Source organism: Ahaetulla prasina, chromosome 2, assembly GCF_028640845.1.
Source record: "Ahaetulla prasina isolate Xishuangbanna chromosome 2, ASM2864084v1, whole genome shotgun sequence".
Classification (NCBI taxonomy): Eukaryota; Metazoa; Chordata; class Lepidosauria; order Squamata; family Colubridae; genus Ahaetulla; species Ahaetulla prasina.
Window position 1 is genome coordinate 122,377,642 of NC_080540.1, and position 72,089 is coordinate 122,449,730.

The following is a 72,089-nucleotide window of genomic DNA, read 5'->3' on the forward strand; positions in this document are numbered from 1 at the left end:
GGTGCATCTGGACTCCTTCCCAGAATCCAAAGCATCCCGCTCCATGGGATAACTGCTCTGAGTTAAGACATGAGTCAAACTTCCCTGCTGTGCTTCACATTCAGGAATTTCCTCTGGAAGCACCAAGACTAAATGTGGAGGCGTCTGATTTATGCAGTCACTGAGGCTTTCCAATGACCTACACTCTGCAGGCATTTGGGGAGAAGGAACACTGCCCAAGAGGAGGAAAGAGGATGAAGGGCTGGAGCTGAGCTGTCAGTTCCTGGCTTGGAGCTGAGGATCTCAGAACCACTCGGTCACATAGGCTTTGCCAAGCTCGAGGAACACCCTTGCCTTCCTGTAACAGTAGTCTCTCCTGCCCCTGCCCCTGCCCCCACCTTGGCCCGCCTTTATATCTCCACCCTGTCCCAAAGTAGCCATTTATAGCCACAGGTTCTATTGCCTTTCTTGCTCTTTGTCTTTTCCTCCACCCAGAACAAAGGAAGGAACAAATGTCCGGAGCTCATGGCAATAACAACAAGGAAAAACTGATTCACTTCCAGGAATGTTGAAAGTCAAAGGAGCATTTGGCTGCGCTTCAGTTTCATGACACTCTGCATCTCACAATACGAGCAATGGATGGGCGGTTTATTCACAGCATGCGGATGCCTCATTTCTCATGAAATGATTTTTATCTTGGAATTAATTGGCTCCCTTTGACTAAATGAATACCTGCCATGAGACCCTCTAAATCGTCTCACTGTAAATCCATGCAGCTGCAGCTCTGCTAAACTACATGTTTATCTGGTAGAAGATACCTGCCAAAGGCTGAAATCTGGGAATTGATGCTACAGAAACATGAAGATGCTAGTCATACAGTGTGCTAGAGAATGTAGAGAATCATCTCTAAGAGGCTTAAAATTAAAGTGACAGGACAGATATCCCAGGACTTTTTCAGCTTCATAATATAGTGGACTCAGCTGTCTTGTTCATGTGGACATGATTACTGTGATTGAGTCTAGTGTGATATCCAAATCCATGTTGTGCATGGATTTAAAATTGAGATAATGTGATGCCTTCTTTTACAGGCACTTACCATGACTGCAGCTCCATGTGTCATCCAAACATAAATCAATACTTCCTCCTGGTCTCCATTTAGAGAGATGAGAGGCCTGAATAACCACAACATGGTGTATTTGAATGTCCCTATTTCTGCAGCTCCCAGTTTTCTTTTTCTAGTGCACAAGTGTGGAAGGCTAAAAGAAGATGGAGGACATTGGGGTGGCTGGTTTCCCAAGCTTGCTTTTTCTTCTGTCTTACCTGAGGAAATATTCTGTGGAACTTAGATGCTGTAGTGGTATGTGGGAGACATCTTGGGAGACTGAACTCAGAGATGCTGCCTAGGGAATGGTCAGATAAGAGACAGCATATTCTGTAGCTGGATAATCAGTGGGCAGAAGCCTCAGAAAAGATCCGTACTAATTTCTCAGGATAAAGGAGACGATGAGAGGATTATACTTCTAGAATTGGAGGATTCTGTTAATGTAGCCGTACAATAAAGTAGAATTAGTTCATCTGGTTGGGTTTCCTGACTGGTCTACCTGCTAAAAGTGACCACTGCTTTATGTGTCATTTTGGTTGCTTTTATTACTCAGCTATGAATTTTGATTACTCTGAAGCAACTTTTGGGCATTTCCAGTCCTGAACGAGGACCTGCCTGTTCTCCTTTCCCACGTTCTGACTCCTCCTTAAGGTTGATTTATCAGAACAAGAGAGAATGTAATGAATCAGAGGAGACAAAATAATAATAATAATAATAATAATAATAATAATAATAATAATAATAATAATAATAATAATAATAATAATAATAATAATAATAATAATAATTTAATTTTTATACCGCCCTTCTCCCGAAGGACTCAGGGCGGTGAACAGGCAGATAAAATAATACAATATATTACAATAAAAACACTATTTGAAAAACTTATTCAATATAGCCTAAATTTAAAATACAATACAAAATGTAAAATAAACCCCAATAAAATCCATGTTTAAAAACCCTATTTAAGCCAGTCCTGCTCGAAAGAATAGATATGTCTTCAGCTCGTGGCGAAAGGTCCGGAGGTCAGGAAGTTGTCGAAGTCCTGGGAGAAGCTCATTCCAGAGGGTAGGTGCCCCCACCGAGAAGGCTCTCCCCCTGGGGGTCGCCAGCCTACACTGTTTGGCTGACGGCACCCTGAGAAGACCCTCTCTATGGGAGCGTACCGGCCGGTGGGAGGCATGTGGTAACAGAAGGCGGTCCCGAAGATATCCCGGTCCTATGATAAACTAAAGATAAGTTTATACAGTATTTACAACAATTTGGGATCAATACTCTCTCAGTATGCTTTGGAGGCATACTGAAGTTGCCGATAGCTTATTATTTTTAATATTTTAGTATCTGAGGAGCCTTCTCTCCCCAATGAGAGACTAGCTATCCCACATGCTCCAATGGAATAGACCCACTATGGATCATGTCTACTAAGGAATTTCAGCAGGTGAGTTCAAGAAAAGGAACCTTTTATGTTGTGGCCCCATCCCAGTGGAATCCTCTACCACAGGAGGTGAGAATTGTTCCCACCTTTTTGCCCTTAAAACATATTAAAACATGGAAGGGTTCAGACTGGTTCTATAGAGTAATATTGGTGGGAGGCTCCGCGCTCTGACTCAAAACGTCATCAAAACTCTTCTGCGCATGCACAGAAGGCACGATGCGTGGGCATGATGCAAACTGGTAGTGAAGGTAAGTAGAACCCACCCCTGGTCTGGAGCCCTAAGGTGGCTGATTGGGTAAGAATACTTCCTCCCCATTCCATCCATCTTAGTTCTGGTTTTAGTATAGTTTTTGTAATCTTAATGTGTGCAGTTTTAAGGTTTTAATATTCTAACTATTTTTCTGCCTTTTTTACTGTAAGCTTCCCAGAGTCATCTTATAGGGGAAATATAACAATTTAAAAATAAATATTTAATATGCACTATGCCTAAGGAAACTACAAGTTCAACCATAACCCTATTAAGTCAGTTGAACTGAGAAAGACAGACTGGTTCCAAACTATCCAGTCAGTTTCTGTTTCTGAGAGTGGACTTATCCAATACTTAAACCCAATGGTGGGATTCAAATAATTTAACAACCGGTTCTCTGCCCTAATGACCAGGTGGGTAGGCGTGGCTCAGTGGTCATATGACTGTATGGTCGTGGCCAACTCAACATCACTTATGTTGATGGGCGCTTCGCCTTAGCTGTTACAATGTAATAAGGATTAACCAGAGAGGCAGTTTCTGTAAGCAGGGAAATAAAGATTAGGCAAGAAACAACACCAGAATGTTTCCTTCCTACCTTCCTTAGAGGATTAGTCCTGTAAAGTGGAAAAAAACAAAATAAGACTCTTCCAACAATCGGCTCTTCGAACTGCTTAGAAAGTTAACAACTGGTTCTCCCGAATAGGTGCAAACTGGCTGAATCCCACCACTGCCTAAACCCCTGTAACTGCTTTCAGCATGGTCTTCCTAAGGGGTGAAATTGACTTACTTTCCTTACTGGCTTGGAAGCCCCACCCCTGTGTGTGTGTCACATGCGCGCACAGACCTTCTGCATATGTGCAGAAGGTAAAAAACACATTACTTCCTGGTTAAAACCAGGAAGTAATGACACCTGAGCGGCGGGTGTTGCCAGTGGTTTGGCGATAGCTATTGGATCACCGAACCACCGGCCACAATCGCTATAGGATCACGAGATCCAGTCAAAACCAGGAGCCTTTCACCCCTGGTCTTCCTATATTCAAATGCTCATGCTCTCCCTCTCTCTTCCTCCCTCCCTCCCTCTCTCTTCTTCTCTGTCCTATATTGCTTTGAGAAACCCTTTTCCTGATATGAGCCATGGAATAGAGTTGGAATGCACCAGTGCTAGGGAGTATCAGATTTCCCAATTTTCAATTTCCAAACAGGGTTGCTCAAAAATTGTGACATACCTTGGAGGTTGTAAAGATATTCTGCTTACTTTAATATAATTTAGATGCACTTGGTAAGTAACTACACAGACATCATAAGTTTTTAACATTTCATTTGTTTCACCCCACAAGGATAATCTAATCTAACCCTCCTCAATGTGTGAGAAAACCAGTTAAAAATATGGACATTGTATATTTGTGGATGAAATAAGTAAATAAATAATAGCGGTAGCAGTATCACAATAGTAGTAGGTTCCTTGTTGTTGTTGTTGTTGTTAGTTGCGAAGTCGTGTCTGACCCATCGCGACCACATGGACAACATTCCTCCAGGCCTTCCTGTCCTCTACCATCCTCTGGAGTCCATTTAAACTCATGCCTACTGCTTCAGTGACTCCATCCAGCCACCTCATTCTCTGTCGTTCCGTTCTTCTTTTGCCCTCAATCTTTCCCAGCATTAGGCTCTTCTCCAGTGAGTCCTTCCTTCTCATTAGGTGGCCAAAGTATTTCAGTTTCATCTTCAGGATCTGGCCTTCTAAAGAGCAGTCAGGGTTGATCTCCTCTAGAACTGACTTGTTTGTTCGCCTTGCAGTCCAAGGGACTCGCAGGAGTCTTCTCCAGCACCAGAGTTCAAAGGCCTCAATTCTTTGGCGCTCAGCCTTTCTTATGGTCCAACCTTCACAGCCATACATTGCAACTGGGAAAACCATAGCTTTGACTATACGCACTTTTGTTGGCAGGGTGATGTCTCTGCTTTTTAGTACGCTGTCTAGATTTGCCATAGCTTTCCTCCCCAGGAGCAAGCATCTTTTAATTTCTTGGCTGCAGTCCCCATCTGCGGTAATCTTGGAGCCCAGGAAAATAAAATCTGTCACTACCTCCATTTCTTCCCCATCTATCTGCCAGGAATTGAAAGGGATGGATGCCATGATTTTAGTTTTCTTAGGTTCCTAGAAATTAATAAAGGAAGAACATCAGCAAGTTCATCTTTTTGGGATGAGATGCAGTTTGTCATGGAAATATGGGCAGAAAGTAAAGGTAAGCAGAGAGGGCAAATTCTTTATGTTGAATATAATTGCAGTGAGCTCTTCACATTGATGGTTGTTGACGAAGAACCTTAGATTACACTTAACAACCAGAGGCCTTGGAGATATTCTGTAGCCTCAGCTTTTGGGGTTTCTTGTCCTCCTCATTAATCCATGCCAACTACTTTTGACACTAATAAAATATTCTGCAGCACCACATACACTGTTCCTATGTAAGCAGTAATTCTGTCAAGAGGATGGCTTGATTTGCATACGCCAGATGCCAGAAGCCTTCAGGCCTTTTTCTGATGATGCCAAAACTGAAGAGTTGTTTGCTTTGACAGCTTGATTTAATTTCAGGGAAATCTTCCCCACAAATCTTTCTACTAGGGCAATTTGTATTCTCTCAGATTTCTTCCAAGCTGGCAGTATCATTTGCCAAACTGTATCCTGCAAAAGTACAGTATCAGATAGTATTGGGTAGTCTGAAAACCAGTTTGGTGAAGCAACTGAAGTGCTGGACTGGAAACTGAAGCCGAGAGGTTATGAGTTCTGATCCTCTCTTTTGCATGGTAGCCAGCTGGATGACTTGGGCTGGTCACAGGTTTATTGCTGTAGGTAAAATAGGAGGAGGGTCCATTTTCTTTTGATTGGGAGAGACCTAGAGTTTGTTATAAGATGGAAAGTTATATAAATGGACAGCTAACATCAAAAACATCATCAAAAAAGGACAACAAAGAATGTTCTTTCTGCACCAACTCAGTAAGCTCAAACTGCCCAAGGAGCTGCTGATTCAGTTCTACAGAGGAATTATTGAGTCTGTCATTTGCACCTCTATAACTATCTGGTTCGGTTCTGCAACTCAACAAGAAAGACACAGACTTCAGAGGATAATTAGAACTGCAGAAAAAATAATTGCTACCAACCTGCCTTCCATTGAGGACCTGTATACTGCACAAATCAAGAAGAGGGCCGTGAAAATATTTACAGATCCCTCACATCCAGGACATAAACTGTTTCAACTTCTACCCTCAAAACGACGCTATAGAGCACTGCACATCAGAACAACTAGACACAAGAACAGTTTTTTCCCGAAGGCCATCACTCTGCTAAACAAATAATTCCCTCAACACTGTCAAACTACTTACTAAATCTGTACTACTATTAAATTTCTCATCGTTCCCATCACCAATCTCTTTCCACTTATGACTATATGACTGTAACTTTGTTGCTGGCAATCCTTATGATTTATATTGATATATTGACCATCAATTGTGTTATAAAAGATGTACCTTGATGATCGTATCTTTTCTTTTATGCACACTGAGAGCATATGCACCAAGACAAATTCCTTGTGTGTCCAATCACACTTGGCCAATAAAAAAAATAATTCTATCAAAATGTTTTTAATTAATTAATTGTGCCCTATTTTGTGTAGTACAAAATAAAAGCAGGATATACTGGAAATCTACTCTAAATTAGGCAGTCTATTTTGGGAGTTCAGGCAAAGAATTGTAACAGAAATCTTAGTAAAAATGTGAAGTTAGGACACACTGTCTTTATTTTTGCTGAGAACAACATGTCTAGCCAAGATGCCCACTTTGATAACAGCAAGTCAAATCTAACAGCAACAAAATGTGTTCGTTGGAGTTTTGTACTATTCCTTAACTCCAGGATCAAACTTTACAGTAAACAGTCTTTTTAGTGAATGCATTTGAAAAGTATTATTATTATTATTTTATTATTATTATTTATTTGATTTTTATACCGCCCTTCTCCCGAAGGACTCAGGGCGGTGTACAGGCAAAATAAAACAAACAATACAAAGTACAATTTAAAATGCAATTTAAAAAACTTATTTAAATTAGCCTGGAAATTTAAAATTTACCATTTAAAAAACCCCATTTAAAATTGATAAAAATTTGACATTAAAATTCAATTCAAGCCAGCCCCGCGCGGATGAAAAGGTGTGTCTTCAGTTCGCGGCGGAAAGTCCGAAGGTCAGGTATTTGGCGTAAACCTGGGGGAAGCTCGTTCCAGAGTGTGGGAGCCCCCACAGAGAAGGCCCTTCCCCTGGGGGCCGCCAGCCGACATTGTTTGGCGGACGGCACCCTGAGAAGTCCCTCTCTGTGAGAGCGTACGGGTCGGTGGGATGCATGTGGTAACAGCAGGCGGTCCTGTAGGTACCCAGGCCCTAAACCATGGAGCGTTTTAAAGGTCGTAACCAACACCTTAAAGTGCACTCGAAAGGCCACAGGTAGCCAGTGCAGTCTGCGCAGGAGCGGTGTTACATGGGAGCCACAGAGCTCCTCTATCACCCGCAGCTGCATTCTGGACTAACTGAAGCCTCCGAGTGCACTTCAAGGGGAGCCCCATGTAGAGAGCATTACAATAATCCAAGCGAGAGGTAACGAGCGCATGAGTGACTGTGCACAAGGCATCCCGATCAAGGAAGGGGCGCAACTGCCGAACCAGGCGAACCTGGTGGAAGGCCCTCCTGGAGACGGCCGTCAAATGATCTTCAAACGACAGCCGATCATCCAGGAGGACACCTAAGTTGCGCACCTGTCCTTTGGGGCCAGTAACTCACCTCCAACAGCCAGCCGCGGCTGCAGCTGACTGAATCGGGATGCCGGCATCCACAGCCACTCCGTCTTGGAGGGATTAAGCTTGAGCCTGTTTCTCCCCATCCAGACCCGTACGGCTTCCAAACACCGGGACAGCACTTCAACAACTTCATTGGGGTGGCCCGGGGTGGAAAAGTACAGCTGGGTGTCATCAGCGTACTGTTGGTATCTCACCCCGAAGCCACTGATGATCTCACCCAACGGATTCATGTAGATGTTGAACAGCAGGGGTGAGAGAATCGACCCCTGCGGGACCCCACAAGTGAGGCGGTCGACCTCTGCCCCCCTGTCAACACCGTCTGCGACCGGTTGGAGAGATAGGAGGAGAACCACCAATACACGGTGCCTCCCACTCCCAATCCCCCCAACCAGTGCAGCAGGATACCATGGTCGATGGTATCAAAAGCCACTGAGAGGTCTAATAGGACCAGGGCAGAGGAATAACCCCTGTCCCTGGCCCGCCAGAGATCATCCACCAATGCGACCAAAGCTGTCTCCGTGCTGTATCCGGGTCGAAAGCCGGACTGGAACGGGTCTAGATAGACGGCTTCATCTAGGTATTGGGGTAGCTGTCGCGCCACAGCACTCTCTACAACCTTCACAACGAAGTGAAGGTTGGAGACTGGACGATAATTACCCAAAATAGCTGGGTCCAGGGAGGGCTTCTTGAGGAGGGGTCTCACCACCGCCTCTTTCAAGGCGGCAGGGAAAACCCCTTCCAACAGAGAAGCGTTGATAATCCTCTGGAGCCAGCCTCGTGTCACCTCCTGAGTGGCCAGTACCAGCCAGGAAGGACACGGGTCCAGTAAACATGTCGTGTCATGAAGCCTCCCCAACAACCTGTCCACGTCCTCAAACTCATCCCAAACCGGCTCAACAAGACGTGTCTCCTCTCCCTCGCTTGGATCATCCCAATTTTGGTCCAGACCGTCCCGGAGCTGAGCGAATGTCAGACTGAAAGCTGAAAGTACACAGCTTTCAGTCTGACTTTGGCCTTCAAATCCTTCACTGTCACTTCTTTTCTTAACCAGTTCAAGAAGTGACTCTAATATTAGCTAGAAAATATTCCTGGATATAGGCAGGTACCATTCTGATTGCAGATTACTTGGCCATAGCTTGCTAACCTGTCTAATCAACCTGATCATCAGGGGGTTATTTGCTCCTGTGATGCTTTTGGCTAGTTCTCCACTGACTGACTCCCTGCTTCTTTACTTTCCAAAAGTCCTTTTCCCTTCTAGGGGAATGTGATAGCTCAGTAGTAGTATATGTAATTTGTATGCAAAACGTCTTCAGGTTCAGGCATCTCCGGAACATAACCCTAGACAGGAATCATGGTCACCAGCCTCTTCCTTAGCTGCTCTTCGCCAAATCATCTAGTAAAGGTAAAGGTTCCCCTTGCACATATGTGCTAGTCGTTGCCGACTCTAGGGGGTGGTGCTCATCTCCGTTTCAAAGCCGAAGAGCCAGCGCTGTTTGAAGACGTCTCCGTGGTCATGTGGTTGGCATGACTCAACGCAAAGGCGCACGGAACACTGTTTACCTTCCCACCAAAGGTGATCCCTATTTTTTCTACTTGTATTTTTACGTGCTTTCAAAACTGCTAGGTTGGCAGAAGCTGGGACAAGTAACAGGAGCTCACCCCGTTACACAGCAGCACTAGGGATTCGAACCGCTGAGCTGCCGACCTTTCGATCGACAAGCTCAATGTCCTAGCCCCTGAGCCACCGCATCCCCTTGGTCAATCATCTAGTTAAATATAAATCTTGTGGTTTAAAGAATGCTTCAGTTAGATTGGTGGAAATCAGTTAATGAAAAAGAAGTAGGTGGTGTTTAACTCAGATTTCTCCCAAGCCTTGGGCTAGGATGAGGGTGGAGCCTCTTTGATTGGTTATTGTTTGCTTGGCTTTTTGAGTTTTGATTCCAGTTAGCTGTCTTATTTTGTTTTCCTTTAATTTTTATTCGTAAGCCAGCCAGAGTCGCTATGTAGTTGGAGGGCCTTGAAATTGAAACACTAAATAAAATAAATAAACTTTGCCTATTTTCTGCTTTTACCACAAATTCCAGTTTTATACCTCATTGCCCACAAGCAGTCCTGGGTACAATGCTGAAGACTTATTTTATGCCTCTTGTCAAGGGAAGTCCTGATTGCATTAGACAGGGTTCTAGTATATCCACTATAAGATATACTATATTTTTCTTGGCCTTTAATTATTTCTTGCCTCCACTTTTCATCTTTAGAAATCCACCAAGCTGTATGCTTATCTACGTAAGCCAAGCTTCATCCCACTCTTACCTATGCCGCTTACCCATTCTTAGTTTTTAATCTTTATAGTCCAACAAGCATTGAAGACAACCAAACTAGCAAAGCTGCAGGATGCAAATTTCCTGAAAGGAAATAGTAACTGGATTGCTGACATCATTGATGTCACAATACTAGCTCCAACAAGCAATCACAATGCCATGTTAGCTGTAGGAGAATACCGCATTGATTTACATCAGGGGAGCTTCCAGAAGCACGAGCATGGAACAACAGTTGGGTTACTATTCTGTCTGTTTCTCTTTAGATGACCGAACTGCTTATACTGCTTGGGAATCTTATATTCAATTAGAGAACTACAGTAACACAAAGAAGGAGGTGGCTTACCCATTGCAGTGCACCACCATCCAGGAAGAAGAAGAGGCTATTAATACTGGGTTACACATATACCATGAACTCAAATGACTGGACAGAAAATCCATCAAGGCCAGGATCAGAGGTGTGCAAAACCTTTCAAGTCTGAAATCTGGGAGGGGGCATGATCTGGAAATAGCTGTGGTCAGAATATGACAGTGGTCATGTCTCAAAACCAACTTCCCATGCATCTGTAGCTAAGTCTACTTGTCATTATGTCACATATAATATATCCATATATACTACAGGAGCCATGGTGAAGCAGTGGTTAGAATGTGTTATGGTAGGCTAACTCTGCCCACAGCCTGGAGTTCAATTCTGACTGGTTCAAGGTTGACTCAGTCTTCTATCCTTCCAAGACCAGTAAAATGAGGACCCAGATTGTTGGGGGCAAGAGGTTGACATTTGTAAACCTCTCAGAGAGTGCTGTAAAGCATTATGGAGCAGTATATAAATCTAAGTGATATTGCTATTGCTATTCTGGCTGTGCACCGCCCTGAGTCCTTCGGGAGAAGGGCGGTATACAAATTAAAATATTATTATTATTATTATTTATTATTATTATTATTACTGCCTTTAGCTGGCCAAAATGTTGATTGAGGAATAACCTTTGGGGCCTTACAGACCCAGAGATATAAAATTTTGGAAGCATGATATAGGTCGTCTTACAAAATTGCCTTCATGAATATGAACAATTTCAAAACATCTATTGAATAGAAGACCAGCTAGAATAGAATAGAATAGAATTTTTATTGGCCAAGTGTGATTGGACACACAAGGAATTTGTCTTGGTGCATATGCTCTAAGTGTACATAAAAGAAAAGATACATTCATCAAGGTACAACATTTACAACACAATTGATGGTCAATATATCAATATAAATCATAAGGATTGCCAGCAACAAAGTTACAGTCATACAGTCATAAGTGGAAAGAGATTGGTGATGGGAACGATGAGAAGATTAATAGTAGTGCAGATTTAGTAAATAGTTTGACAGTGTTGAGGGAATTATTTGTTTAGCAGAGTGATGGCCTTCGGGAAAAAACTGTTCTTGTGTCTAGTTGTTCTGTTGTGCAGTGCTCTATAGCATCGTTTTGAGGGTAGAAGTTGAAACAGTTTATGTCCTGGATGTGAGGGGTCTGCAAATATTTTCACGGCCCTCTTCTTGATTCATACAGTATACAGGTCCTCAATGGAAGGCATTGGTAGCAATTATTTTTTCTGCAGTTCTAATTATCCTCTGAAGTCTGTGTCTTTCTTGTTGGGTTGCAGAACCGAACCAGACAGTTATAGAGGTGCAAATGACAGACTCAATAATTCCTCTGTAGAACTGAATGATGAGGTTACTTTTTAAAATACCCCAACTCACTCACTCAGCCCAGCTCTCTTTGTCTTTTTCACTTCTATGTTGGCTGTACCCTCCAAGCATTTTTATTTTCAAAAAAATGTTGTGGACTCAGAACAATAATTGGGCTGAAAATTCTGCTCTGCCAGTTTCTCATTTTCAGAAGTGTTAACACTGTTGTAGCATTCAGCAGGAAAGTTTATCTGAAGATGACCCAGGGCAACCTTCTATATTGTGTTGCCCTCTAAAGGAGTTGGCTGGAAAATTATAGATCTCTATACAATTTATCTGGAAGAGACCAAACTGGCAAGGGCTGATTGAGGTCCAGTAATGTTTTGGAATTAAGTCTGGAAATACCTTGACAACTGAAATAGTCTTTAACAGTACTCCATAAAGAGCATGTTATAAAGTATTTGTGGTTTTTTTGTTATGGCTATTTACTCTCTTAGCAAATAATAGGATTCTGATCCAGGGATAATCAAGACTGAAGGTAGCCTGATGTTTATATTAGATGGCCATAAGATACCTCACTTTATAGCTCAGCTTCTCGTCCCCAGGGCAATGAAGAAAAAGACCCTTGTTCAGTTGGGTGGCCTGTAAACTCTGCATTGTGCAGCCTGAGCCCTAAGCAGCTGCTTTGAGCTCAGCTTCATCACAGCAGCTCTATGGCAACCCTGTTTACTGACAGGAACAAGCAACTCTTTCTCTAAAGTGCACACCTCAGTCCTTGCCTCTGAAGCAGAAAAGACAGGAAGACATACCTAGTGCTGGCTGTACATTAGTAAACCTGACTAATGGCTATTTTCTTAAAGGATATCCTGCAGCCTTCTCAGAAGGACACCTTCAATCTGCTGACACAGATGCAGTCGGATATGGATGTTCCCTTTAAGAGCACAATAAAAGGTAAGCCTGACTTCCGTATTTGATGGCAGGGCAGCTGGAGTGCAATTGAATTAACCCATATTCTGGGTTAGCCCAATCCACTGACTGAGCCGAAACTGAATAAAAGAGGTTGTGTTTCCACAATCAAGCATGTTATATGAAGGGGGTGAGCAGATCTTTAAATGAACTAGTGTAAGTATATTTGCCTTACACAGCCAATCTCTACCATTTAACCCTGCCCTTACATCTCAGAGGGGGCAACATTTATGGGAAAGTAGGCACTGCATCTCGACAGTGATTTTGGTGTTTTCTCCGTTACTTTCTCTCACACATGTACACACCTTGGAACTGTTTTCTTATGCTACGTGTTGAATTTGCATGAAGGTCAGCAGTGTATTCTTATGTGTACATATATATTTTAGTGGTTTAGGAAAACAAAATAAATTTGATTGGGGATGACAGTCCTCTCTAATGTATTTCATATTAAAATGTCAAAAAATAGCAGATGATTGAGGGCAGATGAGCAAAAGCATAATTTCAGCTTTAGAAATTGAAGAATGAATGGGCTGGGAGGGATGTCCTGGCTCTTATTTATTTATTTATTTATTATTTAAATTTATATACCGCCCTATCTCCCAAAGGACTCAGGGCGGTTCACAGGCATATAAAACATCGATACACAAAATTAAAATAATCTTTAAAAAACTTATTCCAATGCCCTATCATTAAAAATAGAAATATAAATATTAAAATCAATTTAAAACCCCTATAAAATTTAAAATCTAAGCCAGTCCTGCACAGATGAATAAATGTGTCTTGAGCTCGCGACGGAAGGTACGAAGGTCCGGAAGTTGACGGAGTCCTGGGGGGAGCTCGTTCCAGAGGCGGAGCCCCACAGAGAAGGCCCTTCCCCTGGGCGCCGCCAGACGACACTGCCTAGCTGACGGCACCCTGAGGAGTCCCTCCCTGTGAGAGCGCACGGGTCGGTGAGAGGTATCTGGTCGCAGTAGGCGGTCCCGTAGATAACCCGGCCCTATGCCATGGAGCGCTTTAAAGGTGGTCACCAAAACCTTGAAGCGCACCCGGAAGGCCACAGGTAGCCAGTGCAGCCTGCGCAGGATGGGTGTTATGCGGGAGCCACGAGGGGCTCCATCTATCACCCGCGCAGCCGCATTCTGGACTAACTGTAGCCTCCGGATGCCCTTCAAGGGGAGCCCCATGTAGAGAGCGTTGCAGTAATCCAGGCGAGACGTCACGAGGGCGTGAGTGACCCCCTAAACTTGAGAGCACCTTCCTGATCCTTAAAGTGGATTTGGATCTGACATTAAAAACAGTAAACGAGCTGAAATGGCTTGCCTTCAGAAGTTGTGGATGATCCATCGCTGGGTCTTTTGAGAAGAGACTGGACAGCTATTTGTCTGAAATGATATAGGTCCTATACAATTTCAAATGCTAGAGCAAGGGATTGGACTACAAGACCTCCAAAGTCCCTTCCAACTCTGGTGACATTCTATGTTCTAACATTTCGAATTTCTATTTAACTTCTCTTTTATTATAAAGGCATTATAAAAACACATTCCTCAGAATGCGTATGTGTATAACACACACTCATATTCTGCTTTCTCTGCCACAACATTACAAATCAAGCATTGACATAAATAGCATGAAGACAAATGGAAAATTACTGCAGTTGTGTCTGTAAAAAAAAAAACACTCCCAAAATTTGTGCATTCAAAAGTTCCTTTACACTTAGGCTGGAAGGTCATCTTGAATGCTAGGGTTGAGGATCCAGTATTGGAACCCATCATGGTAAATAAATGCTGTGGCCCTACTGCCTATCCCTGCTATACTAACTTCTATTTATTTCTCATCTTTTAATAGAACAAAACTTATTTTTGGATTGTTGACCTGTTTATCACTGTTGCATGTGGTATTATTGATAACACTTGGACAGTTATAGATCTCAAAATTGCCAGTTGTCAACCACCATCCTCAAGCATACAGTGTGATATGTATTTGATTTTGACCTGTGTTTGTCATATACTCTGAGGAATAAGATAGAACATATTACTAATTATGTAAACTGAGTTGATTGACAAAAAGCCTTTCAAAGCTGCCACCATTTTCAGTTTTCAGCTACTCAAAAGCAATCTGAAGCTGATGAACAAATCTTCTGATCTTGAAATGCCACGAATACCATTGCTGTGAGTGACATGAAGGTTTCTGTTGACAAGTTCTCAGGGGCTTTAAGCCTTTGAAATTCTGAGATGAACTGCAGCTGAGCTAGAAATAAATGGACTGATTTATAAATGTATAAATAAATTACTGAGAAAATGCCACAGGATCACATATGACTTGGGAGCAGTGGAAGGCCCCTATGTGGAAGTCTCACAATGAACTGGATAATACACATCAGAGTTCATTTACTTAAGCTGTATGGAGAAAATATTATTGAAAGATGATGAATAGGCATTGATTGATTGATTGATTGATTGATTGATTGATTGAAAGAGGAACATGGAAAGTTAATTCTCAGTAACAATCTAGAGCCATAAAACCCAGGAGATTAGTCTTTAGGAATTGGCAAAAGAGTTATCAAAAGAATATTTTGAATAAGAAGGGCCATTGGGCAATAGAATTTATCTGAATGAAATCCATGTTAATAGGCAAAGGAAAAAAATATGGAAAGCTAACTTTTGAAAAATCTCGAAAGCCAGGGAAAGCAAATCTGATTAGAAACACTAATTCTGAGTGGATTGTCTCAGGCCAAAGCCTTTCAAAAATCATTTCTGCTAGCTGGCATATAACAGGGATGTCTAGAGAAGAGGCTCCTTACTGTACTTTGTCTCTATCTTCCTTCTCAGCCTTAGGGGCCTGAAACATTACTTCCCTTGCCTGGCAAGGCTGTGAGGAATTAGAAAGAGTGGGGAAAAAATAACCTTTTAAAGGAGGTCAGGAATAGCTCCTGAGGAGGTGTTTTATCATGCAATGGTCCTGACTCATGCACAGGGGAATTTAGAAAAGGCAGAATGGATGCTTTTAAGTTGGTTACCATTCTTGGCATTCCCACTGATTCTTTAATGGTTTCCTTTCTCCAATTAAAACAAGATCTACTAAAGAGGAAAAGAGTTGTTTCAAGTAATGTATGTAGTTAATTCATTTTTAATTTTAGCAAAAACAAAGAAAAAGTCCCAAGAAAATACATTAAATATGACCCATTTTAAGTAAACCACCTCCAGAAAAAATATCATTTAAAAACCCACCAATTGCAATTACCCATAGAAATATTTAGAAGTCAATGGGAACAGGACTTTAGATATTTGGTTAAAAGGAGGTCCAGATAAGACTAGCTGCCTGTCTCCTGGGAGAAAATTCTGCAGCGTGGGGGTCACCTAACCTATGAGTGTATTTTAAGCTAAGATCTCAGGCATGATTTGTTAAACAGCTCATAGTTATTTGCTTTGCACGCAACACTAAGCCATAATGGGTTTGTGTATACCTCTTGCTAAGCCAGAAACGAAGCATAAAATGAACCAGATCCATGCAATGGAATGGACAGCACAGATACGTCAGCTTTGGCTTAGGAAAAGAAGATGATGTAGTATGTCAGGGACAGGGGATGTATCAGCTGCGTTGCCCTATGGCACGCTCTTACGAATGCACTTCTGTTTCTTCTGATAGATGGGTGCTTATACAAATTTGATGAATGAATGTCTGAGCCAAATCAGTATCCTGGCGATGTCAGCAGGGAAGTTGTAGCCCTCAGGGCACATACAGCTTTGTTTTGGAATGTGTGGAACTCTCTCCTATCATTATTATCAAAACCCAGGTGGTATCCTATTTTTTGGAGTATAAGACGCTCTGGAGTATTTTTTGGAGTATAAGACACCTACCTTTTTTGGTGAGGAAACAAGACAAAGAAGACAAGACAAAGAACAAGCCTCTGCCTCCCAGTAATGTTGCCTCATTGTAGCAAACAGCAAACAGCCTGCTTTACTTTCATTTTTGGCATAGCTTGATTAGCACAAGAAAAAAAAAATCTGCTCCTAGCAATTTACCTCCCTGCAGCAAGCAGAAGAGACCCACGCAGCAATAGGCAATGGCAATCCCTGCAGCCTGAAACAGCTGAGAGTCAGGAGATTGATCCAACTGACAATCAACTTGTGCTAATCAGGCTGTGCTGAAGCTGAAATGGGCTGTTTTTTTCTTGCTGCTTGCTGCAAGGAGGTAAATTGCTGGGAGGCAGAGGCCAAAGGGTGGGGGGCAGTGGGTGGGCAGGGCTACATTCAGTGTATAAAATGCACCCAAATTTTCACCCCCTTTTAGGGGGAGGGGGAAGGTGTGTCTTATACTCCAAAAAATACAGTATATTTTCCCACTATGTTGAGAGAAGAAACACAGAGTGAATTAAGTGTAAGACCTAAAATAGACTTAATAATTACAAGGAAAAGTCTGCCTGAAACAGAAAAAAAAAATTAGAAAATCCTAGATCTAACCATGTAACTTATCTTAGTTCAGAGTTGATATATGTAAAAAAAAAAGAGCAAGGTTTTGATCTTGCAAGATGGTTGCCATCCTGACTTTTTGGACCTCATGGGTATTGTTGTTACCCTGCCCAATAAGGCTACTTCTTTCCACGTAATGTGCAGCTCTTGACCAAGGAAAGCCTGCTGATATTACGTTTAAGACAACCATTGCTCTTGTACCCAACAGTTTTTTTTTAAATTTCCATATATTGGAATGAGCTAAGGTTTGTTTTAATAAAGATTTATTATAATTGATCATTGAAAGCAATCCTCCTCCTCTTCTCTATTCATAAGACAAAAACAGAATGTTTTTCTTTGTAAAAGCTAAAAACCAGAAGCAAGTCAGGCATGTGTTTTGAATACGGTTACTGGCAGTGTTTGCAGTCAAAGAACTTGGGACTTTTGGTTGCTAAAGGTTCTTGACAATGAGGCATTTTGTATGGTTTGGTCTTGAGATGGCAGGTATTCAGTTTCAGACCGAACAGGAGATAGAAATGGAGCCAGAAGTTTGATCCAATGTAAATTCCCTTTTATAGGAGGTGTTACTACATTGTTTTTGTTTTTGTGCCTTCAACTGAGCGTTGATTCCTGATGATGCCTGGAGAAGTCTCTGCAGTTTTTGTTAGCAAGATTTTTCAGAAGTGGTTTGCCACTGCCTTGCCAAGCTTCCTTGAGTTGAGAGAGACAGAGTCACCCAGCTGGCTCTGTGGCTAAAACAGGGCTAGATCTCATGGTCTCCTGGTTTCTAGCCTGGTACCTTAACCACTATGTCATACAGGCTCTCCATAGTCACCTGACTTGGCCATGCACGTGCAGTTCCCTTCTCAAAGGCTGTCAGACGTGCTCAGCAAAACAGGTATAATCAAACCTGGGTCACACAAGCCTTATAAGCATATAACCTATCCAAACATTTTTCATGGCCTCATGAAATGCCAGTGCCATGCATTTAAAAAGAAATACAACTTTTCTGTCCTCTGTGATACATTTTAATGGAAGTATTATGTTTTAAAAATTCCTTTCCACTGAACATTTTCAAGAATTACTCAGGATCCCGTGAGACATTCTTGCACTTGCTTAGGTAGAAGGGTGAGGGATATTTGTGAATGGCCTCTATTTCATTCTGCAACAATGCTTTCCAACACTTGGTATTTGTGCCACTAAGCCTTGGAAATTAAAATATTAAATTCAAAGGAACTCTAGCTGTACCAAAAGGACACCATTCGTAGACAGTATGTATAGGGCTAAGAAGCAGTGGTGGGTTCTAACCGGTGTTACCACTGGTTTGCTTTGTGCACACGTTTTGTGCGTGATCGGTGTGCAAGTGCTTGCTTCACTCACACACATGCCAATCTTGTGCTTCACGCAAGCACATTGAATTGTAGAACAGCTGAGGCATGGCAATCTGCTCTGCCACATCTTTCAGCTGGGCTTAAAACAAAGGAATAAAGATAGGTATAGCGCGGGGGTGGGTAGGAGGGCCCACCTGACAATTGGAGTGAACTGGTTCGCTCTCACATCAAATTTCCGCTACCGGCTCTCCCAAACCAGGAAGAACCAGTAGCAACCCACCACGGGTAAGAAGAGACCGTCCACTTCATTTCCAGCTTCTCTTTCTTCATCTATTAGTTCTAAGCTCAGTTTTTTCCTCCTCAACTAATCTCTGCATCCAAAGTAAGACAATTGTTTGGTCTTAGACTTGCACTTTTGCTTCTTATTCAATCATTCCGTTTCTATTACTATCCACTTTTGCATGACTCTGGAATCTGGATAGATTATAATAAACAATATAATCATTTAAAACAATAGTAAAAATGATTCTGCCAGTAGGAAAACAAAATCATTTGAACAGACAAAACTTTCTCAACATTAACATCCCAATAGGAACAGGCAGGTGGTTAAGACTCCCTTGAAGGATAAAAGTTCAGTGTCTTTCAAACTTCAGGGGTAGAGTTGTTCCAAAGGAAATGTAGGGTGACCATTTACTACAATGTTGTAGTTACTGTTGTTGTTGTTATACTCAGCTTCTAACTACTTGGGTGGGGATTCTTGCTTCCTCGTTTCCTACCAAAGTTCCTCTGAGGCTAATTCATAGCCACATCTTAGCCAAGATCCTAGCTGATGTCATTCTAGAATCCTACAGCTTATTTAAGATCAAGCCAGAAAGTCTTTATCTAGGTCAGGGATGTCAAATTCAAGGGCCGTGGGGTGCTTGGAAATAGTTTCCAATCTTCTTTCCAGCAGTTATAAATACAATTATAAATTTACTTCTTATTCTAATTTTACAGAATTACTTTATCCTTTCTTTAGTTTATCCTATCCATACATCCTGAATTTGGTGTGTGTTTTTTCTTCTGTTTTACACAATACGTCCATGAGGATTTTCAACAGATAAACATAGAAATGGTCGTTTCTCTGACCAAATAAGTCAATTTAGCCATCTCAGCAAGTTCAATCATTTTCCTCTACTATTCCTCCATTGTCTTAGTTTGGAATTGAACTAAGACTGAACCGTTCCCTCTTCGTGAGGGATATATTGCTACAGTTACCATCTACAAAAACAAAGTTCTATGATATACAGCTAGAGAGAAATTCCCTGAGGATGGGTTCCAGCATGAGTCTGAAAGCTCAGATGATTAAACCTCTGGTCCTAGTGACTGATCCAGATTGAATCCTGCAACATTATCCTGGGACAGGTATACTGGCCTTTATTCTTTAACTTTTTTCAAACTATTCATCCTTCAATCCCAAAAGAAAGACTCAATTGTAAATTAATCTTTAAAATCTTCTGAATCAGGATATGTATAGGAATCCAAAATATTCTAGCTTTTTTACATGTCCGTCATGCATGTCATTCTTATTCATTTTCCCACCCTAAATTTGAAGTGCCTTTATACATTCTGAACAATCTTCATCACCACATATTTTCCTGTTGTCTCATCTGTATATTGTATCAAAAATTGTAGCCCACTTTATTATAAATTCTTTCACTTGCTCTTATGTTTTCAATTATAATAAAAGGGTATACACTTTAACAATTACATGTTTATCATTTGTAAACAAATCTATTTCAAACTCAGTCTTACAGTGTTCAAAACCACAAATTCTTTTGTCTGTTTTCATTATAACTGTAATAAAAAAAAATTAGCACTATATCAGTGGTGAAATTCAATTTTTTTACTACCGGTTCTATGGGCGTGGCTTAGTGGGCATGGCTTGGTGGGCATAGCAGTGGAAGGATAGTGCAAAATCTCCATTCCCACCCCACTCCAGGGGAAGGATAGTGCAAAATCTCCATTCCCACCCCACTCTGGACCCAGCCAGAGGTATATTTGCTGGTTCTCCGAACTACTCAAAATTTCTGTTACCGGTTCCCCAGAACCTGCCAGAACCTGCTGGATTTCACCCCTGAGCTATATCCCTCTACTACCAGTTTTTCTCTCCCGATTTTATTTTGAATTCCCCTTGACAAATACTAGTATCTCACAATAGGTAGTTAGCATTTGTGTTTGTTGTCTATAAATGTTTCTTATGCTGAGAACTAAAAAGTGTTTTTGAATACAATCTACATTTGTATCTATTCTGTATTTTTAATATAGCATATCCAACATATAGATTTTTTAAATCCAGTTTAAATCTCAAGCCGTGTCCTTCTCATTCCAATAATCCTCTACTTTTCAGCAGCATCCATTCTTTTAAACAAGCAAACCAAACCAAACAGGAAGCTGAGATATATAATTTCAAATCTGGTTGACCTAATCCTCTTCTTTCCTTTGCATCTTATAACACCTTATATTTATCTCATGTTTTTCCCCTGCCATACAAATTTAGATTATATCCTTCTGCCACTGCTTAAATAGGGGTCTCCAACCTTGGCAACTTTAAGACTTGTGGACTTCAGCTCCCAGAGTTCCCAAAGCTGGCTGAGGAATTCTGGGAGTTGAAGTCCACAAGTCTTAAAGCTGCCAAGGTTGAAGACTCCTGGCTTAAATGGTTTATCAACTGTCAAAACAGATATTGTCTGAGACAAAATTCTAAGATCATTCTAAGCAAGGTATTCATTTTTATCTCGGAAATTCTCCATAGCAATAACAATTGTAGTTTTTATCATCTTTCAATGTCTATTTTAACTTCATTTTATGCCTTACCATGATTATTTTTAAATAACATAAACTAATGAAAAACAGGCCTCACTGACTTGCTTACTTGCAGAGAAGGGCTTTGACAATGTGAATTTATTTGGCTTTCTCTTTTTGTTAGGGGGTTTTCTTTTCTTTTTTTGTTTTTTGGAAGATACGAACTTTGGAGAGAATTTTATAAAATGGGTAAGGTCGATTTAACATTTCATAGAAAGTACAAATAATTGTTAATGAGATCTAACAAAACCCTCTGTTATGCAAAAAGAAGCAAGACAGGGCTGTCCACTGTCTCCTCTCTGGTTTATTTTGGTTTTTGAAATACCAAATAGAGTGTTAAAACAAGATGAGAAGATTGTAGGAGTAAAAATTAAAAAAGAAATTTCTAAATTAAGAGGTTTTGCAGATAACCTGGAGTTGATTTTGGAAGATCCTTTAAGGGAAATTGAAATTTTCCTTAAAGGAAATTGAAACATTCACAGGAAAATTAAAAGAATTTGAGGCAATGACAGGTTTTAAGATTAACAAAAAGAAGATGAAGGTGTTAATAAATAACATGAAAAAATGAAAAGCAGAAGATCAAACAGAATTGATGAATAAAATGCATTTTAAGATTGAGAAAGTAGTAAAATATCTGGGTGTCATTATGACAAATATGAATTTTGTTACAACATTTTCAAAATATCCAACACATTTCTAACACTGTTATTTAACAGTCTTTTAGGTTGAAAGCCACAATGAACTTCATGAATAAATTCTTGTAAAATGATTTTCAGTCAGTCAAGAAGAATCGTTGTAATCTTTATGGTAGTTTCTTTACCCAATCTTTGATAACCAAGATGATTGTCTCTCCATATTTAAGTGGGAGATGCTGGTTTTTAGTGTTTGTATCAATGCTAAATTTCAATTCAGTGCTCCAGATTTTAGCCTTCATATCTTAGCTGAACTGTGTAACCTCAAACCATCCCCCTTGCCCAGGGCACAAGGTGGCATCCTGCAATGGGAAAGACACTTAATATCTAATAGGAATGTGGCTGGGGAATGGCTACACATTGTGGGGCGGGGAGGGAACTATTACTACACTCTACTGGTGATGGCATGCACGTAAAACTATTTTTTAAACCAGGGTTTCATGCTCTTTCAGAATAATTCCATTTTAAAATCCATTTTATAATATAATAAACCCATTTTAAAAGTTGCCCACTGGGTAATGATTGGATATTAGGGTTTCTGTGGAAAACAAGAGTTTTCAAGTATTCTACATGAAATGCCCTCAGCTGGTAAGTGAGATAGTTATAACCAAGGCTGTAAGGATTTGCACTAAACTGATACTGAAAAAGAACTGCCCATCTAATGCTAACAGAATGATGAAGTTACATCATGAAAACCAAGTTTCCTTTGCTTGTTCCTGTCAGCTCTTAGACACTTTTCTTTTTAGCAATGACCTTGGCCTTCTCAGGGTCTGCTGCCAAGCAAAGCCATAACCCTGCTTAAAATTATCACAGTCAGGCTCCAGTGACGTCACCCTCCTGCTGGGTGCTCTAACAGAGCACTCCGTGTTAGAAGATTGTAAAAGTCAGTGAAACAGAAAATAAATCACTGTTCACTGAGCTTAGCATAATCTCTGGGTGAAAGAGGTTATCAGAATTGTGGAAGAGTGGCAGGTCTGACAGGGGGTTTGCTCTCAAGAGCGAATTTTCCTGGATTTATGACCCCACCGAATTCCACTCCTTCCAACTTCAGCACGCCCCTGTTTTTATCAGGGAAAAGGAGAGGAATGTCGCTTCTGCTCTAGAGGACTTATTAAATTGATTGATATTCCAAGCAGACGGGAATTTCACAAGCGTTCGAACTTTGATGCAGAATCAGCACGGCAAGTACCGACTCCCTTTTTGAAACTTGAAACCTTTCTTTGTCTTTGATTAATTGACTTTTAAAATGGCGTCTAAAAGTGAAAGTAAAAATTTTTTAGTACGATGAAGCAGCGTTACTTGTGGATTGTTACAAACGGAGTTTTTTTATACTGAAAGGAGGGAAGGAGAGTTATTAAGTTTGAATTCCTGATTCTTTTGAAGACAGAATGGCAGCTAAACCTTTAAAGCCTTCTGGAAGAAGGGATCTGAACCAAGTCTTGAGGAAATATTGAAAGAACAATTAAAACTTTCTGAAGATAGGCAAAAGAGATGATGGAGAATTTTAATGCAAAAATAAGAGAAGATATTCTTATGGCAGTTCAAGGACTGAGTAAAAATTGAAGGATTGGAAGTGGAAATGCAACAGATCTCTCAGTCAAATAAGCATTTAGAAGACAAATGAAAGGTGTTCAGAAAAAGTGGATCAAAATGAAGATCAGGTTGTGATATTACAATATAAACTTATGGAAGGAGCTCTTAGAATTCGTGGTATGCGAGAAGAGCGTGAGAAGACTTAAGAAAAATTATATCAGAAGCATTGGCTGAATTTATTGAAGTGGACCCCAAGAGGTAGCTTACCAAATTGATAAAATATATAGAGTTAATTCTTGGATTGCAAGACAGAGAAAGCTTCCTCGGGTCATTGTGGTTTATTTTGTGAAAAGGACTATGAGAAATCAAATTCTGCAAGTTTCATATCAGACAACTTTAAAAATTGGAGAACACGAGTTGAAGGTGTTGAAAGAGATTCCTTCAAAGATGTTAAGAGACAGGAAGGAATTTGCTTTTTACACAAGAACTTAAAAACATCAGATTCAATTCAGATGGGAGGTGCCAGTTGGACTGACACTATTCTATCAAGGAAGGAGACATAGAATTGACACTGTTTTAAAGGCAAAGGATTTTCTTTCTACAGTTTTGAAAGTCGAAATAGAAGTGATAGAAAACTTAAAGAGACCCAAGAAGGCGTGGTGACCCAAGAGCCTTTATTGCTGCCAGTATTAGAGGAACCACAAGAGCAAAGGGTGACAAGAGGAGCCCTTAAGCGTAAAGAAGAGCAACAGTCTCAAAGTAAAAGTCAGGATCCCATTATGGAAGCTGTGGGAGGAGCTAGACGGAAGATACCGGAGGAGGAGCTTCCGTTGTCTGCTTCAAAGCTTCAGGAGGCCAGTAATGGCAAATAGAATCTTGTCATGGAATGTTAATGGCTTGAATTCAGCTCAGAAAAGAAGGAAAATATTTCACTACTTGAAACAATTTAAAATGATGTGATTTGTTTGCAAGAGACACATATAAAATTATCAGACCAAAAATATTTAATTAATTCAAAATTGGGTAACCATTTTGTTGCATCAGCTTTGGAAAAGAAGCATGGAATTGTTGTATATATCAGGAAGGATATACCAGCTAAGCTAATTGAGGCAGATATTCAAGGAAGATTTATTGCTATTGAACTGGTGATAGATGCAAAAAAGACTTTGTTGATAGGTATTTATGCACCTAATCAGCAACAAGAAAAGTTTTACAAAATGTTACATGAGAGGTTGACCCTCTGGGATTATAGTTCGTTTATTTTATTAGGAGACTGGAATGGAGTAATTGATACAAGAAGGATAAGAGAACCTCCTCCAAGAAGATACCTATACATGCAAAATTACCAAAATCTTTTTTTGAAATGATGGAAGACTTTGAGTTTAGAGATATATGGAGGTTACGGAATCCAGATGAGAGAGATTTTACTTTTTTTTCTGATAGGCATCAATCTTTTTCACGCATTGATTTTATTTTAATTTCTAATGACTTGCTTTCTAGGGTGAAGAAAACGAAGATATTTCCGAGGTGTTTAACTGACCATAGCCCAGTATGGATGGAATTATTACAAGGGAAAAAAGGTGGTAGAACATGGAGGTTGAATGAAAATCTGTTTAGATATGAGGATAATGTAACTTATTGTAAGAAACAGTTAAAAGAATTTTTTGATTTTAATATGTACAAAGGGACACCTATAGGAACTGTGTGGGAAGCGAGCAAAGCGTTTATTAGAGGATATTGATTTATTTGGACAACAGGCAAAGGAATAATAAACAAAGGCAGCGAGATATTTGGAAGAAGAAATTCAAAGGAAGCAACAGTTATTAATTCAAAACCCACAAGATCATAAACTTAAAGAGGCTATAAAAATATTACAGAGTCAATTTAATATGTTAATGGCAGACCAGGTGGCAACGAATATACAATATGCTAAACATAATACCTTTTGTAATGCAAATAAACCTGGGAGATGGTTGGCATATAATTTAAGGAAGAAACAGAAAGCATGTGTCATACAAAAAATAGAATATAAAGGTAAAGAGATATACCAACAGGATAAAATTAAAAAGGCATTCTCAGAATTTTATACTGCACTATATGCAAAAGACAAAATATTGATAGGGACATTTATGATTATTTGAAAGATTATAAGGTGAATATTCTAACATTAGAACAGAGGAGGAGCTGAACCGCCGATAGCTACTGGAGAAATAGTGGAGGCAATTAAACAATTAAAATGGGAAAACCCTGGTACAGATGGTCTTACAGCAACTTATTATAAAAACACAGGATGAAATATTAGGCCCACTTAAAGAATTATTTAATCAGATACAATTAGGAGTGGAATACCCCGTCATGGAAAACATCTTTTATTTCACTGATACCAAAGAGGAGCAAGACTGCTCTAAACCTGGTAACTATAGGCCGATTTCACTTTTAAATAATGATTATAAGATTTTTGTAAAAATAATAGCAAATAGATTAATGTTAGTTTTACAACAAAGAATTCATACTGATCAATCTGGTTTTATAAAAGGGAGGCAGATGAGGAATAATGTTAGACAGATTATTAATATATTGGAATATTTGGAAAAGAAGAATACTTCAGCGGCACTTATTTTTTTGGATGCAGAGAAAGCCTTTGATCGATTGCATTGGGATTTTTTATTTAAATTAATAGAGAAAATGCAATTTGGAGACTGTTTTATTAGAATAATTAAAGCGATTTATGGAGAGCAAACAGCACAGATTATAGTAAATGGTAGTTTGACAGAAGTTATTAAGATTGCGAAAGGAACAAGACAGGGATGTCCCTTATCACCATTATTGTTTGTTTTGACTCTGGAACCATTATTAGATAAAATACGAGAATTAATGAAAATAGAGGAATTAAGATTAGACAATATGAGTACAAAGTTAGAGCTTTTGCAGATGATGTAGTGGTTACGTTAACGAATCCTATAAATTCAAGTAGATTTTTGTTGGAAGTAATTGATAAATATGGAAAGGTATCAGGATTTAAAATAAATCAGAATAAAACAAAAGTGATAATTAAAAATATGTCTATACAACAGAAACAAAAACTAGAGGAAATGACAGGATTTGAGGTAGTAAAAAGGTTAAATATTTAGGGTCTATATTAGCTCATCGAACAAGAAACTTTATAAGAATAATTATGACTTGCTATGGCAAAAAGTTCAGAATGATATGAGTGGCTGGAAGAAATTGCAGTTATCCCTATTGGGAAGGATTAAAATGAATGTGTTACCTAGATTTTTGTTTCTGTTCCAGATGATACCTATAATTAAAAAGGATAAAAATTTGGAAGATTGGCAGAGTGGGATTAATAAATTTATATGGCAGGGTAAAAAGGCGAGGTTAAAATGAAAATAATACAGGATTCACGGGAAAGAGGTGGTTTAAGAATGCCTAACTTTAAACTATATTATGAAGCAGTAACCCTTTCAGTAATAAGTGACTGGTTTAACTTAACAGAGGAAAGAATTTTGAATATACAAGGTTATGACTTGTTATATGGATGGCATGCGTACTTATTTTATGGAAAAAGTGGATAGGGCTTTTAAGAATCATGTGTTGAGAAGTGCTCTTTATGGTCTGGAATAAATATTCCTATAAATTAGATTACAAGATTCCTATATGGGCGAGCCCTAGACATGCAATAGAGAATATAAATATAGAACAGAAACAGGAAATGATTACATATAAAGAACTTTTGTATCCTGAAGGAGGTAGATTGCAATTAAAATCATTACAGGTATTAAATGAAGAAGGGAGGAATTATACTTGGTTTCAATATGGGCAAATAAGTGCTAGATGGAAAGAAGATCAAAAATTGGTATAATGCAAAGGAGGAAAATTTAATAAAGCAAATTAGAAATCAGACCCAGGAGCATATAAAGAGATTGTATAATGTGTTGCTTGAAATAGATTCGAAAAGGATTTGGTAAAGGATTGTATGATAAAATGGGCACAGAATATTCAGGAACCAATAATGTTGGAAACATGGGAGAAAATCTGGGTTAGAAATGTTAAGTTTACACAAGCACAGAATTTAAGGGAAAATTTTTATAAGATGTTTTATAGATGGCATTTAGATCCCAAAAAATTATCATGTATGTATCCTAATATCCAAGCGAAATGTTGGAGGTGTGATTGTGATGATGCTACATATTTTCATATTTGGTGGACTTGCAAGAAAATTAAGGTCTTTTGGATAAGAATTTGGTGGATTATTCAAAATGTACTGAAGAAGAAGATAAAGTTCCTGCCACAATTTTTCCTTTTGGGAATTATAATGGATTGTACAGGGATTGAGACTAAATTGATTTTGAACTTAATAACAGCAGCAAGACTGTTGATTGGACAATACTGGAAGAAGAAGAGATACCTACAATAGAAGAATGGATATTGAAAGTTATTAATTTGGCTGAGATGGCTAAAGTCTCAGCGCTTTTAAAAGACAATACGCAGGAAAGATATTTAATTGAATGGATAAAATGGATTGATTATCTACAAAACAGATATCAGATTAAGAAATATCAGATTGCCTTTGAATAATTAGAAAGTTATTTTATGTAATGGGAGGGGTTGGGAGACGAAAAGCTTTGGATGTGGTTATTTGGATTGGAAGGGAAAATTTTATTCTATGTTTGGTTTATGTATAACTTTACCTTGTGATTGACCCAGGAAGCCGAGGGGTGGGGGAGGGAGGGGGGTGTTTTGTTTTGTTTTTGGGAGGGAGGGGGAAAAAAGGGGAAAAATGTTTTTGTTTTTTTTTAAAACTCTTTCAATAAAAAAAAAAAAATTATCACAGTCAGGTTTATGCAAACATCATAAGGAAAATACAGTCATAATCAGCCTCTAGGCTTTGGGCTGTTTTTTTTTAATGGCTTTTATGAGGAATCAAATTCCTGTGGGTATGTGAGCATTATGGCATTTCTTCCATCTGCTTTCTCACAATCCACTTTTTAACTTGTCCTCTCTTGGGCCAGGGGAAGGGAATGTTTATGGCCAGAGGTCATATTTAAAATTAATTTAAAATCTGAGATGCATTGTGGGAATTAAACAAATCAGATAGGCTTATTTGTTTCTTAATATACATCAAAAAAGAATGTTAAAGCTATTATAAAGCTTTATTATAAAGCTTTATTATAAAGCTTTCATTGAGGATCTGTATACTGCACGAGCCAGAAAGAGAGTTGAGAAAATATCTACAGATCCTTCACATCCTGGATATAAACTGTTTCAAGTCCTCCTCTCAGGACACTTATAGGGTTGCATGCCAAAGCAACTAGACACAAAGATAGCTCCCCCCCCCAACACATGCCATCACTCTGCTAAACATCAGGGGTGGGTTGCTCCTGGTTCTGTCCAGTTCTTGAGAACCAATAGTAAAAATGGCAAGAGGCTCTGCCCACCCACCCTGATGTCATATTTGGTGATTTGCGCATGCGCAGAAGCTTCTGCGCATGTGTGTGCACATTCCCATTATGAACTGGTAGTAAAGGTAAGTAGAACCCACCCCTGCTAAACATCTAATTCTCACAGCACTGTCTTATGCATAAGGATATTTACCCATATAGTAGAGTTGTATTGCTATTATCCATCTTGTCTTTTATCTTTCTACAATTGTTATCCTATGATTTATCACTTTGTTGTTTGTATCGTATGATTTATGATTGATTTACGATTATGATTTATCACTTTGTTGTTCGTATGTACACAGAGAGCTTACGTTTGCATGTACACTATGTGTTTGTAGTTTGTATGTACTGAGAGCTTATGCACAGGAGACAAATTCTTTGTGTATCCAATCATACTTGGCCAATAAAGAATTATATCCTATAAGATTCACACTGCCATTTTCTTAGGCTTGCTGACTCGACCAATGAAAAGTAGCTTCACCAATCTTCAATGATAGTGGTCAAATGAGGCTCTGAGCATTCCCCTCAAAGAAAGGATTTGAGCTACTTGCATCTCTGGGCCACTGGTGGCCTCCCCTCCTTAGTGAATCACTGGTACTCCAAATGTGAGCTTACTGTTCTGACTTAAAAACCCTATTACAACATTACAACTTGATGTGTATTTTATCCTTTGTTATTTTCGAAAAGAGCACTGGAAATTACTATGCAGCCACCCTGTATGGTCCTTAACACTTTGGGCTTCTTCCTGACAGTGAACTGTTCTCAGGATCTGTATCTACCATATTCACAAAAGTCTTGAGGACAGGAAGGTCTACACATGGCCTCATAGTTGGGTGGGGCTCTTGTTTCACCAACAAGGTCTTTCTGGCTTTGCTTCAGTGTATTTTTTGGTAATACCTCTTTTGTTTCATTCTTTATCCATGACTCAACTTCTAACTCACATTTGTTAACTGCTGATGACTTCAGCCTTGACAGAGAGTGAAACCAATCAAGGGAACCAGCTTCATATTCCCAAAATGGACTTTGCCTTTTCCATTAGAATGTCACAGGTAGAAAAGCTGAAAGTCTTCAAATTTTTTCTGAACTCCAACTCCCAGCATCTCTCATTAGGAGCAATGCTTCCTGTAGTTATTGGGAGTTGTTCTTCACAAATGCTTGGAAGACACACTACATTCTGCATCTGGATTTAGAAGGAACAAGGCTTTGACTGACTGGACTTTTTACAAGGCAGAGCAAGTGGCGCCTTCAAAACTACAGAGTGGATTTCTGTGTCACCTAAAGCACAGTTCTTTCTCTTCCTTCCATTCCCACAGATGAAATCTGTATAGTCTGCTGCAGAGTAAAAGGTTCAAACTCCCTCTTAGTTCATTCTGGCAGCAGATGTGCACTTGGCCACCTAGGTAGTGGAGGTTAGAATAATACTACAATCCAGTTCTTGATCTCAGCAGCAGTGGGCTGCGGAAATATTGCCCTTATTTCAGGGAGAGTATGTGCTTCAAAGCCAGTTAAACCATTAGTTTGCATAAAGAGCGGTCTCCTTTTATGAACCTTGTTACCAGAGACTCCTTTGAGCTGGGCAGAATGGCTGCCACACTATTTGCTGGATCTCCAAGGAATCAATGGGAACTGAGCCACAGGAGATGAACAAGACATTCTGGGCAAAGCGGGATCTATCAAGTTGTATATTCTTAAAAGCTTGGCCCTGTGCCCCAAAATACATCACAAACAGATGTTTCTACAAGTACACTCTGATGGAGGAGTCCTGTAAGCCTGCTGCCAGCTCTGATGTCAGCTTCCTCCTCTCTCTGAAGATCTGATGTGTTTGGCAGTTTGCCGGCTGGGAAAGCAGCATAAATGAGCAACTCCCACTTCGTTAAAATTTGTCTTGTTATTCCAACCAAACATGAGAGCTGATAGGGCACAGTGAGGTGGCTTGGCAAAGCTCTTTAAAATGATCTGTGGCCTTGTACCTAAATAGGTGTAATCGCTGGCTTTGCTATCCTACTCTTCTTCTGTATGGCTTATGGTGCAGACCACAGAAGGCACCCTACTTATTTCTAGAAAAAGGTCTGGCAACAGAGCATGCCACAAGGTTGTTTTAAAATTCTTGACCATATTTGTGGGTCAAGTGGGCAATTTTTCATGGAATTTTTTTAAAAAAATCCAATAATTTCTCAAGTGCTCTCTCTCCCCCGCCCCCAGTGACAGTCATATCACTGTTTCAATTTTACTTTTTTAGTTCATTTATTTATTAATACTATAAGATACAAAAATACAAAAGAAAATAGTTGGAAAGATAGGGGAGGGAAAAGGGAAGGGAAAAGTGGGGGAAAGGAGAAAAAGAAAGAGAAAAGCAAAGAAAAAAAGAGATTGACTTTGAGACTCCCTTTGGTGCAGTAGAATAAAATAATAACAGCAAACCTCAATATTTTACTTTTACATAATAGTATAAATTAGCCATTTCTATAACACAAGCCTATCTCATGGGATTCCTTCAACAGTGATACTAGTGTAAAAATTAGGTTTTACATTAGTATCACTATTGAAAGAACCTCATGGGTCGATGAGGGTTACAGCAATGTTTGATGATCATTCTCCTCTTTCCTATTTGGGCAATTCTGGTTAGAGGTAGTGGAAAAGGAGACATCAAACCATTGGGGATTCCAGTACCCCAGAGCCTGACTCTCTGTAATTTGGATTAACATATGAATAAAGCCTTTGGAAAAAATTAATATATACATACCACCTAGTTACATATCTTTACCCTTGGTTGAATGGGAGATGAGGCAAAAGCCTGAACCCTCAAGGTTTCCAAGATGGAGAAGAGGGAATGCAGGCTCAGAGCTCAACTTAAGGTAGCTGGAGCAGATGCCTTGCCAACCAGCAGATATCAATAAGGTTCCAGTATGTTTTCCTCCTAAAAAAACAAACCCACCTAAAATTGGTTGATAGTCCTGGACTCATTTTTCTTGTAGGGTCCTGCACTGAGCTATCAAGTGGGCACAGGAGAAGTTTGAAGAGCATTAGTTTTAATAGGAACAATTAGAAAAAATGGGAATATCCTTGGAAATACCTCTCTGCTGAAAGCTGTTTTGTTCATACTTGCCAACCCTGAAGAAATTAAGCTGTGTTTAGGAACAAAAGTTCATGTCAGCAAATTCTGTTGGACGGTAGTCAGGCCAGAACAGGAAGTTTCAGTCGTGTTCTAAGTCAAGCTGGACTGCAGCCCGTGGCCAGTAGGAACTTCACACCAGCTCTGTTCAGTGTTTACAGCTACGGGGATAGGTTCATTCATTCAAAACAACATCTACTGCTTTCTTACTAAGACATGGGACTGTGATTACCAGCATCTCAAGTTGTTAGACCAGAGGTGTCAAACTCGATTTCATCAGGGTTGTGTTTGACCCCAGGGGTCCAGGGTCCAGAGTGGGCATGGCCAGCTTGACATCACTCGTGTTGGGGGCAGCTGTGGTAGTCCGAGCACTCTGCCAGAAAAAACGGGCTCCCAATCTCAGTTTTCAGCTGGGACGGCCTCCTGCAACCCTCTACCAGTGAAAATGGAAGCCCTCCCGAGCTCCATTTTCACTGGCAGAGGCACCACAGACCGGTCCTTCACTGTTTCCAGAGCAGCCCCATAGGTCAGATCTAAGCACCTCACGGGCCGGATCCAGCCCGCAGGCCTTGAGTTTGACACCCCTGTGCTAGACAAAGTGAAAGATGGGAAATATAAAGGCGAGCATATTTCTTGTAAGGAGTTGATTTTGGTTTAACAAATTTTTGATCCAATGGACAAGATCTATTTACATATACAGTACGTATATATGCAGAATGCCATCGCACACGAGCATAAAATTCCAATTTACTACTATATGCCTATACAATGCCATTTTGAATGTCAATTTAAGAATATGTAAAATCCTGGTTGTCATTTACTAAATGATAAAATTTAACAAACATCCCTTCTCTATTCATCGGTTAAATTAAGGTTTTACTTGTAATGTAGAATTTTGCCATGATTTAGGAATGGAGCCATAAGTTCTGTTTCTAAAACTCAGTTGACCTATAGGGATGATGGCCATGAATTAATCGGAAGACTTCTTTGGGCAGTAACCAAAGTCTGGTATTTGTTTTTCTGGGGATTGGAGAAATGTGCTGTTTATTCAAGGCCCTAACACTTGGGGAAGTGATTGTGTGGCAGGAATACAGAATCAGTTTAAGAATTTAATCTTTAGATAGAAACGCCACACAGAGAACTATATTATAGGCCTGCTACAGCAAAACTTACAAATCCTGTAAAAACAAACTCACATATTGAAACTACAATTTTAAAATGATCTTTTCCAGCATTTCCAGTAAATAGTATTTTCATAATCAAATAACCTGTGCTAAACTATGGCTTCCGAGTCTATGTAGGCAAATGTTATGAATACAAAATATTCTATGATTGTTGTTATTTACAGTCTAGCTGGTAGTTTTGAATGGATTTGGTACCTTTGACTATCGATTCTAAGATAGTTGAAGATACAGTACTGTTGTAATATATATGCTGCTCCAAGTAATATAACTTTTTGTAATTTATGGGTTGAAATTCGACAACTTTTTGTAATTGATGACTTGAGATTTCTTCTTCTTCTTCTTCTGCTCCTATCTCCTTTTCTTCCTCCTCTTACACCATCCTGCATGGCATTTCCTTTGAGATGCCTTGATTTTGGAGTCAGTAGGATCTAGTGATTGTTTCCATTATGAGAAAGGCCTAATTCTTATGATAAATGCATATGGTTAATAGCTGGCTTACAATTCCTTTTATTAAGTGGGCAAGGTGTAACAGAATGCTCGGATGACATCAACATCATTTTCCTGCTGACAGGAATTGTGGATTAAGTGTTTTCTGAGACATGATCTTTAGTATGCCAAGAGATGTTTTACTTCTTGTAAGAGTGCCAACTAATTGAGTCTAGTTGTGTTCTGATTATAGAAGGCACTGGAGTGTTCTCAAAGGAATTCATGTGCAGGTAGCACATTTCCCTAGAAAATATTTTTATAGGGTAGGCAACCTTTTTGAACTTACAAGGTATAATTCTTTCTTCAGAGTTAGGCCTTGAAGGCTCACAAAGTGATAATGTTACCAAAGAAGGCAGGATTGGCATTTTAATGACTTGAAGGAAGGGAAAATGTTTGCTTGTTTTTTTAAACTTAAACTTGATGTATTTTCTCATAACTCTTGGTATATTTTCACCTGAGTGCCAAAGCTTCATCCATTTCACATGGCAACTATCTATTGTTTTGAGAACCATCTTTTTTGTGATAATGATATCTTGGTATACCTTCTTTGAAATTGTTATCTTTTATATGCCACGTAGAAAATTTTCCAGGACAAATTTTTCTGCCTTTATGGCCTCCTTTGGGCAAATTTCATGTCCTGTATTTTTCACGGTGCAGCTGCATCAGGTCTGCCATTAATAGATACATCACAGAACAGAATAATAGGATTGCAGATGACCTTGGAGGTCTTCTGGTCCAACCTTGCTCAAGCAGGAAACTTTATACCATTCCATACAAATGATTATTCAATCTCTTCTTGCAAGCCTCTAGCAATGGACAACCCACAACTTCTGGAGGCAAGTCATTCCACTGATTAATTGTTCTCATTGTCAAGAAACTTCTTCGTTTTAGGTTGGATCTCTCCTTAATGATCTTCTACCCATTGCTTTTTGTCCTGCCCTCAGGTGCTTTGGAGAATAGGACAACCTCTTTTTCTCTGTGATAGCCCCTCAAGCTAATTGGAAGACTGCTATCATATCACTCTTAATCCTTCTCTTCATTAGCTTGGACATACTTAATTCCGTCAATCGTTCAGCATACGATCTGGTCTCCAGATCCTAATTTTTGTTCTGCTTCTCTGCAGTCTTTCTAGAGTCTCAACATCTTCTTTATCAAGGTGACCAGAATTAGATGCAGTATTCCAAGTGTAGTCTGACAGTACAAATTCTGTTTCTTCTGTGAGGGTTGAAAGCTATTCCTGAGTTCCAGAGGGGTAAAAACTCTTCTATGACTCTAGTTTCCAATAATCACACTATTGATAAGGCTTGCCCCTTCATTTGAGTCTCTTCTGGTGGCCAAATGTGCATTGTTTTCTGGGAAGAAAAATGTATTAGGAAAGCTCCTGTCAAACTCCATTGGTGTTTGCATGCATCAAACCTGATAAGAATTCAAGTAATTTTGCCCACAAAGAATCATGCTAGCTACTCACAATGAATCTCAGATGGTACCAAAGCATTTGCTGAGGCCACCAAGAGCTGTGTCATCATTTTGAATAACCCTGAAGAGTTTATTGGGTAATTCTCTGCAGATAGATGGATAGATGGATAGTTTCTCTTCCATGGCCTGATTGCCATGGCATAGTTTTTAATGTAATATCTATACAGCAATCAAATTAATCCACAGACCTGCATGACAATTATTTATTGTCCTCATACTTCACTGGCTGCAACTGTTCCATATACCATAGGCCATTATGTGCTTTTATGTGGGAAAGGGATATTTAAAACCTATCCTATACATTTATTTATTTATTTATTTATTTATTTATTTATTTATTTTATCAATACATATTAAATAATATATATAAGCATAAATTGAAAACATAAAATGTTCCCTAAAGGGAACATTAGAACAGGAACGGTAGGCACGCTGGTGCTCTTATGCACGCCCCTGCATACATGGCCAAAGAAATATTCTTATTCCATATATCGATGAGGGTTCTGGATCAGTTTCAAGAATATACATCCCCCACTCTCCTAGTATCCCATCGGATCCATTAATCTGATCTGGTCCCCATCTCTGTAGATGAGAATTTGTTGAACCTGCTCGACCTTTAAGAGATACTGTACCATTTCTTGGACATACCCAGGACAGACACCAAATGATGATATCACTTTCCTCATATGGTAGATAGATTCTAAAACAATCTAGTTGAAGTACACAGGAGGGAATTATGAGCCATGCTTTCCAAAGTAACCTCAGTATAATGTTGATGTAATCCCAGGATCATAACTGCATCTAAAATCACTTGCACCAGAAGAGAAGAGCAGTGTGGCTAATGCATCAACACAATCACCATTTTCTCTTGTGCTCCGAATGAGGCACGTACCTTTTAAAGTAATGAAGGCTTGGAAACAGCCATGGAAAGAAAGATAATATATTAATGGATTATAGCAACGCCATCCTCTAAGCACTAGATGCCTATCACTCTTGCATAGGATGCTCAACGTGGCTGCAGGTGAACTTATATATTCCAAATCACTGTCATTTACACCAGATCAGCCACTTGGTCAGTTATATACATATTGTCTGTTTATGGATACCAACCTGTCATTCAAAAGGTATATGATTGCTTATCTTGATTCTCCCAGATAATCATTTAATTGAAGAGAAAGGAATCACTGTAGTAATCCGACTGGTGCAGTAGTTTAGGTCCTGAACTAAAAACCAGGCAACTATGAATTATAGACCTCCCTTAGGCACAGTAGCCAACTGGGTGACTTTGGGTCACCTAGTCATTCTATTTGCTGGCCCAAGTTATTGTGCTCACAGGAAGATAGGAGGCAGGAACATTATATAGAGAAATTTTTGAGTCTGTCATCTGTACCTCTATAGCTGTCTGGTTTGGTTCTGCAACCCAACAAGACAGACACAGACTTCAAAGGATAATTAGAACTGCAGAAAAAACAATTGCTACCAACCTGCCTTCCATTGAGGACCTGTATACTGCAGGAGTCAAAAAGAGGGCTGTGAAAATATTTACAGATCCCTCACATCCTGGACATAAACTGTTTCAACTCCTACCCTCAAAACGACACTATAGAGCACTGCACACCAGAACAACTAGACACAAGAACAGTTTTTTCCCAAAGGCCATCACTCTGCTAAACAAATAATTCCCTCAACACTGTCAAACTAGTTATTAAGTCTGCATTACTATTAATCTTCTCATTGTTCCTATCACCCATCTCCTCCCACTTATGACTGTATGACTGTAACCTTGTTGCTGGTATCCTTAAGATTTGTATTGACTGTTTCCCTATGACTGTCATTAAGGGTTGTACCTTATGATTCTTGACGAATGTATCTTTTCTTTTATGTACACCAAGAGCGTATGCACCAAGACGAATTCCTTGTGTGTCTAATCATACTTGGCCAATAAAGAATTCTATTCTATTCTATTCTATTCTATTCTATTCTATTCTATTCTATTCTATTCTATTCTATTCTATTCTATTCTAGTGCCTTGAGTTGCACAAGATACAGGTAGCCCTTGACTTACAACTGTTCATTTAGTGAGTGTTCAGAATTATAAGGTCACTGAAAAAAGTGACTTCTGACCATTTTTGTTATGACCTTTGTAGCATCCCTGTGATCATGTGATCAAAATTCAGATGCTTGGTAACTGGGCTGACACTTGTGATCGCTACTGTGTCCCAAGGTCTTGTGATCAGCTTTTGCAACCTTTTGACAAGAAAAATCAATGGGGAAGCCAGATTCACTTAACAACCAGGTGACTAATTTATCAACTGCAGTAATTCACTTAACAACTGTGGGAAGAAATAACATTAAAAACTCACTTAACAAATGTCTCACTTAACAACAGAAATTTTGGGCTCAGTTGTGGTGGTAAATCGAAGACTATCTGTAAAGGTAGGAATATAAATATAATAATAAATATCAATTAAAAACATAAGAGAAATCACCAATATAGGGGTGCAACAGCAGAGGACATAAAAAGAAAGAAACACACTGCTTTTGGTCTTACCAATAATTTTAAATAAACAAACAAAAACCTAATCCAAAGGATTCTCATTTATTTGCCAAGTTAAACAATTATCCTATGATTCAGACTTCCCCATAAAGCCTGGAAAGATGTACATTAACTAACAATAGTAATATAACAATAGCACTTTGACTTATATACTGCTTCACAGTGCTTTTACAGCCCTTTCTAAGCGCTTTACAGAGTCGGCATATTGCCCCAACAATCTGGGTCTTCATTTTACCCACCTTGGAAGGATGGAAGGCTGAATCAACCTTGAGCCTGGTGGGATTTGAACTGCCAAATTACAGGCAGCAGAAGTAGCCTGCAGTACTGCACTCTAACCACTGCGCCACCATAGCTAACTCCAAGGGAGTAAGTGTCAAAAAAGATCTCATTTCTAAAGTGTGCCTTAGAGATGTAGTATTTTATGTTTTCCACCATATTAGCAGTGCTTTGCAGTCAGACGTATCTAATCAGTAGAAGGTATCAAGTTGTAGAAGCAGGGATGCCCCCTACAGGAGATGGTTCTCTGGATGCAGAGCACAGAAGAGAGAGAGAGAGAGACTAAAACTAATAGAAGACAAGTTTTGCAATAGTGCCACCAAACGATGCTAACAATATGGCTCTGCCATTTCCCTGTGGGTGAATTCAGGACACACCAAGCCATCCTGCTTTCATTTCTCTACAGCCAGACCCACAGTCCTTCTTCCTGTCTTTCCCAGGGCAGTGTCTCTTGTAATGCTTATGCAGGCTCCCCACTGACTTCCAGATAATGTCAAAAGGAAATGAATGGCAAACTGTTTTTACAGACTTTTGACACCTGGAATGCACATGGCATTGGGCATGAGGGTGATGAATTGGATTCCAGAATTCAGGAGGTTTTTCTTAAAACAACCAGCAGGCAAATGTCTTCAGGCTTAGCCAGGTTCAGAAACAGCCAGGCTGGAATTTCTAGCTGGAGCCCCAGAGGAAGGCAGTCTGATCCCCCTCTGAACAATCCTGCCAGCCTAGCATATAATTCTTAATGCCATGTTGTGTTTTCCCTGCTTGTTCTCCCAGCTCACAAAGCAGCCTTTGTTCAGGCTGCGGCAGCACTTCCTCTTACTGGCTGATTGGAAACACTGCAGTCACTTTTCTTCCATATTTTGCTGTCGACTGGGCCTGGAGGAGCATCTGTGCAGCAAAGGCAGCACACAAGGACCTCTTCAGGAACAAATGAGCTAGCAGCTGTTGAAAGATGCTAGAGTGCTCAGGCTTCCAGAAGAATGCCAGCGGGAAGTTAGGCACTGAGAAAGAGGTCTCTTATCTTAGGCACGACTGTAGTTGGACCCAGAGGAAAAGAGTTTGTAGTTAGAGTTTTTTTGTCCAGGGAATCTAGCACTAATGGTTTTGATTGACAGCAGCAGCTTTCTTGGATATTAGGTGGAAGCTTGTTCTGATTAACTGCTAAGCTTAACTGAAGATGCCAAGGACTGAATGTAATCTCTTCTGGATGCAATGCAGGTGATCCGACTCTAAGCCAGAGCTGCTTCCTTGACCAATTTTTAACTCAAGTGTGGCAGAACCAAACAGGTTTGGGTTTTCACACAAATCTGGGCATCAACTGAGTCCATCCTGCATCACTGGGTCATACCTCAGTCTCTAGATCAGGAGTATCAAACACAAGGCCCGGGGGCTGGATCTAGCCCACAGAGTGCTTAGATCTGGCCCGCCCTGGAAACAGCAAAGGAATGGCCCGTGGTGCCTCTGCCAGCAAAAATGGAGCTTGTGAGGGTCGTGCGCAGCCCTCCTAAGTTCTGTTTTCGCTGGCAGACCACTCGGGCCACCATAGGCACCCTCCCCAACACGAATGATGTCATGCTGGCCACGCTCTCCAGCTGCCCCCCAGCCTCCCCCTGAGGTCAAACACAACCCTGATGTGGCCTTCAATGAAATTGAGTTTGACACCCCTGGTGTAGAGGATACTCTTTCTCTCTTATGTCAGAAAAATAAACCTCACAATTGATTCAAGTCTAAGTTAGGCTTTTTAAGACAAACAAAACACACTTTTCTCCCAGCTTTGAAAATATCTTCAAAATGTCCTGCAAGAGAAACAGTTCTATCCGCTTCCAGATGAAATGTTCATCTTGCAACTCATTTGAGTGTTTCATCACTTGCACCTAACCATGGAATAAAATGTCCTGGAGACATGTTTTCCCTGCTATGCTCTGTGATGTAATCTCCTTCTATGACTAATATTGGCTTAAGTTATCTTGAAATGTTCTAATGTTAAAGCCGTATTTTTCCCTTGAGCCAACAGCATTCAGGGAAATCTACAGAGTTTCTAAGACTTTGTTAGAGATGAAGTCAAGTAGGAATCAGAAAAGAATTTATTACCTGGTTTCAACTAAGGGGGCACACACCCTCCTGGCTCATCTCTTTTTCAGCTCTCTATGCCAGCCTTTTGATCTTGTCTCTGTTAGGTAGCTAAGGAATTGTTTATGGTTATTTTATTATTTTTGTTCACATGTCAAGCAGATAGGGAGGCTTTCCCACAACCTATTTGTTCTTTGCTTTTCTTTAGCTTCGCAGCAGGAAAATTGCCTCTCTGCAACTGTGTTTGTTTGCCTTGGTATTATTGCCACAAACACCGGTCGTGCGATCAGAAACCATCTGTGGCCTACAACCACCCACTTCATTTTCAACACATTACAGCAGCACTGCAAGTGAAAGCATAACACTAGTTGTGCTGAGTCAGATTGGATCTGCCTGGTCTCTCGCATCCTCTCTCTCCCTCCAAGCAGCCTTGGAATAGTTTATAAGCCCTGTAAGATGAAGAGGGACACACTCTATTCTTTATGGACCCAATAGCCAGAGATTTTCTGCTTCCATTGGGTAATCCTGTTTTTAGGTGTCACATCCTTAGAGGCAGGCACTTAGAAATGGTCAAGATCATGTCATTTTTATGCAAGTACAATTTTAGCATCTTTTTTTTAAAGCTATCGGTATTTTTTGGGGGGGGGAAATAAAACCATCAGGTCTGTATGTAACCTGTCTGCCTCCCAGCAGCTGCTTGAGTGGTGTAACTTAAAACACCCAAACTCTTTCCCACCATGGAAGCAGTGATGGAAACAGCTTTACTTTTTTAGTGCCTGCTTGTCTGTCTGATAGGGCCCAAAGGCTGACCACTTTTGCACCCTTTGCAATACGTTGCTGTTGTTCTTACCTGCTCCTTTTATTTCCATCAATAGTGGCCATGCTTGTCCCTACAGTACTCTACCATTGTTTAGTATCATTATTTCATTGGCTCAAGCTAACTTCAAGCATTCTGCCCAGCCGACCCCACTTCATTCAGTCACTTTGGCACTGGAGCAACGAAGGGCAGGCCTCTTTTTAACAGGGTTTGGAGTACCAGTGAATGTGCTGCTTACAATGCACATGCATTGGCCTTATCCTTAATTGACCCTACCGTTATTATCTCCCTCTTATGTACTTGCTATGGAAACGGGTGACAACTTTTGAAGAGCCTTGAGAGGTGTCCTTGCATTCCCTCCAAAGGGTGCGAGGCTGGCAGAAAATCTTTATTGGTTTTCTCTGGTGCCTAGTCTACAACCAGTTGCCCATATTAAGCAGTTTCTGGTTTTGCGTCTGCACACCGTACTGGGTTGACTTCTCCTGTACTGACTCCTGCGTTATGTTAAATAAAAATAGCCTCTCCACAATACCGTGCCCTAGAATGAATGTTACTGTCTTTCCAATATTTCTTAGGAGGTTTTCCTTGATCCTAGAGTCAAGGAAACAAAGCTCTTTTCGGGAAACAGCCACTGATTTTGCTACTACTTTAATCAGACTGCATGTCAAATTTCAGCAGTATAAATTTCACCGTTTCTATTTCTTACGATCATCAGAGTTGCCTTGTCTAGAATGTCCTTCCTTTTTTTCTAGGTTTTTTTTTTTTAAAATTGGCTAAGCATGATGTGTAAACACAAATATCATGCTTTAGCTTTATGTATGACGGATTAATGCATTTTCGTCCATTACACTTTTTAAAACCCTGGCTTAACATGCTGTTTGAGCACAGTAACAGATTCTAGTCTTGTATCAAATAACTCACTGGTATGTGATGTATGCTAAGCAGAGGATGGAGCCAAGCAGGCTGGCCAGGTTCTCTGCCCACCCCAACTTCAGATTCACTTGAAAGGGAGTGTGTGTGTGTGTGTGTTCATTTGAGCATGAATACACATTTTTTTCCTCTTCTGGGAACCTAATAAAACAGACTATCAGATAATGTGAAAAGCTCTGTTCACATTCAGATTAACTCGGTTATCACCCTCCTGTGCCTCAGTGGCATATTTTTAGTCTCTTTCCATTTTTAAGGTTTTTTTGTTTCAGAATCAAAGAGTAATCTTATGAACCCAGGGATATCTCTAACGGATCTATTGGTTTTGTTGCCATTGCCAAACACCTTCCTGATTTGAGAACACTTTTATTTTCTTCCACCTCTGAACATATTGTTAGAATATAGGAAAGGTGCAGTGCAATGCAAGGCAGGTGGGAAGAAAAGAGGAAAGAAAAGAAAAGGAAGAGGGGGGGAAGTGTGATTTGGAAATGCTATTTTTTGATTAGCACATGTGTCTTGCCAAAGTACGACTAACACAAAAACAACTTCAGCAAAACTTCTAAAAGGAAGGAGGAGGAGAAGGAACATTTACTCTACTTACCTTTAACCTTAAGCCCATGATGGTGCTACATCCATGGCAACATGAAACCTCACATGCAATTCCAAGTGCAGCTAACAATGGAAAGCAATGAAAAACAGTCGAAAAAGGTTGATATAGAGAAACAACTTATACTTCCTATGTAGTGGAAGATTTAATTTCATCATTTTATTCTGGCTAAACGAATCTTGGAATCAGGAGTTTTTCCACTGACAATGCTTTAAATGGCCATTAGCCCATTCTTTCCCCTGTAGCAGTTCCTCTTGTGGCATTAGCTGAGTTCTAAATGCAGAGATTTTTCACACAGGCCTGTGGGAAATGACTTTAAAACAAAGCAGAATGCTCTAAACCGTCACGTTTCCATAGAGAAGGGAGCTCACTGTGTTCAATAAATTTATTTCTAGGCAAATATAATATTGCCGTGCCACAAACCAATTATTGCACGATCATTCAGCCTCGCCTCCTGAGACCATTAAGTGCAAGTCCAAGTGCTGTGAAAATGTTCTGACAGTAAGATAGCTCTCTGATCTCCAATAAATGAAGCATGCAGATCTATTACACTAACAAAAGAAGGCATTCAAGAAAGGTTTAGGGGCAGACAATTTTGTTTCAACTGGTGAGAACATTTGGGTTCTGAGAGTTATGTCATGAGTGGCAGGGTCCCTCTGTATCCAGGAATTTACCATCTGTGGTCCTGGGTAGGGTTGTACAACCTGGTACATAACTTGGGGGCTGTCTTGGACTCATAACTGACAAGCAGGTGGAAGCTGTGGCCAGGAGGCCTTTGGCCAACTTTGTGTTGTGTGCCAGTTATGCCTCTTTCTGGACACAGAGGTCCTCAGTCACTCATGCCTTGGTCATCTCCCAAATGGATTATTAAATGCATTCTACCTGAGGCTACCCTTGAAAAGTATCCAGAAACCTCAGCTCATGCAGAATGCAGCCATGTGAACCAAAGAAGGGCACATATAACCTTTGCTGCATGAACAACACTGGGTGCCAGTTTCCTTCTGGGTCCTATCCAAGTGTTGGTTATTGCCTATAAAGCCCTATATGGCACAGAACCAGGCTACCTACAGAACTGGTTTCAACCCCCATCACATTAGCCCATCCCATTCATTCAGACAGGGAAGGTATGCTACAGACCCCATCAACCAAATGATTTTGACTGGTGGGGTCTAGGAAGATGGGTTTGGCTGCCACTGCCCTTGCCTTACTCACGGAAGTGAGAAAAGTCCCCGATCTTTTGGCCTTCTTCCAAGGGGTCACAATTTGCTTGTATAGCCTTGCATGAGAGACACAGAGGCTAACACAACCATGGGGCTGGCTGGTCACATGAAAAAGCCTCCCACCACCACCACCTGTATTAACAACAGTTAATATCCCATCTTAGAATTCTTCACCTTCTGAAATTTTTATAATGTTGTTTTTATCATTTTAAAACTTTTAATCCTAAATCATTCTGATTCTAATGTTTATTGATGATATTGTACACCACCCAAAGCCCTTCTCCAAGAGAATTGGGCAGTTAAGAATTATGAAGAATAAATAAATGATAAATAAATAAATAAACTATCTCACAAAATAGTTTCTCTGGTTTACATACCCATGAGAAATGTGGCATAAGACACTTATTTTACCCATAGGCAAAAGGAATGTTTGCTTCTTTGGCATTTTTGAGATAGATTTCCAAAGCCCAGGATCTGCAGTCACCCACCATTTGTATTATTTCAGGATTTCCATGGGCCAAATGTGAAGCCAGGAACCATTCTTGGAAATAAATGTGATGTCAGAGAAATCCACTTTGCACTGCTGAGTGACATTTATTCATTTATCATTTTAAAAAAACAACTCTTTAAAAATTCAGATGGTGCAGAATACTTGGTGGGCACTTGGTGGGCACCATGTTACCCACTCCTAGGCTAAAATTAGCATGCCTTATACAGCCCAGGTTCATGCTTTGAAAGCTTAGACAATATCTTTTTTCCCCCCTTATTGCAATATATTTTTTTTTTTGTTTACATTTATACCCCGCCCTTCTCCGAAGACTCAGGGCGGCTTACAGTGCTTACAGTGTATAAGGCATGATTAGAAGTTTGGAAGTTCTGCATGGAGAGAAGGGGGTTATATTTGTGTAGTGAATTAAACACATGAGAAGGTCAAGGGGGAGTGGTCAAATTCTCCATGCTTCTGTATCTCAGTAACCCTTCTTCCATTCTTGGAATTCTAATTCAGTTACAAAAAGGTTAATCTCATTAGTCCCAAAGAAGCTACAATTTTCCAGAGTATTTCTAAGATGACCAGATAGATTGACTGAGTGCCAGGAGGAGGGCTGTCAAAGACTAAGGAAAGACCCCGTATAAACTCCTCAGGACTGGGTTCAAGAAATATCTCAGCTGTGATCCTAGAACATTTGTGACCTCTCTGAATTTAAAGTTGCAAAAATTGTTCCGCTCCTTCAGGGAAAGATGGAAGAGGTGCACTTATCCAGAGAAGCCACAGTTGAGGTTTGGAAGCATTCTCATGCATGCTGCCTTCTGTGTTCTTAGATCTTCTGGATGTGTTTGCTTATGTAGGCTGGGGACACTGACCATTGCCATTCGAAAGTGCTGAAGGCACAATTCAAGGAAAGCAAAGAAATCTCAAGCAGTAAGTTGACTGTTGAGAATAAGAACTCTTATCCCCCTTCCCCATTTTTAAGTGAGGGGGCATGTGTTGGGGCAGGCAGGGAAGGCTGTTAGAAAGGCAAATTCAGTCACATGCAAACTGCTTGGCCTTTCCATCCTACGTAGTCTGCCATCTCAAAGCACAGTCCATTGTGTCTATCGGCCAGCAAAATCCTCCCCAGAAATTCCACAGGCCTTTCCCCAACCATCAATATGAGTTCTGTTGTGGCTCGCCCTGTTTTTTTGTCTCCCAAGGCAGGACAAAAAAAAAAGGTTCCTTTGTGTGAGGCCTGAAAGAAATAGCCCAATCCCACAGTTGGCTTGCAATCCTAATGTCAACTATTTGTTGCCTTGGCATTTCACATAAATAAGCTCTTCCCCTTCCCCCACTTTCTTCCACCCCCAAATATCTGAAAGCTTCTCCTTCGACTTGCTCTGCCCGAAAGCTTTCTTTAGCATAGGGGTCTTCGCACCAGGCAGAGAAGAGTCTGTTCACAAGTTACAAAGCTATATTCCCTATCCAGGGAAACAGGCAACAGGGAGATCAGAACAGAAGAGAACAGAATAACAGAGTTGGAAGGGACCTTGGAGTTCTTCTAGTCCACCCCCCTGCACAAGCAGGAGACCCTATAGCATTCCAGACAAATGGCTGTCCAGTCTCTTCTTAAAAGCCTTTAATGACATCACTAACCTTAAGGTCAAAGTTAACCAACATTCCTGAACTTCTTGGACGTTTTCATAAATGGATGCTTTCTGCGGTAGAAGTGTTGGATTGGCAAACTGTTGTTGAGGAGTCCGTCTCCTTAATCCCAAATCAGATGTGTTTTCATACATATATGCATATAGAGATGCCCGGGAGGAAATGGTTGTAGAGCAACTGAAGATTTTGGCGCTTGAAATGGCTCTCCTCTGGTTTGCAGGACTGGGAAAATCACCACCTGCTAATGCAGAATATTCTCCACATCTGGCAGTATCGTGGTCCGCTATCGTTCCTTTTCTGTACAAAGAGAACAGCTTCAGGTCCCAGCACTAGAGCAATGCTTGGCTCCTTCCTGCAAAATCAATATTTATGATACAGACATGTCTTGTACAAAGCTGTTTCTCATTCTGGCACTCTGGGATTTTGCTCAGGAAAACTCACAGGCACTGCCATTTACTTCAGCTTTGTGTCACCTCCAGCATTAGTAATAGTGAGCACAGGTGTGGAAGTGTGTGATTTGACATTTCTTTTAAGAAATGCAAGCACTCATTAGGTTAAATAGCTGGCCTACCTGTTGCTCTATAGCAGGGCTGTCAAACTCATGTCACCACAGCGTCGTCATGTGATGTATCACAACTTCCCCTCACTTCGCTAAACCAGGCATGGGCGTGGCCAGCACATCACTCATCTAACCCATGGACCGCGAGCGTAACAGCCCTGCTCTATAGTAATGGTTAATTGGGCAGAGATTTCTACCATGAATTTATCCAAGCTTTTAAAATACACTGGTGAGCATTGAAGGAATCTTGATCTAATCTAATGCAACAAAGTTGGAACAAGGAGTACTTCCATCCATTGCACAGACTTGGTTTCATTCATTTAACTGCCATGCACATCCATTCTTCCAAGTGCAGATGCTCAGCTTCTTATTCCCATCTACAACATTTGCAATCTTCTTTCCATTCACTTTGTATTTGACCTCTTACACTCATTCACTCACACACCCACTGTGCATATTTATTTTCTCTCTCCTAACAATATGCACGTGGTCACCTTCAATCTATATGGTATGATTCTCTTCTTTCCATCTCTTCTTTCCCAGCCCATCTTCAAATCCCAATCTCTGAAAAAGTTTTCATTTTGCAGAAAGTTGCCATTTTTAAAAAAAAAAATGGATGCAGATTATTTACAAACTTTTTTAATCAATTTTTTTAAAAAACAAAACCTAATTGAGCAGAATGCTGCCACACTAATGTGCCTACTCCTAAGCTATGTATCTGGTCTCTTGTGAGAATTATAGAACAGTCCATGCACCCAGTTCTTTAACGTATGTCCACATCACTTCCACTTATCAGAATTCCCCTTCAGTGTATTGAAACTCAGCAGCCCTGTAATGTGACCTATAATGCTTCAATATCCGAAAGCTACGCTAAGTTCAGAGGACATTTTGCCTAAACCATTTTGATAAACCCAATAAATGGGGAAAAAATGCAAGATAATTTGTTTTGTGATTCAAATTCTACCTTAAGTGGTATAAAGTTAAATTGATTTGTGATTAAATGCAAACCAAATTAATTAACTCCAACCTAATTAATTAACCATTATTCAGTGCAATTTGAAAAAGGCTGAAAACATGGTGTTTTAATCAGGTTGATGTAGCACTTCTGGATCAAACATTTTTAAAATGGTGAAACAGAGAGCATCCTGTAAAAAAAAAAAAGATGGCATTCCTCTGCTATTAAGTTATAACAGAAAAATATCTGACATTTAGTAACACTTCCTAAGTCCTTAAATGACATAAAAATGATTATAACATTCCTGTGTTGCTTTTAGCCAGAATGAACTTTTTTTGTGTTATTGTTATAAGTTTTGATTATTCAGAAAGTTTTTTCTTTCTATGTCATAAGATAAAGACCATGCTGAAAACATCTACTGGACCAGCATACTGTTTTTAGTTTAATTATGCCTAAAGATTGAAATGCACATACTTATATTGGTGGGAGGGAAACTATTAACCCTATTCACAGGCAAGGCTTTTGCATTATACAAAATCTCTCTTTCAGACCAAAGGGGAAGCATTCGCCATTCCCATCCCCTGGTCTCCCAAGACAGGAGAGCCTTCCAATCAGGGGGCCCAGAGTGAGTGAGTGAGTGAGGATGAAAACCATATGCCAAATAAATAAGGGACAAGGTTGGGCCTTTCAGTCTTTGAGTATGTGTTGAATTATGGGATTAAGGAGCTAGCGATACCCTGTTTTTAAATTTTTTTAAAAATAGACACAGTCATTGCAGCTCTTCCAGATTTTTTTTATGTCCATCTGCAAAAGGTTTTTTCCCACAGAATTATTTTTATTTAGTCCTTCTTTGTTTTTACTACTAGTTCTACACACTATCAGGACATTTTGAATTGTAGACAACCGATTTCATTTTATTTCTCTGTTCCCCAGCCCTTTCCATTATCATCCCATGCCCTGCACACAAATTATCTTTAAACAGAGCAAATGTTAAAATGGCCTCCCTGCCAGCTTCTTGTTGGAATTTTGTATAGTACCAGTTTTAATATGTTATTCCGGTTTAGGGCCGGTTTAGCTCACGCTGGTAAAGCCTGTTATTAAGAACACAGTAGCCTGCAATTACTGCAGGTTCGAGCCCGGCCCAAGGTTGACTCAGCCTTCCATCCTTTATAAGGTAGGTAAAATGAGGACCCAGATTGTTGGGGGGGCAATAAGTTGACTTTGTAAAAATATACAAATAGAATGAGACTATTGCCTTATACACTGTAAGCCGCCCTGAGTCTTCGGAGAAGGGCGGGGTATAAATGTAAACCAAAAAAAAAAAAAAAAATTCCATCCCCTCCCCCTCCGCTGTTCTCCTTTCCTAACACATCAATTCTGTTTTGGTCTTGTTTCTCCATGCTCATGTTGGCCCGACAGTGAGAAGCCATTTGACAAAAACTTTTCAATCAAAGGGGAATCTTTTCCAAGAGTTGTATCTGCCAAGTTTTGCTTCAAAGGATTTGTTCCCATTAAATGGCTTCCTGCCATGTGCTGTAAACTCAATCAGTATAATGGACATGACACAAAAATAAATTGTTTCTTGATTGTAGTAACTATAAAAAAGAACAAGAAAGTTAGCCAAGTGGTAGAGTTTATAGGTGCAGTGTTAAAGATGCCGTAATAGGATAGAGCTTTGTTCCATAAAACTGGAACTAATTTGTCTTAGGGTGCTTCTACACAAGGCTTCTGAGCCAGTTTGAAAACAGCTCTGGATTTCTATGTCTCTGTGACATCAATAGTATTCAATGCAGATATTATTTATTTTTGGCTCAGCTGCAATGTATTAATGCTGCCACAAAGCTAGGAGACCTCCACAATGAGAAGCAGTTTTGCACAAGCTGTGTCCGTACCATAATCATATTATTGATTTTACAGGAATGAGCCAACTGCTACAAAGCTAGGGAAACATTGTTTTTTAAATTTTTTATTTTATGCTGTGGTTCCATTTCCCCATTGGATGGAACTCTTATTTCATTGTGTTCCTTCTGGCAGAATTGCCTTCAAATTATTAATTTTTTTTTTAAAAAAAATTGGGATAAAACACCATGTCAGTGTTAATGTGCTTTATATTTTCACTGGAGTACACTGAAAAGGGCATGCCACAGCCATTGTGGAAACATCTTAGACCAGAAAGCCAGGAGAGAATGTGGAAGAAAGGCAAGGTTGCCCCACCTTACCTTAACTCACCTGGTGTAAGAGGAGGGAGAGGGAAACTGACAGATTTTCAAGATTATGTTATAATATTCTATAACAATGAAGTAGATTCCAAGAGCTCTTGTGCTATCTGGTATATATGTGGTACCTTGCTCAATAGTAGTACCTGTGAGAGGGATCTTGGAGTCCTAGTGGACAACCATTTAGATATGAGCCAGCAGTGTGCAGCAGCTGCTAAAAAAGCCAACACAGTTCTGGGCTGCATAAACAGAGGGATAGAATCAAGATCACGTGAAGTGTTAGTGCCACTTTATAATGCCTTGGTAAGGCCACACTTGGAATATTGCATCCAGTTTTGGTCGCCACGATGTAAAAAAGATGTTGAGACTCTAGAAAGAGTGCAGAGAAGAGCAACAAAGATGATTAGGGGACTGGAGGCTAAAACATATGAAGAACGGTTGCAGGAACTCGGTATGTCTAGTTTAATAAAAAGAAGGACTAGGGGAGACATGATAGCAGTGTTCCAATATCTTAGGGGCTGCCACAAAGAAGAGGGAGTCGGGCTGTTCTCCAAAGCACCTGAGGGTAGAACAAGAAGCAATGGGTGGAAACTGATCAAGGAAAGAAGCAACTTAGAACTAAGGAGAAATTTCCTGACAGTTAGAACAATTAATAAGAGGAACGACTTGCCTGCAGAAGTTGTGAATGCTCCAACGCTGGAAATTTTAAAGAAAATGTTGGATAACCATCTGTCTGAGATGGTGTAGGGTTTCCTGCCTGGGCAGGGGGTTGGATTAGAAGGCCTCCAAGGTCCCATCCAATTCTGCTGTTATATTATATTATATATATATATATATATTATCTCAAAGAGCTGACGGGGCAACTTTGCCAAATACAGAGCTGCATGAATTAAAACATTCAAATTATAGAGCTACTAATATTATCCCATTTTCTAAAGAAACCCAAAGTGAATGGAATAATAATGACCTGTTAATTGCTTTCAGTCTCTTCTTATTAAACCAACCCTTTACAGTTGTTACATTTTGAACATCTTCAACAGGAATGAAATTTGCCAGAGGAGCTAGATAACATATCAGTACATTGATAACATATCAATGACCAGCATGATGTTGATATTATCCATTCAGTCATGTCTGACTCTTGGAGATTCCATGGGATAGCAGTCTCCACATCTTCCAATTTTGCACTACTTCTTTGAGTTGTTCTGTGCTGTAGCTGGTATGAGTTTTGAGGGTGTCCATCATGTTCTTTGGCAGCTTGATTTATTTTTACAGCTAACTCTTCCAAACATAATTTCTTTCTCCAGTGAACTCCCCCACACTGACATGGCCAAATAATAATGACCAGCATAAGAATTAGATAATTTCTTGCTTCCTTCTAGATTGCCTCTTTCCCCTTACCCTTTCTAGAAAGGCAACCTCTTGATTTTAGAATTAGCACATTCATTTTTTTTTATCTTGTTTCTGGGCTGTGTTTTTTAGCTTTTCCCTGTGAAACTCATCAAACAGTTTCCAGGCTTCTCTTTAGCAGCTTAAAAAGCCAGGGCTTGAGGGATAATCTGTTTTCATGAATGATTCTGTGCTGCATCTTGCTTTGCTTCGGCCAGACAATTGGGTGGGGTCAGAGAGGAGAAGTAAGATCAATTTCATATTACAGCTAACTAGCACAGCAAATTAACTCCTGGAGAACAGAAATGAAGTTCAAGATTTGCATTGTCCATTGGGGGAAAAATCCTGAGAAACATATAGGGATGTGAGTACCTTTGAATAATTCCCCAAATAGATCACTTCACAGGGGGAAAAATGAATTTTATAAGTGTGGGAAACAACATCAAAGAAAAATATCTGAAGCTTTTCCATGCAGCAGTCTTAAGTTCTTGGGCTCCCATGTATAAACCAGCTGGAAATGATATCAGCTGAAGAAATGCTTTCCCAGGTTTCAGTCTTTTACTTTGCTTTGTGTGCAGTGACAGTCTGATATCATGCCTGGACTTTGGTGAATTTACCTGGATTCACAAAAGCAAAACAAAATGCTTTATTTTTACAATTTGTCCTGACACTTTCACTAGAAGAGGAAAGTGGTAGAATTGTCAATTTTACCTGATCTTTTTTTTTTTAAAAGCAGATTGACCCTTTTACTATTTTATCACTCAGAATTTTCCTTTCCTCATAAAAACCCATTTTTTAATTATTCCATTGGTGTATATATCTTATGTGTTTATAAATAAAATGGCCACAAAGGGTAGTAACAGGTGATTGAAGCAGTGCCTCCACCTTGGCAACTTTGAGATGTATGAACTTCACATACTGGCTGGGGAATTCTGGGAGTTGAAGTCCATATATCTTAAAATTGCTGAGGTTAGGGAACATTGGACTGAAGGGAGGGGTGTTCCTTTCAGAGTGCATAGTAGTCAATTGGAGTGGCTAATGTACGCCTATACCACTTCAGCCAGTTTGAGTGGAAAACACAACTTTGATGCATGATTTTGGTTCTTCCTGGCAATGGAAATAGCTGTGCAACATATTGTCATGTTGTCAGTTTTATTACTATGGACAGGTCTTGAAACTTGCATGGCTAGTGTTGTACTGACAACACTATCCTCCCCAAACCAACAGTCCAGTTCTGTCCACCAACCAGATTGAAGCTCATAGTAATAAAAGACCTTGTCATTAATTAAAAACATTTGGCCTTCCTTTCCTGTCTGCCTCTACATTTTGACACGCTCATGTGACAGCACTTTTTCTATGAACGGAGTGCATTTTATTGCGTGGTTCTAAATATGTCTAGACAGATATTCAGTGGGACTTCCTCTTAAACATATATGTCTGGAGTCCAAGCCTTTAGTTCTGGATTTTTTTTCATGATGGTGTCTATTGATAACAGTTCAATGGTTGGATGCTTTATTATTTATGACAGAGTCAGATGAGGAAGTGTTCTTCAGGTATTCATTTGTTGAATTATATATACATATATACAATAATATATAGGCAGTTTTCAGGAATAATAATACATAGCAAAGTTTTCTCTAATAATAATTCAGCTGTCAATAACATGAGGAAGTCAATAGTTTTTGTTCCAGCCGCACAAAGGTATTCCTTCATAGGATCACCACAATTTCTGTCTTTTTGTTATTTTTAGATATGTTATCTCTGTGAATTCTCTCTACCATGTATGTTTTCATTTCAAGGTTTTATATTTGCCAATCGTATTTTCTTTTTATTATGCCAAATTTCTCCACCCTTGTGACCTCCACATGTGTTTGGACTGTGTCTACACTGGAAGTCAGCCTGATTTGGCAAAGCTGCCTTAGTATTTGGGGCATATGATTTGTGAACAGATAAACCACTCTCATGGTAGCCTCTTAAGGAGAAGACCCACCATGTTTATAATTCATGATATGCCTTTGATTCAAAAAGTTTGCCTAGCTTTGCAGCAAGAAATCAGTTTCTTCTGATTTGTAAGAAAAGGTTGTTCTCTGGAGGTGGCACAATTTGGGTTTGAAATGCTTCTCCTAAAATGTTCTTTTTCTTTTGGGTTCCAGATCGGTCTTTGAAATCAGGGAATATTGGCATCCCGCCCCACCTCATCCATGTGTGTCGCTGGCCAGCCTATACCACCTACACGTCACCCATGGTTAAGAATTTTATTGAACAAGACAAATCAAGAACTGCCACATTCCTGGAAGCATCTCATTCGAGCAGTCTAGCACAGCACCGCACGGAGACCAGCCAAGACTTCCAAAGGAAAACTAGCCCTGATTCTCAGGAGTCAGAGGCAGCTCAACAAAGTCCAGCAGAATCCCAACTTAGTGCCACTGTTAGCTTCTGTTGGGCTCGAAAGGTTTCCCTAGGCCATTGTGGTGGCCTGGGGGGGCCAGCCAGCTTTTTGCCTACAGGTAATTTGGTCATTTTTGCCAAGAAAAGAAACCCTTTACGTGTGCTGCCAATGAAACTGCCGGATATTCCCCAGAGGGGAAAGAACGAAGGGTCATGCTGCACTAAAATTTCTTAGCAACTAATATTTATCTTGGGAATTGTGTTTTTTTTTAGGAACTGGATAAAGGATTAAGGCAGGCAATGTTAAGAAAAAGAAAGTCTCACATGCAAAAGAGCATACTGTATTAATGAAAATTCAACGCTGCCCAATAAGACTGTGAGGCAACAATTTTAGCCTGATCATCGCAGGCCCTGGTACATTTACAGAAAACTGGATGTGCTTTACTTTATCTATGTAATATTATATCGCAAGCCTACGGACTCTGAAAGCCATACTACAGATTCAGATTATATTAATGCATTTCACTCATGGACAGATCAATTTTTTTTTCTTATCCTCTCTCTGCTTTTGAGAGCATGGCTTGCCTGGTCTGGACAAATATGCACATGATGGAAGGGACAAAACCTGCCTGATCGTGCTGCACATTGAATTCATTACTTTTCTAGATAACACGAATGGACATTAAACAGCAGCATGACAGTTGTGCGTTTACTAGAAAGAAAGTGACAATGTGGAATAGACTGTCTGGCGCACTGCAGTATACAAATGTCCTATAAAAACTCCTCCTGAACTCCTCTTTGCTGCCAAAAGGAGCACTGAACAGAAATTCTATAGGGAGTGAACCTGTTTTAGCCAATGCAGGACAGATAAGCTGTGAGAGCTGATATAGCTGGGCACAAGGATAACCACTCAAAATCAAGCTAAACATTTTACCTTGTGCTCCACAGCTAGATGATACTTTCAGTTTGTTGTTAGGTAAATGGGAATTTCCGCAACACATATTCTTTCTAGTTTATTGGACTGTAAAACCATCATACCACTGCCATTATTCGTGTATTATTTATATATTAGATGCCTAGCTCACCTTTTGGGACAGGTGTAAAAGTTAGTGTACATGTTGCTTCTTCCTATTTTTTCCCTACTGGGAATTGGATTGGACTAAGAGAGGCTGGCCTAAAGTTTTTGTGTTTGAATGAGCTTTCATGTTAAAGACAGATGAGAGTACCATGCTCTTAATCCAATATTGTTGGAGGGCACCATATTGTCTACACCTAACTTATCACATGGCATAAATATGTATTTCTTATTTGCTTTGTTAGTTTTTCTTTGTTACCTATATTATATGATTGAGAAAGTGTGAAAATGCTAAGGACCCATTCTGTAGCTCTGCTTGTTGCCAACCTGACGTTTTCCGGATTTTTTATATGATAACTTCCATCATACCCAGAAATGTCCATATTGATTTGGAACTATGACAACTGTAGTCCCAGAGACACTATTCCAGTTTTTAAAATAAAAACTGCAAAACAGTAATAAAATATATCTCAATAGATTATAACTTGGATAAAATAAGGCACCTCCTGTCTTATAAAGTACCTGATTTGTTATAAATATCCATAGGAGGGACATTTTTAGGAGAGTGCCATGTAGAATTTTCTGAGAGGGTTAAATGGATTTAACTTATCAATGTATACATAGGTTTTCAAAAAGCTTTTGATGAAGTTCCTCATCATGAGAAAAGTAAATTTAACCATCATGCTTTGCTAGCTGGTTAAAAATCAAAAAGACAACAGTAGAAATAAATAAGCAACTTTCGTAGTGGTGGGAAGTAAGAAAGGTGCATCTTAAGGAATTTGTTTTGGGACCAATACTTTTTAACGTGTTCATAAATGACACTTGACTAAGTGATGAACAATGAGCTTGCCAAGTTTTGGGGATAATTTTCAGAAGGTGATCATTGTGAAAAGATTCACAAGAATTACTCTAAACTAGGTAAATGGATATCCACAGAAATATAATTCAATTTAACTAAGTAAAGTTATCAAAACAGGGACAAAAAGATCTAGCAACACACACAAATTGGTGTCATCTCAGTATTTTGGAAATTAACTAGAAAAAGATCTTATGGATCATATTGGATAGTTCAATTAAAATGTCATGTCAGAGTGCTGAGTCTGTTGAAAAGTTATATTTTCTATTGGGGAACCTTAGGAAATGGATTTTAAAAAGTTTAAAAAATGCCAAGTTTGTAAATACCCTTGCACCAATTTATGACATAGCTGCATCAGGAATACAGCATGATACATGATGTGGAAAAAAGGACACGGAAAATTTTTATTTCCTCTTAAAATATTAGGATGGGAGGCGGGGGTCATCCACTGAAGCTCAGACAAAACTACTTCACACAGTGCCCAATAGACTTCATTACCTCAAGATGTAGTGAGGGCCAGTAACTTGAATGACATTAAAATTAATGCAGGACAGGTCCATTAAATGCAATTAGTTACTTCCCAGTTGGAAGTACTCCAAATACTAATTGCTGAAGAATAATGATGGGAGTGGGGTATCTCCCCAATTTAGCTTGAGAGCACTTTGAGGCAATAACAATACATATATGGTGATAATCTGTTGTTCTTAGTTGTGAAGTTGTGTCCAATCCATCGTGACCACATGGACAACATTCCTCCAGGCCTTCCTGTCCTCTACCATCCTCTGGAGTCCATTTAAGCTCACACCTTCTGCTCCAGTGACTCCATCCAGCCACCTCATTCTCTGTTGTCCCTTTCTTCTTTTGCCCTCAATCTTTCCCACCATTAGGCTCTTCTCCAGTGAGTCTTTCCTTCTCATTAGTGGCCAAAGAATTTCAGTTTCATCTTCAGGATCTGGCCTTCTAAAGAGCAGTCAGGATTGATCTCCTCTAGGACTGACTTGTTTGTTTTCCCTTGCAGTCCAAGGGCCTCGCAGGAGTCTTCTCAAGCACCAGAGTTCAAAGGCCTCAATTCTTTGGTGCTCAGCCTTTATTATGGTCCAACTTTCACAGCCATACATTCCAACTGGACAAACCATGGCCTTGACTATACATACTTTTTTGGCAGGGTGATGTCTCTGCTTTTTAGTATGCTGTCTAGATTTGCTGTAGCTTTCCTCCCCAGGTGCAAGCATTTTTTAATTTCTTGGCTGCAGTCCCCATCTGTGGTGATCTTGGAATCCAGAAAAAATATGTCACTATTTCTATTTCTTCCCAATCTATTTGCCAGGAATTGAGAGGTCTAGATGCCATGATCTTAGTTTTCTTTATGTTGAGTTTCAAGCCAACTTTTGCACTCTCCTCTTTTACCCGCATCAAGAGGCTTTTTAGTTCCTCTTCGCTTTCTGCCATTAGAGTGGTATCATCTGCATATCTGAGGTTGTTGATATTTCTCTCGGCAATCTTAATTCCAACTTTTGATTCATCCAGCCCCACCTTTCTCATGATCTGCTCTGCATATAAGTTAAATAGGCAGGGCAAAAGTATACAGCCTTGCTGGACTCCTTTCCCAATTTTGAACCAATCAGTGGTTCCATGTCCAGTTCTCACTGATGCTTCTTGACCCGCATACAGGTTTCTCAAGAGACAAATAAGATGGTCTGGTACTCCCATCTCTTTAAGAACTTGCCACAATTTGTTGTGATCCATACAATAAAAGGCTTTAGCATAGTCAATGAAGCAGAAGTAGATGTTTTTCTGGAACTCCCTAGCTTTCTCCATGATCCAGCGTATGTTGACAATTTGATCTCTAGTGCCTCTGACTCTTCAAAATCCTGCCTGTACTTCTGGTAGTTTTTGATCCACATACTGCTGGAGTCTAGCTTGTAGGATTTTAAGTATAACTTCATTAGCATGTGAAATGAGTGCAATGGTGCGATAGTTTGATAGTTTGCCTTTCTTTGGAATTGGAATGTAAACTGACCTCTTCCAATCTTGTGGCCACTGTTGAGTTTTCCAAATTTGCTGGCAAATTGAGTATAGCAGTTTTACTGCATTGTCTTTTAAGATTTGAAGAGCTCAGCTGGAATACTGTCTCCCCCACTAGCATTCTTATCTCTTCTAGCTATTCTCTAGAATTCTGCATTCAGTTGGGTATATCTTTTTCTATCTCCCTTGCCTTTCACTTCCCTTCTTTCCTCAGCTATTTGCAAAGTTTCCTCAGACAGCCATTTTGCTTTCTTGCATTTCTTTTTCTTTGGGATGGTTTTAGTTGCTACCTCTTGTACAAGGTTGTGAACCTCCGTCCATAGTTCTTCAGGCACTCTGTCTATCAGATCTAATTCCTTAAATCTATTTGTCACCTCTACTGTATATTCATCAGGGATATGATTTAGCTCATACCTGAATGGCCTAACGCTTTTCCCTACTTTCTTCAATTTAAGCCTAAATTTTGCAATAAGAAGCTCTTGACTTGAGCCACAATTAGCTCCTGGTCTTGTTTTTACTGACTATATAGAGCTTCTCCATCTTTGGCTGCAGAGCACATAGTCAATCTGATTTCTGTGTTGACGTCTAGTGATGTCCATGTGTAGAGTCGTCTCTTGGGTTGTTGGAAAAGAGTGTTTGCTGTGACCATCATATTCTCTTGACAAAATTCTATCAGCCCTGCTTCATTTTGTACTCCAAGGCCATACTTGCCTGTTATTCTGGTTATCTTTTGGCTTCCTACTTCAGTGTTCCAATCCCCCATGATGATAAGGGCATCGTTTTTTAGTATTAATTCTATAAGGTGCTGTAGGGCTTCATAGAACCGGTCAATTTCATTCTCTTCAGCACCAGTGGTTGGGGCATAGACTTGGACTACTGTGATATTGAATGGTTTTCCTTAGATTCGAACTGAGATAATTTTGGGGATTGTATCCCAGTATTGGTTTTCTTACTCTTTTATTGACTATGAAGTCTACTCTATTTCTTCTGAGGGATTCTTGCCTGCAATAGTAAAGCTGATGGTCATCGGAATTAAATTCACCCATTCCTGTCCACTTTAGTTTCATGATTACTAAGATGTTGATGTTCAGTCTTGTCATCTCTTGTTTGACCACATCCAGGTTGCCTTGATTCATGGATCTTACATTCCAGGTTCCTATGGAGAATACATCTTTACAGCATCGGACTTTCCTTTCACTACCAGATACATCCACAGCTGAGCGTCCTTTCGTCTTTGGTTCACTCTTTCTTGCTTCACTCTTTCTTGTGCTACTAGTCCTAGCCCTCTGCTGTTCCCCAGTAGCATATTGGACACCTTCTGACCTGAGGAGCTCATCTTCCAGCGTCATATCTTTTTGCCTTTTGGTACTATCCATGGGGTTTTCGTGGGAAAGATACTGCAGTGGGTTGCCATTTCCTTCTCTAGTGGATCACATTTTGTCAGAGTTCTCTGCTATGACCTGTCCATCTTGGGTGGCCCTGCACGACATAGCTCATAGCTTCATTGAGCTACGCAAACCCCTTCACCACGACAAGGCAGTAATCCATGAAGGAGGGTGATAATCTAATTATCTGTAATTATGTTCAGAAGCCTATTCTACATCATCCGCATAACTCAAATGGAAGGAGAGTTCCTTCAATTTTTTATCTTATAGAATTTTGGAAGAAGAATGTATTGTATTTTGAAGAATGAAAAAGTCAGTCCTTTTTTTAAACTTTTTGTTATACTTTTTTGCCAGTATGATTTTCTGGAAATGTAATTATTTAAACATACCTCTCTTCTTATAGTTTGGATATGATAGATACATAGCAGGTTGAAATTTGCAATATGCGCATTGTCCTGCACATTAAATAATTTTTCTTGTTGTCTTACAATACAGTTTTCAAAGTCTTAATTTTAAAAGAATTTGCCTTTTGTTAACTTTTTTTAATAGTAGAAAGCTAAATTCATGCACATACATAGTTGTCTGTCTGTCTGTCTTTCTGTTTCTCTCTCTCTCCCTCCCTCCCTTCTCTCTCTCATATCAATATTTTTCAGAAGAACATTCATTGACTAATGGTGTTCACTGCAAATTCTCAGTATCTTCTGTTTGCCAGATGTGAAGATGGGCACAATCTATCACTGAGCTGCTTTGGAAGCCTTGAGAAATAGAAATAGAAAGAGCAGCTGTGCAAAAGTCCCTTTATTCAACTACTTTAGCTGCAAAGTGAAAACCGCCTAATAAATAACAGCAACTATAACTAAATCAGGGCCAATAATTTGGAAAACCTGCTAGATTTAGAGTTTAGCCATTTCTTTTCTGGCAAGACTCCTGTCTCCTTAATGACTGCATGGCAAGCTGAAGAAATTCAATAGGTGAAACATTTCAGTTGGCTTCATCTGCATGCCAGGAACATTTTCCAAACTCAGTTGGCTGAAAATAAAGAAACCCTCAGATTCCTTTTCCAAAATGACTGAATTGAATAGGCAAGAATATCCCTGAACTAGTGGCATGTATATTTAAAAATAAAACGTGGAAAGCAATGTGAAGACTTTTTAATTTGAATCTGGAGGAGCTCATTTTGCTGGAGAAATTTTGTCCCTAAGGAAGTTTCCTTTGTGCACAACTACACGATGCTTTAATTTTAGTTATTCAAAAGTGCAGTTGGTCAAAAGTGTATAGATGAGCTTTTCAGGATTTATTTTTATTTCGATCCATATATGCATGCTACCTCAAAAAGTCAATGTTGGCATCCGTCCATCCCACCTCACAGGGTTGTTGCTGTGGGAAAAATAAGAAGAAATTATATTAAGTCTATTCACTACCTTAAGTTACTCATTAAGCAATAAAGATGGAATAAAAAAAAAATCTAATAAAAATAACATACCATAGAAACTTCACCTGAACAAGTTTAATCAAATTATTCCAATGATCAGATTTCCATAGGATGAATTATGCTTGTATATCAATTTTAAAGTTACTGATTACCGATTGCTATTACTAATAGATGCAGTAATTTCAGATACATTCGGACTTGGGTAATATTCAGTGGTATCATTTTACTGACAGAAGCTGTATCTACTGATGGATTTGGAAGGGTGGGGGGGGGACATGCTGGGAATTCCTTGGATAAAAATGACAGGTGGCTGGAGATCAGCGTTCACTTTGAAGTACTTCCAAATACTTTTTGAAAGGTTTTTGGTTTTTTTTAATCACAGATCTGTACGGCACTTCCAGCAACAGGAAATGGTAACCATGACACTCTGGGCCTCAAAATCAGTGTTTTCCACAACTTGGCTCCATGTCAGACTTGATGAAGAGATCTCCAAGTCTGAAATGCAGGTCAACCACAATAGTTACTGGAGGACTTTTGATGCTCCCCAACTAATTGACCTTACAGTCATGAAAAAGGATTTAAGACACATGTGAGATACTAGTATCAGAGTTATTAACATCCATGCACTCAAGGCATGATTGATGCCATTAGATCTATGTGCACAAGGGACTTTGGCTGGGTCTTCACTCATTAAAAAGCAGAAACTTTATCAAGATGTGCGGTTAGCAAGGATGGACTCCCAGACAAACTTACTGTAGGTATTTGTGTAGAACAGCATAGAACCATGATGGCGAACCTATGGCACATGTGCCCAAAGTGGCACGTGAAGCCATGTCACCTGGCACGTGTGGCCTTGCCTGTTTGTCTTCTGGGTTTCTGGTACTCATGCACATGTGACGATCAGCTGTTCTCGGCAGTGCTGAAAACCTGTGTGCACATGTGTGCCAGCCAGCTGATTGTTGGGTGCACATGTGTGCCAGAACCCAGAAGTTCGGCTTTTCCAAAGTGCGAGCCCTTCGCTCTTGTGGCAGTGCCAGAAACCGGCCTGCACATGCATGCTAGCCAGTTGATCGTCAGGCGCGCATATGAGCTAGAACCCGGAAGTTCGGCTTTTCCAAAGTGCGAGCCCTTCGCTCTTGTGGCAGTGCCAGAAACCGGCCTGCACATGCATGCTAGCCAGTTGATCGTCAGGCGCGCATATGAGCTAGAACCCGGAAGTTCGGCTTTTCCGGAGTGTGGCCCCCAACGAGTGTGTGCGTGCGACGTTTCCCCATGACTGGCATAGAGTATAAGGAGTAGTAGCTGATGGAAGTAAGCTACAGGGTGCAAGGCAGCTACTCTCAGTCAGTAGAAATTAGAATAAAGACATTTACTGAAAAATTAATCCTTCAATCTCTTATAAATAAATAAATTTGCAAGCTTGTACAATGGAAGCTGTCCCAATTGAAGAGCTAAGCTCTGTAGAAGCATAACACAAATATTCCATTTTTTTCTGGTGACACATGGTAACATAAATGAAAGTCATCATTTGGGTATTTATTTCCTCCTTTCCTCGGTTAGTTTTGTCTTTTTAATCTTAGCAACCCCTCAGAAATATTCTGTGGAAAATGACTGTGTATGAATGAAAACAAATATTACAAATTTCTTGGAACTTAATTCCTAAGACCAAATAGATAAATAAGGCACCTCTGAAATTCTCACTGTTTGAGGAAACAAGGTAGTGTAACATTACTAACATCACACTCACAACTGATTTTGCTGAATATTTACATCAAGCCTCAGCCAAACATTGTCATCTTGGTTGTGATGACTCCTGGCTGAGTATTTTTCTTTCCAAATCCAAACTAGGTCCACCAGTTGAAAATCTGCCTGTAAGATATTTCTGAGATAAACCTCCCCCCAAGCCCCAATTCATAAAACTGGAAATGATGAAATTTCTAGTTTCACTGGCCACCAGTTTGAGCATCCTGTTCCCATCTTACTTTACAACAGATAAGTGGGCAATTTTCAGTGAGTAAATATATAATAATTCTATTAAAGTCAGTTAATCTATTATACAAGTCAGACAAAATATACTGCACAGAAAGTTGCATGCAAGTATGTGATTAAGCAAAAGCTTCAATCAAAAACTTTTGTCAAAGAATTATAGCAGTTGATTTAATGCTTCTTAGATAATTGCCATTAAACATTAAGAGAAAATAAATGAATAAGTTAACTGTAAATATTAAGAAAATGTTATGGATGTTTCTTATGTATCTCACACATCCTTACATGTTCCACCAAGATAATTCTAGTAGAAAAGGCAATTTAAAATTTGACTACAACATTAGGACAATCAATTTGAGATGAGGACTGATATCTCAAAAAGCCTGAATGGTGTTGGATTTTAAAAGGAAAGCATCCTTCAAGTCTAGTGTAACTTATGATGACTCAATGTACATATCCATGCAGCTTTCTTTACAATAATATGGAAAGGATTTGTGTTGCCTTCTTCTGGATTTTTCCCAGTCTAGTCTACGACATTATGTGGGTTTCCTACTCTGTTAATGATAAAAACTTGCTTAGCTTTCTCAGTTCAACAGATGGTTAGGTACTGAGTATTTGACAGCATTCCAGTTGACTGTGGATTTTTTTAATGTGTGCCCCAAAGTCAATTTTTGATTCCTGATGGCTACCTGGACTAACTCCTGTAGTTTTCTTAGCAAGGTTTATTAGAAATGGTTTGCCATTGCCTCCTTTCTAGGGCTGAGAGACTGTCCAAAGTCACCCAGCTGACAGAACCAGAACTCACAATCTCCTGGGTTCTAGATTGATTGTCTAGCCACTATACCAAAGTGGCTTTTGTTATCTGATTGTGGATTACCAATTGGCTATTGTGGTAAACTTACATTTGAATCAGTGCTGGGTTTCATTTACGTTTGCTACCAGTTCGCTTGCGCATGTACCACTTCTGTGCATGCGCAGAGCGTATTTGATGACGTCCAGACAAGTGGGCGGAGCCTCCTGCCACCGCTGCTACCTGTTAGCCCGAACCGGGGCGAACTGGTAGCAACCCACCACTGATTTTCACTAAGACAATCCTGGGGAGAAAAAAAAAACACTTGATGTGTGGAACGGTGCTTGGATTGCTAAGTCTTTACTACCATGCAACGTTTTATTTTACAGTTGCCTGTTTGACTCAGAGATGAGAACTCAAAAAAAAAAAAAAAAGGCTGCAAGGAGCTGGATTCATAATTGTGCAAATCTGACTTTTGTAGAAACGTTATTGACCTGTTGCTGGTTGATATTTGGAAGGGGGGAAAAAAAGAATAATTACTGCATGCCACCACTGAGAAACAGCAGGTAGAGTTCAAACAGAGCTGACAATTGTTTAGGATTGTAATTCCCTACCAGGCTTTGACCAGCTCAGGAGGCAAGCCTTGCCTTGTTTGGATGATATTCATATGATACTGCTTTTCAAGACCCAGCTAAAAAGGGCTGGCTCCCCCTCCCTCCCTCCCTCCGCTCTGTTTACTATAGTTGCTGTCCCTGATCCATTTAGAGGATCCCGTGTAGTGGCAAAGATGGAATGACAAGACTGTTTTGGTCAAAAGATGCATGTCGGTCTGAGGTCAGAGCACCACACACCCAAATAAAGAAAGATGCCTCTGCCAGGACTTCGTTGATTGCCTGAATGTCAAGGCTTCCATTACAGCAGATGGAGTGGCATGGAAGTGATTTGGGGGGTGGGGAAGGGAGGGGGGAGAGAGGAGAGGAAAGCGGCAAGATAGCTGACGTGCCTCAGCCTCCTGAAAGGGGGAGGGGGATGAAGAGGCTGGAAGTTACACAGGCTGGGTTGTCCTCCAACAGAACTCTGTCCTCTGTCTGCTGGAATTTGGGATCGGCAGTATCCCACAGTGCAGGCAAAGAGAGACAAGCTACATGGAGCCAGGGATGTGCCTGGGAACTCCGGAAAACAATAGCAGCAGCCTGCCTGAGGGCAGCTTCTGAAAATTAAATGGTACTGTGTAATTTTGCAGAGCCTGCAAGAGTGAGAGGGAGAGAGAAAGAGAGAAAGAGAGGGAGGGAGAGAGAGGAAAGTGGCAAGATAGCTGACATGCCTCAGCCTCCTGAAAGGGGGAGGGGGATGAAGAGGCTGGAAGTTACACAGGCTGGGTTGTCCTCCAACAGAACTCTGTCCTCTGTCTGCTGGAATTTGGGATCGGCAGTATCCCACAGTGCAGGCAAAGAGAGACAAGCTACATGGAGCCAGGGATGTGCCTGGGAACTCCGAAAAACAATAGCAGCAGCCTGCCTGAGGGCAGCTTCTGAAAATTAAATGGTACTGTGTAATTTTGCAGAGCCTGCAAAGTGAGAGGGAGAGAGAGAGGGAGGGAGAGAGAGAAAGAGAGAGGGGGGGAGAGAAAGAGAGGGAGGGAGAGAAGGAGGGGAGAAGGAGAGAGAGAGAGAGAAAGAGAGGGAGGGAGGGAGGGAAAGAGAGAGAGAGAGAAAGAGAGGGAGCAAGGGAAGGAGGGGGAGAGGGAGCGAGGGAGGGAGAGGGAGAGGGAGAGAGAGAGAGGAGAGAGAGAGGAGGGAGAGGAGGGAGAGTGCCTGAAGGACCCCATCCTGTCACTAGGAGTCTAGGGAGTCTCACAATTTCTCATGCTTCTCTTGCCAGACTGGTATTCTGCATTTTCCAAGTGTCTGACTTCACTTTGGCTTCTTTTTCTTAGAAGCATTGCTACCTGCAAATTTTATATAACTATTCAGAAAAGGCTCTGAAGGCACGCTTAAGATCACCCTGGTATAGTCCAGGTAGTCCTCGACTTACAACCATTTGTTTAGTAACCGTTTGAAGTTATAATGGCACTGAAAAAAGTGACTTATGACCATTTTTCACGCTTACGGCCATTGCAGCAGCCCCGTGGTCACCTGATCCAAATCCAGACACTTGGCAACTGGCATGTATTTATGAGGGTTACAGGATCACGTGGTCCCCTTTTGCCACCACCTGACAAAGTCCATGGGGAAGCCAGATTCACTTAACAATTATGTTACTAACTGAACAGCTGCACTGATTCGCTTAACCACCTTGAAAAGAAAAATTGCAAAACGGGGCAAAAATCACTTAACAACTGTCTCACCCAACAGCAGAAATTTTGGGCTCAGTTGCAGTTGTAAATCGAGGACTACTTGTAATCTGCAGAAATCCAGGAGAACTTTCTGTTCTGGGCCGTCAATGGCTTTCCGAGCCCAAGGCAAGTCTCTGCCAATTCTTTGCCCTTTCCTTTGCCTTTGCCTTTAAGAATGTGGTTGAAGGCAAAGAACAAGATGCATCTCCTTGGCCCTGTTTCCCTCTTAGATCACGCTCATTGTAAACATAGTGCTTCAGATTGTATTATTAAAGCCTACAACTGGAGGGGTTTATGGCCAAGTGTTGGGACTGTGCCAGGGTGAGAAGAGAGGTATGCATTAAGGGAGAGAGAAGAATCATGAAACCTGCTGATGGGAAAGCCATGATGGGAGAGTGGAGGGTAAGAAATATGGAGATATATATATATTTACCAAGGCAAATTTAAACAGTGTTAACATTCCCCACACTTCTCTAAATAGTGAGAAGTCCTGAGGCAGTGTTTAAGGAGATTTTTTAAAAGAAATGTTACATGCTTTGGAATGTTTATTTTTTAAAAAATATACATGAACAAGAGTGCGATTCCACTGAGTCTGAGTCTGAAACTGGGCTCTGTGACATTTTGCTTTCCCTAATAGACAAGCATCTATGGAAAACTTTATCTCCCCCTATTAGCTTCCATTGAAGAAATACGGGCAATCTAGTAAGCAAGTAGTAAGCCAGTAGCTTAATAACAACAACAACAACAACAAAAAGCCTCCTCCCTTTCATCCCAGCAGGATTATCCTGAATTTAGGAGCAGTGGTGAAATTCAAATATTTTTACCGCTGGTTCTGTGGGCGTGGTTTGGTGTGCATGGCAGGGGAAGGATACTGCAAAATCCCCATTCCCACCCCACTCTGGGGCCAGCCAGGGGTGGTATTTGCCGGTTCTCCAAACTACTCAAAACTTCCGCTACCGGTTCTCCAGAACCTGTCAGAACCTGCTGAATTTCACCCCTGTTTAGGAGGCCCTGAGATTCAGATGCTAAATGTGAGTGAACCAGTGGTGGGTTTCAAATTTTTTTACTACCGGTTCTGTGGGTGTGGCTTGGTGGGCATGGCATGCCTTGGTGGGTGTGGCTTGGTGGGCATGGCAGGGGAAGGATACTTTAAAATCTCCATTCCCTCCCCACTCCAGGGGAACGTTACTGCAAAATCCCCATTTCCTCCCAATCAGCTGGGATTTGGTAGGCAGAGAATAGATGGGGGCGGGGCCAGTCAGAGGTGATATTTACTGGTTCTCCTAACTACTCAAGATTTCTGCTACCGGTTCTCCAGAACTAGTCAGAACCTGCTGAAACCCACCTCTCGAGTGAACTCTTATCACAATCACAAAGCTAGCAAGCCCGTGAGAATCCTCGCCTTTCCATTTCTCATCAAAAAGGGTTTGATGGCACAAATGTCATGGCGCTCTGATTGTAAATGCCATGTTTGTATCAAATGCTGCATGGCAAAAAAAAAAAAAATCCCGAATGGTGGCCAGTTCAATCAGCCAAAGTTCATACTTGTCTCTTAAGCAAAGGGAATGGAATGCCAAGCCGATCGGGCTTCGGCTGCCATGCAAAGAATTCCACCCTCTGGGTTGGAAACCTAGGTTGGATTTTAGCAACCTCAGGAGATAGATGGCATACCGACAACCCACATTTAGCTAATCCAACAGCTAAAAACAGCCAGAAGCCTGGCCAATGAATAAATTTGCTCTAGACTGGACGCTATTGCATCCTACACTTTCCCCCATAAAGTATTGCATGGGCACCTTGGCACATACTGATTCTGCCCTGTGCAGCAATCGAGCAGAACTGCCAGTTTTTTCTAATTGTGATAGAACTGAAATTTTTTTAAAAAATGAAATAAGTGTGAGTAGATTTTTGTATAGAATTATACCCTGCAGTTACTCAAAGCACATTCCTGGGCTTAGCTTTCTTGGATACAGAGAATAGTCTGGAATTAGGATGGCCTCACAAAGGCTGGCATCACAGAACTTTGAACCACCACCACTCCTATGATCACATGATTAGTGATCTGGGCGCTTGGCAACCTGTTAATACTTATGACTAGTTGCCAAGCAGTCTGAGATCATGCAATTGCCATTTGCAAACTTCTCTGCTGGCTTTCCCAGGAAGTCAGTAGAGAAGTTGTCAGGGAAAGTTGCAAACTGTGGTCGCTTACCCAGAGGACTCTTTCTTATCATTGGGAGCTGGCTGAAAAAGCTGCCTGCAGAGGAGAGCTGAACTCCTTTAACAGAGTACAGAAACAGAGCCGAAATCCTGAAGATTGCAGTTCTTTTCCTATACCAGCCGATCAATCAATCAGAACAGAGCTGGAAGGAACCTTGGAAGTCTCCTAGTCTAACTTCCTGCTCAAGCAAGAGACCCTGTATGATTTGAGTCAAGTGGCTGTCCAATCTCTTCTTAAAAACCTCCAGCAATCACACTTTCTGAAGGCAGAAGCTGAAGGAGTTCCCTTCTGGGCATAGAGGGGAGCTGAACTCCTTTGGCAAGGTGCGTAAGTGGAGCTGAAATCCTGATGATTTCAATTCCGTTCCTGCATCCTGCCAAAGGAATTCCTTTCTGTGCATGTGGGAAGGGGGGGGAGATAAACTTCATTGGCTCCCGGTTGGGACCGGATCTCCCGATCCGATAGTGATGGCGGCGGGTGGTTCGGAGAACCAGTAGCAAAAATCCCTGCCCCCCACCCCATGCCCAGCTGAGCCGCGCGATCATCAGAGACTTTTTTTTTTACTTTTAAAAGCATTTTTTCTTTAGCCGAAAAAATGCTTTTAAAAGTTAAAAAAAATCCTCTGATGATCGCGGGGCTCAGCTGGGATCGTCAGAGGAGCCTTTTAAAAGCATTTTTTATAACCTCTTCAGCCGAAGAGGTTGTAGAAAAAATGATTTTAAAAGTAAAAAAAAAAAGTTTGCCACGCCCACTCAGTCACATTACCTGCACCACCCCCAAGCCACATCCACAGAACTGGTAGTAACACATTTTACATTTCACCACTGATTGGCAGGCAGCTTTTTCAGTCAACCTCCAGAGATGAGAGGGAGCCAAAATCCAAGGAGAAAGTGGAGAAGAAGTGTGGCAAGATAAGGAGCTCTGGATACCCCAGACAGGTTGGGAGGCCTAGCACAGGCAATGTGAGGGGTTTTGGTGTTTTTTTGTTTTGTTTTGTTTTACTCGAGGGGCTGAAAATCCTGCTTGGATTTCAGCAGAGAGAATTTTCAGGTCCTAAGTAGAGCGTCCCTGGATCTACACCACCCCCTGAGGCATTCTGTGTTCCTTTTCTGGGACTCCATCCACTTAATGACCTGCAAGATCACTTAACCACCACAACCGGGAGTACCTAGATTGCTGTTGTTGAGAGCAATCATGTAGGCATTTCATTTAACAACTGCTTGTCTCAGTGACTAACTTTTCCAATTGTCATAAATCGAGGACTACTATTCCTGTACTTATTTTATTTAGTTCACTTGGTAGATTAGGGGTTTCTAATACGAAACCAACCAACCAAAATGTGATATTAGCAAAGAGAGGCCTCATGTTACTCTGTGTCTCTTTAAGGAAACTTCTTCTGACATAGCCCCTTCTCAGTAGTCTAGAGGAGGCAACCCATCCACCCTTGTATGGCTTTATGCAGGTTTCCCAGCATAAAGGAGGATCCAATTACTGCACTATTGACAGTTTGTAAATGGATGCTTTCTGTTCTCTTTGTTGATGCACTTACCCCTCTGGTTCATTAGCTGGCTGAACAGAAAAAAAAAACCCAACAACTTGTGCGAGGAGTCTTTCAGCAGTAAGGAGCTGCCCCAGCTAGCTGCCTTCTGTCAACACTCATGAGTGAGAACTTACCTTAAGGCTAATGTACACTTTGGTATACAAAAGAAAGTTGATTCACTGTAAGAAAATGTGTACGTGAAATGTCTCTTTCTGGTGGATATGCATCGGTAGGCATGTCATACTGTAACTGCGTTAAGGTGCAACCATTTTTAACCCCATTGGTGTAGGAAAAACACTTGGCTTTGCATTTAAGATAAACAGAATATAATTGCTATACTGATACCCTTGATTCCTCTAATCCAGTGGTCTCCAGCCTTTCCGGTTTTGCAGATGGGGGGAGGGGATGGTTCCATGTGAGTGGTGGGAGAGCTTACGTGAGTGGTGGGAAAGCACATGCGAGTGATGGGAGAGTGGCAGTGTGCATCTCCATTTGCACAAGTGGTGGGCATGCATGCACACTAGTGGTGGGTTTCTATGGTTCGCTCCGGTTCAGGTGAACCGGTAGTGGTGGTAGCAGGAGGCTCCACCCACCCACCTGGATGTCATCACGGAAGCTCTGCGCATGTGCAGAAGGTTCTGCACATGCACAGAAGTGCCGCACATGTGTACTCTCAGTTCTTATAGCAAAGGTAAGTGAAACCCACTACTGATGCACGTCACTCACACAAATGGAGCTGCACGCACACTCATCTGCCACTTCTGCGACCTGGTTCTGAATGGGTCATTGCCCAGGGGTTGGGGATTCCTGCCCTACCCTCTATCTGCTGCTATGTTTGACTGGTGTACAGTACAATCTGTTCCAAAGAGAATCCACCTTTCTTAATCAAATGAAACATGAGGAGTTTACAGATGGAAAGTTCCTACCATGACCATTATACAGCAGTCATTGGTGGGAGCTCTTCTTTTGCCCCAAAGATTTGGGGCAGTTTACCAGACTTGAATAGTCTAAGTTAGCTGTTCACATATGTTTCATTTCAAGTCCCATTATTCACAGCCAGTGGAGTTGCCAGCCCATTTCCTTCCATTTTAATGGGGATGGTGGAAAAAGAATAACAGTGAGAAAGCAAGTGGTCCCAGAAACAACTCCTGCTTTAAAATTTGCTGAATGAGGGAGTCCATGATCAAAGTGATTTGGCTTATCTGATGTTTAAGTCTAATAGAGATGTCCACAGTCCAAGAAATAAATGTGGCTTACTGCTAACTCCCTTGCAAGTTTTCCAGGATTCCAATTTAACTAATGCAAAAGATTACTATGAAGAAGAATTACTTTAGAATTTTGACTCTGCAATTCTGGTTGCAAAGCTTCTCATGCTCCCTGGCTCTCCAGGGAGATTATATAAGAGCATATAGGGAAAAGCTTAGCTTATGCTCCTTGAACCATATTCCAGTGCTCCAATATACATAAGCATAAGTGTCAGATTTATTGTCTGAGTATTTGTATCTAGGAGGAGAGACACTAAGCTTCTGCCCAACATTGCTGGGCCTCCCATGCTGTCAACAGTCCAATCAAAGGTTACTTACAGGACTGTCTCTCTTCCCAGTTGTCTCTACACATGCTATCTGATCTGTCAGGAGGGACATGCTGTAAGGACCATCAACCAAGGAGTATTGTCTGGAATGGCCCGGTAAGAGAGCTTTTTCTGCCCTGGTGCCCATCTTCTGGTTCACCATGCCTCCAGAGATTAGGTCAGTCCCAATTCTGCAGGCTTTCCATGGAGCTTTGAACATCTGGTGCTCAAACTGTGGGCCCCAGGTGCATGACTGAGCTCATTTTCTGGCTACGTTGAAAGCTTGTTTATGATTCTCCATCTGCCGTTTCATTTCTTTGTTTTGTATTTGTATATCACCAACATGAATCTTGTGCTGAGATGGGGGGAAGCTGGATAAATTGATTTAATAAATCAATCAATCAATCAAATAGCAAGACTGACCTGTTAAATGCTTCTATGTCACCTTACAACGTATCTCTGCCTGCACTCTGGATGGTGATAGAAATACGCCATGCATTTGCATCTGGGATCAAGAGTTGGGATGGGATCAAGAGTTCCCATTGCTACCTGGGAAGAGGTGGAGGCAGTAAAAATGGCAGCTGTAGCAGCATGGTGGATCATGGTCCCTCTGTATGTGTGTGTGTGATGTCAGTAGCTATACCAAAGAGTTGGGCTGTGTGTGCCATGACCACTATCTTGTCTTTTTGGAGTGCTCATGTGGATAGCAATAGCAATAGCACTTAGACTTAGACTGGTATATACCACTTTACAGTGCTTTACAGCAGTGGTGAAATCTGGAACTGTTTGCTACTGGTTCTCTGGTCACACATGCCTGCTGTGTGCCAAAAGGAGGCTTGAGAAGGTAAGTAGAACAGTGAGGGGGGCGGAAAATCAGATGTGGCACACAATCACACAAAAATTTAAAAGCATTTTTTACTACCAGTTTGGGCGAATAGGTAGTAAAAAATGCTTTTAAAAAGTAAAAAAAGGTTCTGACGATCACAGCTGTGCCACGCGATTGTCAGAAGCTTTCTTTTTTTTTTTTTTACTTTTTAAAAACATTTTTACTACCAGTTTGGGTGAATAGGTAGTAAAAAAATGCTTTAAAAAAGTGGAAAAAAGGCTCGGATGATCACAGGTGTGCCACGCGTACGTCTGAGCCTTTTTTTTGTTTTTATTTTTTAAAGCATTTTGTTTACTATCTATTCGCCCGAATTGGTAGTAAAAAAATGCTTAAAAAGTAAAAAAAAAAAAAAAAGTTCCAATGATCACACGTCATTCAGCTGATCGTCAGAATTTTTTATTACATTTTTTTACTACCAGTTCAGCAAATCAGTAGCATTTTTTACTACCGGTTTGGACGAACTGGCATAAACCGGTAGCATTTCATCCCTGCTTTACAGCCTTCTCTAAGCAGCTTACAGAGTCAGCATATTTTCCCCAACAATCTTGGTCCTCATTTTACCAACCTCGAAAGGATGGAAGGCTGAGTTAACCTTGAGCCTGGTGGGATTTGAACTGCCAAATTGCAGGCAGCCATCATTCAGCAGAAATAGCCTGCAGTACTGCATTCTAACCACTGGGCCACCACAGCTCATATTGGATGTCAATAGATTATTATTACCTGTTGGTAGCTATAACTTGCCCAGTGACAAAAGATTATGAATCTTTC

General features: G+C 40.4%; 1 protein-coding gene across 1 annotated transcript; it reads left to right on the forward strand.

Annotated features, from left to right (window-relative positions):
• Window positions 1-10,325: 10,325 nt before the first annotated feature.
• Window positions 10,326-53,458, forward strand: LOC131190558 (CMT1A duplicated region transcript 4 protein homolog). The gene is made up of 3 exons (XM_058167895.1): window positions 10,326-10,373; window positions 12,447-12,537; window positions 52,989-53,458. The coding sequence occupies exons 1-3, from the start codon at window positions 10,326-10,328 to the stop codon at window positions 53,456-53,458; spliced, it is 609 nt and encodes a 202-aa protein (XP_058023878.1).
• Window positions 53,459-72,089: the final 18,631 nt, after the last annotated feature.

Excerpts from the sequence above, each read along its gene's own strand:
- LOC131190558 (XM_058167895.1), top strand. The coding sequence starts at position 10,326 with ATGAACTCAAATGACTGGACAGAAAATCCATCAAGGCCAGGATCAGAG. Across the intron at positions 10,374-12,446 it reads CATCAAGGCCAGGATCAGAG|GATATCCTGCAGCCTTCTCA; the intron begins GTGTGCAAAACC and ends ATTTTCTTAAAG. Across the intron at positions 12,538-52,988 it reads CTTTAAGAGCACAATAAAAG|ATCGGTCTTTGAAATCAGGG; the intron begins GTAAGCCTGACT and ends TTTGGGTTCCAG.